This window comes from Arachis hypogaea, chromosome 8 (assembly GCF_003086295.3).
Source record: "Arachis hypogaea cultivar Tifrunner chromosome 8, arahy.Tifrunner.gnm2.J5K5, whole genome shotgun sequence".
Lineage (NCBI taxonomy): Eukaryota > Viridiplantae > Streptophyta > Magnoliopsida > Fabales > Fabaceae > Arachis > Arachis hypogaea.
The window spans coordinates 17,291,877-17,362,578 of NC_092043.1; the positions used below are offsets into that span (position 1 = coordinate 17,291,877).

The 70,702-nt window shown below is 31.2% G+C and overlaps 3 protein-coding genes and 1 long non-coding RNA gene across 4 annotated transcripts; 2 read left to right on the forward strand and 2 right to left on the reverse strand.

Moving 5' to 3' along the window:
• Positions 1 to 14,421: 14,421 nt before the first annotated feature.
• LOC112705083 (protein MAIN-LIKE 1-like) lies at positions 14,422 to 15,291 on the reverse strand. Its single transcript, XM_029288711.1, has 3 exons — positions 14,735 to 15,291; positions 14,527 to 14,618; positions 14,422 to 14,441 (listed from the first exon to the last, which is right to left on the reverse strand). The coding sequence occupies exons 1-3, from the start codon at positions 15,289 to 15,291 to the stop codon at positions 14,422 to 14,424; spliced, it is 669 nt and encodes a 222-aa protein (XP_029144544.1).
• A 5,856-nt stretch (positions 15,292 to 21,147) lies between these two features.
• On the forward strand, positions 21,148 to 24,902 carry LOC112706391 (homeobox protein knotted-1-like 2). Its single transcript, XM_025757686.3, has 5 exons — positions 21,148 to 21,938; positions 22,029 to 22,157; positions 22,428 to 22,560; positions 23,894 to 24,159; positions 24,552 to 24,902. The coding sequence occupies exons 1-5, from the start codon at positions 21,534 to 21,536 to the stop codon at positions 24,771 to 24,773; spliced, it is 1,155 nt and encodes a 384-aa protein (XP_025613471.1). The 5' UTR covers positions 21,148 to 21,533; the 3' UTR covers positions 24,774 to 24,902.
• A 12,700-nt stretch (positions 24,903 to 37,602) lies between these two features.
• On the reverse strand, positions 37,603 to 38,952 carry LOC112706392 (uncharacterized). Its single transcript, XM_025757687.3, has 3 exons — positions 38,427 to 38,952; positions 38,069 to 38,148; positions 37,603 to 37,968 (listed from the first exon to the last, which is right to left on the reverse strand). The coding sequence occupies exons 1-3, from the start codon at positions 38,805 to 38,807 to the stop codon at positions 37,839 to 37,841; spliced, it is 591 nt and encodes a 196-aa protein (XP_025613472.2). The 5' UTR covers positions 38,808 to 38,952; the 3' UTR covers positions 37,603 to 37,838.
• Positions 37,884 to 39,095, forward strand: LOC140174811 (uncharacterized). Its single transcript, XR_011864616.1, has 2 exons — positions 37,884 to 38,166; positions 38,374 to 39,095. It is a non-coding gene; the product is annotated as an uncharacterized lncRNA (long non-coding RNA).
• The last annotated feature ends 31,607 nt before the right edge of the window (positions 39,096 to 70,702 follow it).

The following is a 70,702-nucleotide window of genomic DNA, read 5'->3' on the forward strand; positions in this document are numbered from 1 at the left end:
TAAATCTGGAATTCTGATAGGCAGCCGCTCACGTAACGCCCGTCCACTGGCAAACCCAACTGGTATGCCACGTCCTGAAGTGTGGTCGTGCACTCTCCGAACGGCATGTGAAACGTGTGCGTCTCCGGACGTCATTGCTCGACGAATGCACTGACAAGGGCCTCGTCTAATCGGAACCATCTATCGTTCAACCTTGCAAGATGGTATAGTCCGGCCATCTGCAAGTACGGAACGTATCTGTCATCGAGTCGCATGCCCTGCTGCCACCGCATGCTTCTGATGCATCACTGGGGCTGCACATGACATGCACTGCATTGTTAGAACCAGCTTCATAACCAATGACAAACATAACCAAAACGATAAATCATCAACAAAACATCATACTAAATAAAATCGCATAAAAATCCATGAACGAGAACCACATGCAAAACAACTACCATAGACCACACAGCTAAACCACTAACATAAAACAGCTTAACTAGAACCACTAACATAAAATAACTAACACAAACCACTAATATAAAACAACTAACATAAACCACCAACATAAAAAAACAACATAAACCACTAATATAAAACAGCTATCATAAAACAACTAAACCATACCACTAACATAAAATAACTAACACAAAACACTAACATAAAACAACTAACATAAACCACCAACATAAAAAAAACCAACATAAACCACTAACATAAAACAGCTAACATAAAACAACTAAACCATACCACTTACATAAAACAACTAACATAAACCACCAACTAAACCACCAACATAAAATAACCAACACAAAACAACCAACACCTACCACTAACGTAAAACAGGTAGCATTAAACCACTAACATAAACCACTAACATAAACCACCAACAGAAACCACCTAGATAAACCACCAACTAAATCACCATCTAAACCGCATGCAAAACCTCTCAACTAAACCACCAGCAATACCACTACGATTTACCGCTAACATAAACCGCCACTAAAACCAAATGCAAAACCACTAAGTCACATATACCGCTAGCACAAAGTTATTTCTGTATTAACCTCGTCGTTGATGACCCCAGCTATATGAGCAACTCCGTCCAAGCGATATAACCGTGCCGGATCATCCCCCATCAGCAGAGTATTCCGCTCAGGTCTTCGTCGAAGAGAATCTGGATCGTTTTTTCTGGGATTTTGTGGGGTAGGGGAAAGGAAGAATGGTTCGAATGAGGCTGATTCGAACTCCTTATATAGCCAAATCACTAGTAATTCGAACCAGGTAGGTTCGAATTATTAAGGAGCCATGAGAAGGGTAATTCGAACCAGGTTGGTTCGAATTACATGGTTTGGTAGCGTAAGCATAATTCGACCTAGCCTAGTTCGAATTATGTGGAAATTGAATTCGAACACCGTTGGTTCGAATTAAGTGCAACGTTTTCCAACCCTAATTCGAACTAAACCGGTTTGATTTATTAAGGAACCTAGTTTGAACCAGTGTGGTTCGAATTACATAAAGATAGGCCTTGGCTCATTGCTGAAATGATTTTCATCTTGGCTTATTTACGTAATTTGTAACTTTCCTTGGCTTATTAGGATTTTTTGCCCCCGTTTTGATGTAGAATTCATTTAGTCAATTTGTTACCGGCAGATTCCAGTTTCCGATGATAAAATTGTAGGTAATACTTAGAGAGAAAACGAGAGAAATAGATGTGAAATTTAGCGTGGAATTTACCATCGGAGCAATCCGCTAATAAGCTCATTTTAGTGAAATGATGCACTTTGGTGACCCGCAACGAGTTACTATCGAATTTATCCGCTGGTAAATCCGACGATAACGAACCCTAAAATTCAAAATGTGAACCATCTCCCCTTTCATTTTGAAATTTCATCTATCTCTCTTACCTTTCTTCTCCCTTTCTCTCTCTAACCACTGTTTCTCCCTGCCGCCACCTACCCCTCCGTCAGCTCCATCAGCCCGTTCCTCCTCTCCTCTCCGTCAGCCGCAACTCCCTCTTTCTCTCCGTTCGTCTACCGCCGTCACCGTCCAGCACCAACGCGACTCTCACTTTCTCTCTATTCTTCTTCCTCTGTTCTCCCCTCAGATTCTATGATCCCTCTATTTCTTTGTTTAAGTTAATTTAGGATTTAATTATATGTTAATTTAGTATTTAGTTATATGTGAATTTAGAATTTAGGATTTGATTATTATATGTTAATTTAGAGTTTAGCGTTAAGTTAATTTTGAATTTAGAATTTGGTTATTATATGCTAATTTAGGATTTAGGATGAAGTTATATATGTTAATTTAGGATTTAGGATTTAATTATTATATGTTAATTTAGTATTTAGGATTTGATTATTATATGCTAATTTAGAGTTTAGCGTTAAGTTAATTTAGAATTTAGGATTTGGTTATCATATGCTAATTTAGGATTCAGGAAGAAGTTAATTTAGAAATTAGTTATATATTAATTTAGAATTTAAGATTTGATTATTATATGCTAATTTAGGGTTTAGGGTTAAAGTAATTAATTTAGGATTTATGATTTGGTTATCATATACTAATTTAGGATTTAGGATGAAGTTAATATAGAAATTAGGAAGAGGTGCAAGATGCTTGAATTTTGAAGTAGCTAGGAAATGTACCAAGAAAATGTTACAACTCTTTAGTTCATATAATATACTTACCTATATTATTATGCAGTATTTAATAGTAGCAATAGTTAATTCTAAAGCTTGTAAATTTACAATTTTATGAAAACAAGTTATTATAATCTGCTAGAAATGTTATGAATTTAATTGTGTTCTGACTGATGATGTTGTGAATTGAGATTAGTTGAATTTGTAGGAATTGTAAAGGTGGATTGGATATATATCAAATTTTAGGGGAGATTATGTCAAATTTTTTTTGAAATAATCTAAATTTTGAATGATTTAAACTCTTTAATTGAATTAAATAAATTATTGTGTTAGACATTATAATATTATATGTACAACATTACATATATAGTATGAATTCAAGTATGGAAACAAGTTAATATATTCTCTACTAGAAATGTTGTGAATTTAATTGTGTTTTGATTGATGCTATGGATTGATGTTTATTGAATTTGTGAAAACCATAAAAATGGATATATGTCAAACTTTAGGGGAGGTTATGTCAATTTTTTTCTGAAATAATCTAAATGTTGAATGATTTGTGTAGTATATATGTTGATTAGTGTTAATAACATATTCTCTTTGTAGATATGACAACATGTAGCAGAGGTAGATCAAGTGGGTCTCGTGGTCGCGGTAGAAGGAGGGCTTCCACCGAATTCCCAAGTATTGGTTATTGCCCTCTATCCCGACTATCCCGTCGACCCCTATGACGACACAGGTGGATCCAGCAGACCAGCAGTTTATCATGGTCCCAAACTCGAACTACGTCCTTCTTTCTGCTATGCCCCCTTTTAGCGACTGATACCTTAGTGGGTGATTCTTCCAGTGCCTCCCAGCAGGGTGTCCCTCCACCACCCTTGTCATCTAGCTGAGGATTTGGCCCGATGGCATGTAGGCCTGAGCACATACAATTTTTTAATCTTATGTTTGTTAATCTTAAATTTATGTGTTTATATATGTTTGTTAATGTTAATTTTTTTTTCTTTGATAAGTTTGCACCAAACAATAATGCTTGCACATAGGAGATCTCCGAGGTCATTAAGTCAATGTACGACCACCCAATAATATTGAATTAATTAACTGTATTTGAACTGTATTTATCCCGACTAAATAATACTGTTGAATCATTTTGTGCAGTTGAAATTCATATGGGATGTGAAATATAATCTCATGATCAGGAAGATTTACAACCACCGAACAGCTAAACAGATTTAGCAAATAATGAACAATGTTCGTTAGGGGTGCGATCACCTAACGAAATTGATCCATCCTTCCAACAAGAAGGAACTGGAAGATAATTTTAGAAATGATGAGGGGTTCAAGCGTCGCCGTCTGATGAACGTCCCTAACAGGGTTTAGCCCAGGTCGTCGAAGTATACGAGTGGATCGACCGCCTTCATAAAGACGAAGAGTAGTCTGGTAAGTAGTTTGGTTATGTTTAATTTTTTAGTGGTTACTTGAATTAGTTGTTTAATTTGTTGATTTATTTTATTGGTTGATATAATTTATAGTGTAAGTCATTGGATCGTGAGGTGATACTGGTAGAGACTTTCAAGTATACCCATATTTTGAAGGCCAACAATGAGAGTTTTGCTGATGAGCGGTCTGCGGCCCATTATGTGAGTTTAAATTAATCATAAGTTTCAAATTTATTTGGTTTAAAGTCAATTAACTGTTATCCTAATCACAACGTGTGTGACACAGGAGGATTACACGCGGAGGTTGGAAGCCAAGACCCAGTAGTCTCAGCCGCCTAGTGGGAACGACAAAGTCTCAGCCGAGACCCAGTTATCCTACCACTAGTGTTCTCATATATTTAAATTTTAAATTAGATATGTTAATTTTTCAAATATATTATTTTCTAATTTTTTATTTTGAATTTAAATCTTAAATTCTTACCATTTTAATTAATTAATTAGTTATTGAATAATGACTTGATTTAAAAAGTTGGGATGTTACACCTAGTGGGAACGACATAGTTGGCTCCGAGATCTCAGTGGTAGATTCTGATAGGGTTTGGCATGATACCGCCTCTGAACCCCACAAGCATCGCCGCTTCGGGCGGGGGTCATTCTTTGCCAATAGCCTCTGGTCCTCCACGTTGGCAGCTTCCTCTACCTCTGCCACCAGTCTTGCCGATCTCCAAGAAGTTATCAACTTGAGGGAGGAGGTGCAGAAGCTGACACAGGAGCTTCACCAACAAGCAGAACAGTCTGAGCAGAGGTTCAACGACCTTCTTGCACGCATGGGAGGAGTCGTTGTCATCAGCTCAGACCAAACAGAGAAGCTGGAGCAGCTAGATCATTTGCGAGAGCAGATGGAGGTGTACAACCAGTAGATGCGTGCTAGAGGCAGCAACGCTGATGGTTCCAGCGGAAACATCGCTCGTGGGACAACGACGTTAGCACCTACTCCACCCCGCCTCAATAGGGGGACCCTGACGACGACGACGACTACAGAGATCTATAGGGTTTAGGGATTTATTTTTTTGTTCGTCAACGTCATTGTATTCTACTTTTGTGACATTTTATTATATTTAGACAATTTATTTTTAATATAATAATTTTGTTTATTTCTAGTAATTTTAGATTTCTACTAACAATTTTGTTAACAAGAACTTTAATTTACTCTTAATTGTGGCTTAAATATGCGAAAATAATTAAAAAATAAAAATAACTTCTGGTGGATAAATCCGATGGTAACTTGGTGCCTAAATACGTGAAATGGCGCCAAAGTTACCGTCGGGTTAATTCGACGGTAATTATCAACTCAGTCTCGAGAAATCCATTGAAAAAACTAACGTAAAATCTGCCAAAAAATAGTTTTCAGCACCATTTATACCGTCAACTCCAAGACGATGGTAAATTCGATAGTAAACTGACTACCGGTAGATTTATTTGATGAATCCGACGGTACTTAGTGTTTTTCTTGTAATGAAAGAATAATCAAATATTTACTACTACTGTTCAATTTTATGGTTCGAAGAGAAGAAATGGACGTCAAAAAAAGGGAATTAGGATTTGCATTTGCAAAAAAGGGGAAAGAGAAAGAACTGAGAAGGACGGGAACGACAAACTCAAACCGCAACAGTGATGAACAGCGAACTCGAATGGTAAACGGCGAACTTAAACTACGATAGGAGAATAGTGAATGAAAAATTCGAACCACAACGGTGATGAACGGCAAACTTGAATTGTGATGGGGATCAGTAAATGGCAAATAGTTGTTACTTTCTCATCTCATCTTCATGACTGTAGTGTGAATGGGTTTTTGAAAAAACAGGATAAAAGAAAAAGAGTGAAACTATGAAATGACCTTTAAAATAAGAATCACAAATCAAGTGTTATTATATGTTGAATTTGATATAGTGATTAGATAAAAGGAATGTTAGAGAATCATAAAATTTATTATTATTTTTTATTATTAGTTAATCATTAATATTTAAAAATGTAAATTAAAAATATTATTAAATTAATAAATTAAAAAAATTAGATTAATAATTAAAAATAATAATAATAATAAATAATAAATTTTGTTGACCCGTCAACAAAACACTGAATAATTTTCCAATAATTTATTAGATTTTCACTAAACTATTTGATTGTGGCAGGCTCATATTAAAGATGAGTACTCATCATTGGGACCTATCATATAATTAAGTACAATTCTTAGAGTAATAATCAAAAGAATGATTACCCGTAACAACCTGTCTTCATAATTATCCTTTTGTACATTTCACATACTATGCTTTTGAAAAGTGTTTGGTCCTTTAATTACTTGTGAATTGTTGAAAAGAATATAATGTTAAAAAACAATAACATTCCATAACCTTCTTGTTATGGCCTATGAGATCTCTAATTAATATGTTTAACTTGCATGAGAAAAAAAAATCCCCAACTTTCTATTTTGGAACATGCCTTCATCTGACATAATTTATTGACTTAGCTTGTTCTATTCAAGAAGCCACGAGCAAATTCATTCATTAAAAAGGGAAAAGAAAAGCGAAGATAGTAGCAGTGTCTACCTGGGTATGACCACTTTTTTTTGTGCAATTGTGTATCTCTCTCTCCCTTTCTATGAACGGAGAATATTGACTCAACCTCTTATTCCATGGGATATATATGTTTACGGAAACAATAATATAACATACTTCAATAAATTTTTTTGGCGTTGTCAAATTTTATTCATCAAATTAAGATTAATAATTGGGATATTAGAGTCTAAATTTTGATACCAAAATAATCGGTCTAATGGTCTATATAAATTTGTTATGCATATACGTACTATATTAATTATGATAAATATGTTGACCTTACAATTTTTTTTTTATTTTTCATGATATCTTTCAATTCGGCAGGTTAAGGACTAATCCGTCGCGATACTGAACTCCATTTAAGGGTTTGTGGCTGACCAATTAATTATTGACCTCACAATTGAAAGCGAAGAGGTTTGCTATGTGATCATTAAAAAGTTAACCTAGTAATAATAAAAAAACTAAACTATAAATGTGTTGGGCGTAAGATGTAATTATTATGTAAGTATTACAATTAATATTAATTATAACAAATATATTGTCAAACTGTCGTTTGAAATTTTGAATGAGGTAAAATATATATAATAATTAAGCATACTTTTTTACTATGAAATGATAATATGAGTAGGAAAGGGTAATATTTTTAAATTTTAAGGAAAAAATGGTAAGAATGTGAAAATGCATGTATATTGATTTTAATATGTTTATCTTTACGGTTATTACGATAATTATATAAGTATGATTAAAATTAAAATCATATTTCTTAAAAACGTTGTTAAATATAATAATATTACTTTAATTTTGGTAATATTTTTTTGAAATATTATAATTACAATAATATATATATATATATATGAGAAGTATTATGGAATTAGCAGATTTTATAATTTATAACCATCAATTATTCATCATTAATATTTTTAATAGTGTAAGATTATATTTAATGGTGTAGAATTATTTATTTTTTTGTTGGTTAAATGTTGACCAAATTTTAATAAAAGTGTAAATTTCTTAAACTTTATATATATATATATATATATATATATATATATATATATATGTATATGTATGTATGTATAACTTCCTAACCATTTTAGAAAGAAAACATAAATGTTTTTTTGAAAAATCAAACAAATAATATAATATCCTTTAGAAGTATCTAAAATGGTTTTAATAGAAACGATTCGTAATTCCACAAACAAATTAAACGACGGCAATAAGATGACACTTCTATGAGTAGAAAACTAGATAAAAGAGTAAACAAATTATTCCGTCTCTCAAAACATAAATAGAAACTCAACTCATTAATTTCATTATTATGCTCAAATTAATAACACTATATAGCTGTAAAATTAATTATCACTAACGACTAACATTTACACATCACTTTCTTTTCTTTGGTACTTGCATTCATGCATGGACACATTCTGGTCTCTTGCTTATCTTCTCTCAAATTTCTTTGCCTTTTCTTTTTGTCTTTTCAAAGGTAACTTTCCAAGTGACATGACAGTAACAGCTCATTATTCATTAATATATGATAATAAAATAAAATAAAATATATGGTGATGTGATTGCCAAAAGTTAAAGTCCCAATAATACCTTCTTGCATTGCCTGTAGCTAACTCAACAACCAAAGTGAATCTGAGGGTAAAGTATTCATATAACACGAAATTAAAATTTAATTTATTATTCCAAATTATTCAACTCATTCCCGTGATTCTAGCCAATCCAAGAAATCATAACACGAGGTGAAAAGTCAGATACAGTTAGGGGTGTTAATATGTATCCTATCCACGGATATCCAATTCGATTCTACTTGATCGGGTAGGGTTATTAACCTGATTTGCAGTGAGTAAAATAGGGTTCTCGTGTAAATCGAGTAGAGTGCGAGTTGAGACTCAATCCTATCCGACCAACCCGCATCCTATATATGTGTATGTTATATATTTATATAAAAATATGTTTTAAGTTGATGTTGAACTAAAAATCTCTCACTAAATATAAAAGATCCTTAACCACTAAAAGAAGATCATTAATTGATAATTTAATATTTTTTACATAAAAGTCAGTTATATTTTAAATTATCATGAAGTTATATAATAATTTTGCATCTTTTTTGTAACCCGCGAGTAGGGTCGGATACCCGTAGGTTGAGAACGGATAGGGTTAGGGTTGAAATATTCTCAACCCGCGAATAGAGCAGGGTTGAGTTTATATAAAAATCTCAATCTGCGGGTAGGGTTAGGATTGGCTTCAAACCCTACTCTATCCTACCAATTGCCACCCCTAGATGCAGTCGATTTCACGTGAGTGAGAGCCGTTAGATGAAAATTTAGTCAAATCAGTCAAATTATCTAATGACTATCAGTTATTAACTTCACGTGAAGTCAACTGCACGTGAGTTTCTACCATAACACACAAAACCAATATAGAGAGAGAGAGAGTAGGTGAATATGAGAAGATAGAAGAATAGTGAAGTTGAATGACAAATGAATGAATTGAAGTTCATTCAGTAGTTATGGAGGACATGAGAAAAAGGACACAACTCACTCACTCACACTGCCATGGACAGTGTGGACTCTTTTATTTTGTGTTGGAAAGTTGGAAACGTCCAATCTGTCTCAGAAAAATTCAACAGAGGAATAACTCATCGGTGAGAGAGGGAGATTAATTATGAAAAAAAGATTATGGCCCCCACAGTGAAGAAAGAGCGCGGGTCTCTCGGGGGGTTCTTGCTTTAGAGAATGAATTAAGAGTGCGTGAGGCCTTTTTAAATCTCATTTTGGGTTTTCATCACTGTCACTCTCTATCTCCACATAGTGGAAACATGCTATCATTACTAAATTTAATTATTCTTTTCTTAAAATACATATTTATTTTCAGAAATAAAAACAGTAGACATTAATTTTTATTAAGGGTTTTCTTAATGTATGTACTTATGATACATGAAAAGCTTATTATATTTTGCCTCGTTCGTTACAAAGTGCTGTATGTTAAAGAGTTTTAAGAATTTAGGATTTAAAATTGTTTCTATCTAAAATTTTGTGTGTTTGTTTTGTTTGCTGTGAATTCTTTATTTATTTTTTTTTATTGTTGTTGATAACTCAGTTGGCATTGAGATGTGGATATAAAAAATTTTAAAAATGCATTTCGTTTGTGTTTTTATTTTTTATTTTTAATATTTTATAAAAAAGATAAAACAAAAAATAGAATTTATTATTATTATTATTATTATGTTTACAAAATTGAGTATATTCTCAAATAAGTTTTTAAAAATTTTTGCGTCAAATATTATTATTCTCAAAAAAAATTTATATTATTAAAATTTTTAAATTTTACTAAAATAAGATATATAAGTCTTTCTATCATATTTTTTAAGATCTATTTATCTAAGTGAAAATTACAATAAAAACTTATATGCCTTATATTTGTAAAACTCAAAAATTTTTATGTAATAAAACTTTTTTAAGAATAAAAATATTTGATACAAAATTTTTTATAACCTATTTAAATATATACTCTACAAAATTTTAAAAATAAAAAATACAAAAAATAAAAAATACAAATACAAATACAAATCAAGTCCTTCCTAAATATTTTATTTTTCAGATGGAGTGATAAATGGTTAAATATAAAAGAAATAATAAATGGGATAAAATAAATATTTATAAAAAAATATTAATTACACTTTTAAATACATACTAAGATGTCACAAAAAAAATACATACTAAGATATTTTGTGTTCTAACAACTGTGCAGATTGGAACACCTAAAGTTACTAGGTGGACCAAATTGGAAGCGTTGATTGTTTGCGATAATGGAATGGTAGCAAATAAACCTCTCTTATTTAGTATTTAGTGTTATTGAGTATTGTACACACGTGCTTTTGCAGCGCCTGAATGGTGATAACTGATCAGGGATCACATCCTAATCATACTATTATACACTCGACAAAATTTATGGACCCGGCCCTTACCATATCTTTCAAGTTTCAACTATATACAGCACACATGCACAGTCAAAATTCTAAGTGTGTAATCTAAGTATTTGTTTGTACAAAGATAATGATAATTCTAAGTAATTTCCGTTCATCATTTAAAATTTTTAAAAAGTTTTAAATTTTACATTTTTTCTTCCACAAATCAATATATTTTGCATTAGTATATATACAAGTTTAGTGATACAATATATATAAGAGAAAATACCTATTTCTTTTTTTTGTGAGATACTAAAATGACACTTTTCTCTTTTTTATTTATAAAATGTATATTCTCATCTCTTATAATTTTTTAAAATATCATCTTTAATCTATTTTAATTTTTTTTTGTTAACTAATGTTAACTTTATCTATTTTCAAGAAAAAATAAATTATTTTTTACAAAAATACCCTTTAGCAAAAATTTTATTATTTGTCATTAAATTTTGCTTAGCAAAATACTCTTTAATAAATTATTTTTTTATTAATTAAATTATATTTTTACCAAAACTTTTTTTCAAAGATATTCTTTAATAATTTTTTAATTATTAAATTATAATTTTACTAAAATTTTTGTAAACAATTATTTTTATATTTTACTATTAATTTTTTGATATCAATATATATTATTTTAATATTAAATAAAAAACTTTTACTATTATTAATATGTATAACACTTAATATATATTTATATTGAAAAATAATTTTAATAAGATTTTTTATTTAATGTTAAAATAAGGGTAAAAATCCAAATAAACCAGGCTGAGAAGTTTTCTACCCAAATCAGCAAAAACCAAAATTTTTTCAACAATCAATCAATGACCATTTTAATGTAATTCAAATCAACATGATTCGAACTCAAAATGCAAGTAATTCGAAACAACTTGCTTCGAAAAATATTTAAAAGGAATTGCATGTAATTCGAATCAACATGGTTCAAATTATGCATTGTTAAATCGAATCTAGTCGATTCGAACTACTAGGAAAAACGACCTAAACAGAATTCGAATTAGGTCGATTCGAATTACTAAGAAACAAGAAGCAAACCTTAATTCGAGTTGACTTGATTCGAATTATGTATATATAGTGCGAATTAGGTTGTTTCAAATTAGTGTGTTCCATACCTGTATATATATGTGATGAATGTGAGTTGCTCTCATTATTGAGGGGTCATATGGCTGGTGAGGACAGTTTTATAGTGTTGGTACACCATAGAGGATCGATTAAGAGGAAAACTCGTTCCGGTGTCAAGTTCACCGATAAGGATCCTCTCTGTATTATCGTGAGTTCTACGACGAGCTATGATGACCTTGCTAGGTCTGTACTGCTGAAACTTGGTCTGGATGGTGTGAAAAGGGTTAAGAAGTTTTTCTATCGCATTCCAATCTCGGTGCTCCAAGATAGCGTGAAGTATGATTGTTTCACGATCGGGAGTGATGAGGACTTGCAGGTCATGTTTCTTTGTTGTCGGTAGTTTTCCAAAGTGAGGACACCGAAGCTGTTGGCAAAGCTGGTTGATGTGGTGTCCAGCTCGGGGAGTTCAAACCGGAATACCAACACTTTAACGACGGTTGCCGATTCTAGCTCAAGACCTGCCGTTGCATCTTCCTCAGTCCCTGCGTACGAGCCACCCGCCCCGCCTGTCGCCTCCCCTTCGTTCGCTGTTGATCTCAACGGCAGTGTTGGCGACGAGGTTGGAACAGCGGAACTTCTACCTACCTCTGTACAGTGTGCTGCACCGGCTGGGGCTGGAGATGGATTGTTTGATGATCTAGAGGACGATGATGTGGAGCCGGATATGATTGCTGATGACAGTTGCGATGATATTGCAGCGAGTGAGCCTGCCGGTGCGGGTGGTGGTTCTAGCTCTGGCACACAGCAGTACCCTTCTCATTTTTCATCTTTGGACCTGGATGCCATGAGGCAGGCGGGGGTACTTAGGGAGCCTGCTGGATTTGGCGCTAGAGATGCAGAAGGGTCAGCTGGTATGACAGAGTTCCAGGTTGGTCAGCAATTTCAGGATAAGAAGGATGCCCTGTTAAGTGTGAAGACTTACAGCATCCGCCGAGGTGTACAGTACAAGGTAGTGGAGTCTGATTATCGCCGTTATGTTGGCAAGTGTTCTGAGTTAGGGAATGGGTGCACATGGTTGATTAGGCTGAGTCTCCGGTAGCGTAAGGGCATTTGGGAGGTCAAACGGTACAATGGATCGCATACTTGTCTGGCCAGCTCTATCTCCAGCGATCACAGGAGTTTGGATTATCATGTGATATCGACATTCATTATGCCAATGGTTAGAGCCGATGCATCCGTCAGCATCAAGGTGCTCCTAAATGCGACTGCCTCACACTATGGGTTTAGGCCTACCTACAGGAGGGTCTGGATGGCGAAGCAGAAGGCTGTGGCTGTCATTTATGGTGACTGGGATGAGTCTTACAACGAGCTCCTAAGGTGGGTGTTAGGAGTGCAGGTGACCATACCTGGTTCTATTGCAGTTCTTCGGGCTAGCCCTGTTCGAGTTGGGGGATAGCTGGACGAATCTCAGGCTTATTTTTACAGACTGTTCTGGACTTTCCCACCGTGTATCGAGGCATTTCGTCATTGCAAGCCGTTGGTGAGTATTGATGGGACCCATCTATATGGCAAGTATGGGGGTACTTTACTTGTTGCGATTGCACAGGACGGGAACTCCAACATATACTCCATGTTGCATTCGCACTAGTCGAGGGTGAGAATGCTGAGTCCTGGTCATTCTTTCTCTCCCACCTCCGTCAGCACGTTAGACCACAGCCGGGTCTGCTCATTATTTCTGACAGGCATAACGGCATCAAGGCCGCACTAGAGGCTCCCGACGGGGGCTGGCTACCTCCGGCTGCGTACCGGACTTTCTGCATTCGACACGTAGCAGCAAATTTTGCCCTAACTTTCAAGGGTAAAGACGCAAGGAGGCTTCTCGTGAATGCCGCATATGCTAAGACCGAGGTCGAGTTCGATTACTGGTTTGATATTCTTCGCTCAGAAGATCCGGCAATGTGTGATTGGGCAAACCAGATTGGGTATTCATTGTGGATACAGTATTGCGATGAGGGCCGGAGATTCGGTCACATGACGACGAATATCTCTGAGTGTGTGAATTCAATCCTCAAGGGTGTGAGGAACCTTCCTGTATGCTCGTTGGTGAAAGCAACGTATGGTCGGTTAGCCGAACTTTTTATACGCAAGGGGAGAGAGGCCGAGGCCCAGCTGGGTACCAGACAACAATTCAGTCAACACCTAGTTAAATGTATCGAGGCCAATTTGAAGACGGCAAGGTGCTTCACAGTTACTTTGTACGACAGGGATAACTCTGAGTACACGGTCGCAGAGACCACTCCTACTGGTTTTTTCTCCTTTGGTAGCTACAGGGTCTCACTCGAATCTCAGACATGTGATTGCGGATACTTTCAGGTACTTCATTTCCCTTGTCCGCACGCACTAGCATGCGGCGCCTACTCACGTGGTCCGCACGTGACTCCCAGTGAAGATGCCAGTGCTGCAGATGGTGTGGGAACCAACGATCACCCCCTCTACCGTCCTTCGACATCAAGAACTCGATGTTCAGGGCGGGACAAGGACAAGCCTGTACGCCTCCAAATTGAGGTAACATTCTATCAACCTGGTGCCACTCAACCACCGCAAAATATATCAGAGATGTGACAGAACGCCATAAGGCCGTATGATGAGGCTCCAACACCTCCAGATGGACAACCTGGACGATGTCGGGTGTGCTATATAGCATCCATATAAACTGAAAAAGGCATCTCGAATACATTAAAAGAGAAATTTAGTTATAACTAAACTTACATTGACTCGGCAAAAGGTTTTTTGCATACTCACATCCTTAGGCTGTAACATGTCGATCCTCAGCCGAGTCATCTGCACCCGAGGTCCCTTCTCGCTAACGTCAGGATTGTAACCTGACCACCTACAAAGGCCGTTAAGATACGAAGTCAGTCATTAATGTCACGAACTAGTATAACATTACAGGCGAGAACTTAAATTCATAGAATAAGTAAACATAATATAATGACATAGTCGTACCTGGATGCCAGGGGCCAGCTAAACGAATCAAACCCATCAGACCAAAATCTAGGAAACCGCCAAAAGATCCAAGACTGAAGTAACTGTAATGGCCAAGCTAACTTCACGACATGTTTGTTGGCCACTCGGCACATACACCGGTACAACCATGCAAGCGCCGCTGACCCCCAACTGTATCCACCCATCTCCTCAAGTCTAGCCATGTACGGTAGCCATCTGATGTGAATACGATTGCCAGACTTGTCGGCAAACAGCTGGGTGCCCAACAACATCATGATATAGGCACGGGCAAAGCGCCTAACTGTCGCCTCATCGGTCCCCTCGGGGCACTCTCCAAAAGTCTCCTGGAACCAGCTGCAGCTCACAGCGAACTTTTGAATTTGGCTCGGGGGAGGTAACACACCGAGCAACTCCTGGAACCCCTGCCAAGCTTGCCGGTCACCCTGTATGTATACGTAGAAATCTGTAACGCAACCGCTGACATAATGTCCATCTACTGGTAACCCCAACTGGTATGCCACGTCCTGAAGTGTGATGGTGCACTCCCCGAATGGCATGTGAAAAGTGTGCGTCTACGGACGCCACCTCTCGACGAATGCACTCACAAGCGGCTCGTCTAATCGGAACCATCTGTCGTTCAGTCTCGCAAGATGGTATAATTCGCCATCTGCAAGTACGAAACGTACCGCTCATCGAGTCGCATTCCCTGCTGGCGCTGCATACTCGATATGCAACGCCGGGGCTGCGCAATACATGGACCACATGATTAGAACATATTCAAAAACCGATTACAAATACAAATCAGGACATAAACAGCTAATAAATACCACTTGGAAAATGACATGTATCAAACCACTAGCAAAAACCCATTGTCAAACCGCATCTAAATAACCACTAGAAACATAGAAGCCTAAAACTGCATACAAAAAACAACTAGCATAAACTAGAGGCAACTCCACTTACAAAAACCACTGGCCAAAACCGCTCAAATTAACAACTACCAATACCACCTACGTAAATCGCTAACATAAACCATCAACAAAATTGCATAGAAAACCACTATACAAAACCGCATGCAAAACCTCTTATATAAACCACTAGCAATACCACTTTAATAAACCATTAACATATAGTAACAACAAAAACTACTAAACATATACCACTATCAAAAACCACTAACCTCGTCGTTAATCACCCCGGCGATATGAGCGACTCCATCCAAGTGATACAGCCTTCCCGAATCGTCCCCCATCGCGTCAATATGCCTCTCGAGTGTTTGCCGAACAGATTCTGGATCGTTTTCTCTGGGATTTAGTGGGGTATGAGGAAGGGAAACTGATTCGAATGAGCTTGGTTCGAACTCCTTATATAGGCAACTCACTAGTAATTCGAATCAACTTAATTCGAATTACCTAATGTCACCAACAATGAATAATTCGAATCAACATGATTCGAACTTCTTAAAGTCACGTAACCCTACTAATTCGAATCGAGTCAATTCGATTTATCCTTCTCTAATTTGATACTATTTGATTCGAATTACATGCAACTCCATTTAAATGTAGTTCGAAGGAAGTTGTTTCGAATTACTTGCATTTCATGTTCGAATCATATTGATTCGAATTACATTAAAATGGTCATCGGTGGAATGCTGAAAAAAATTTCATTTTGGCTGATTTGGGTAAAAAATATCTCCGCCTGATTTATTTGGGTTTTTTGCCCTTAAAATAATATATATTAATATCAAAAAATTAATAGTAAAATATAAAAAAATTATTAACAAAAATTTTAATAAAATTATAATTTAATAATTAAAAAATTATTGAAAGACATCTTAGAAAAAAATTTAATTATGAAATTTTTAAAAATATTTTAGTAAAATTATAATTTAATAAATAAAAAAAATTTATTAAAAATATTTTGGTAAACAAAATTTAATAATAAAAAATAAAATTTTTACTAAAAGATATATTTATAAAAAATAATTTATTTTTTCTTAAAAAATAAATAAAGTTAACATTATTAATTAATAAAAAAATTAAAATGAATTAAAGAAAAAAATTTTAAAATTTATAAAAGAAGAAAATATATATTTTATAAATAGAGATGAGAGAAATGTCATTTTAATATCTTGCCGGAGGAAAAAAATATAGTATTTTTCTCTATATATAAATAAAGAATTATTTTTCAAGTTTTGTGAACTAAAATTTGGATCGATTTTTCAATTTTTCTGGACAGTGTAAGACACACCTCTTATCTCTTGTCAGATTGAAAATGCTTGTCGCGCTGCTTACCGTTGAAAAGAATTCCAACTATGCAGACTGAGCCATTCAAATCCAATAATTTGTATGTTCAGCATTTTTTTCTTCATATAATATTCATATTTCAATATACAGTTAAAATGAAATAACGTATAATAAAAAAAAAAAGTGAAATAACCACTATTAATTTTGATAACATTGGTGAGCTTTGAGAGGCTTTTGAAAGATCTTGGAGAAATTCTTGAAAAACTGTATTCACTTGGTGGGTTTGGGAAGGTTCTTAGAAATACTATTCATTTGTTCTAAAGCTTTTAAGTCCTAGGTTTTATTATTTTGGTATTGAAATTTGTATTTGACTTTGATATATATATATATAGTTGAAAATTTTCACTATGATTATGGTGGATATTTGATATGTTTTATTGTAGTTAGAGATCAGAGTTAATCATGATATATAAGATTGAGTGTCGTTATTTTGATCTCTCAACTTATACAACGTACATATATACTTGTTATGTCATATTCATTTAAATCTGCACAAATTTGTCTTATCATGTTTCATGAAATTATTTGAGTTCTTTTCATCTTAACTCTTCTCTTAAACACTATATAATTGCTTCTGTCTCATGCACTTAAGTAAAATTATTTTCAATATACTATATGTTGAATTGTATGACATTTTTAATAGTTATCTAAATGGTAATGCTAAAATTTATTTTATTTAGTATTTATTAATTATTATAATTAATAAATATTAAATAAAATAAGTTTTAGCTGCTTATGAATATTTTTTTTTCAAATATTTCTATTATTTAAATATGTTAAAAATTAATCTGATAGTGTTGATTCAACTCTTGTTATCAAGGGTCAATTATAAATATCATGTTATAAATGATGGTGATATTTTTGAGGAGAGATGTTATATGATCAATAAATATTATTATTTTTATTAGTATTTGGTCAATAATAATTTGTACTCATATTTATAGAAGATTTGTATACAAAAAGTATATAATTTATACCTATATTTACTAGAATTTTGTACACATAAATTAATATAATTTGTATTCATATTTTTTAAAATTTACACATATAAATTAGTAAAATTTATTTACTAAAAATAATTTAATATTTATATTTATCAAATAATAATAAAAAAATACTAAAAATTAATCGCTCTTAAATTATCTTTTTTAAATAATGGTGATATTTTTAGATATCTATTAATTATTAATGTTTGTAAATTATATTTTGATGATTATTTAATAAAGTTGTTGAAATTGCATAGTCTCAATTAAATTTGAATCGAGTAAACAATATATATTTTGAAAAAATATAGAGAATCAATTTTAATTCAACCGACAATTAAAAAGAAATGAACATAAAATAATCCAAAATTATAAGCAATAAAAACATGTAAAATAAAAATAAAAATTTAAATTTTAAATTTTAAATTTTAATCTTAAATTTTAATTCATAAATTTTAAAATTTAAAATTTAAAAATTAAAATTTAAAATTCAGAGATAGCAATGATATGACGGCCAACAGCAGGTGATTGATAATAATAGTGGATGAAATTATAGCATTAGAAGAAAGAAAAAATTAAAAAAAAGTAAAATAATAATGTAAGAAAAAATTGTGAATGGTAGTCTTATTTTCTTGTTGATTGAAATTATCTGCATAGTTATTGACATAATTGATATATTTTAGGTAGGGCTCGCAATTGGTAGAGTAGGGTAGGGTTTGGATCCTACCCTAACTCTACCCGCAGGTTGAAAATTTTATTAAAATGCTACTCTATTCTATCTGCGGGTTGAGAATCTCTCAACCCTAACCCTATCCGCACCTTAAAATTCTAAACCCTACCCTACCCTACCCTACTATACCCGCAGAAATATTAAATTTTTTCAAAGTAAATATAAAATTCAATTATTTCGAATTTTATACGTATTAATAACATAAAAAATAAAAAACTAATGCTCTAAATCACTAAATTAATTAACTAGTTTAGTGGTTGTTCACTTATTATAAATCATTACATAAGAAAGGTTATGGGTTCAACTCTCACTTTTTTCATTATATAGAGAGATTTTTATAAAATATGTGTTATATATGAGGTGCGGGTAGGGTAGGGTAAGGTACACGCATATCCGGACCGTACCTTATCCTACCCGCTCCCTATCCTACCCGAACGGGTTAGAGAATACCCGCGGATAGAGTATGAATTACCAGTCCTAATTTTAGGATATATAAGATTATAAGATGTAATAATAGTTTTGTTAAAGTATCTTAATTTTTAACCGTAATTAAAAAATCAATCATGTTATATATAAGGAAAAAATTAATTATTAAATTAACTATTAATATAAAATATATTAAAATATAAAATATATATTAAAAATAATTTAATTAATATATATTTATATAAATACATAATAATTAATTTTTATGTACATATAACATATTTTTTAAAAAAAAATAGATTATAAAATGGTAAACTTTCATGCATATCAAGTTAATTTCATACACTTCATCAAATCGACATCATTCTCTTTAAAGGTCATTTTTTTTTTCAAAAAGAAAAGTTGAATTGATCACTTTTCACTTATATATAATAAAGTAGAGAGAAGATTTAAAACAATAATTAAAAAGCTACACATAATTTCTCTTTACGTAATAGTGTGATGAAATAAATACAATAAAATTAAAAGTAAAAAAATTATAATTATAGCAGTTTCATAAATTTATAATTTAATAATAAAGTTATTAGATGTATAATATTAGGTAGCCAAAATATTATAAATAATAAATAAAAATATATGATTATAAGAAAGTGTAAATCATTCTCCTAACTTAATTGACACAATTAATCTTTTTATAATTATCTTTTTTTATTTAATTATGCTAAAAGTCAATTCTAAATTGAATGTGAATTAAGTCCCAAAAAATTCTTTTATTATTACATTCATAATTCTATAATTTTTCTCCCAAATAAAAATTTTAAATTTTTATATTTTTAACTTAAAAAAATCTCAAATCATCTCAACATATTTTATAAAAGATAAAAATATTTTAAATTTGTTTAGTCTCTATTTCTTGAAAATCAGAAACGTTAAATTTATTAATTTTTGACCAGCAAAATAAAATTTTAAATAATAAATTAGCACCAATTCATTGATTATAAATATTATGTGTTTACAATTATAGATGTTATAGTATAAAATTATGGATGTTAAATTAAAAATTTTTAACAATTTTTACTATGTAACTCATATTTTTATATAGACTATTATAAAATAAAAAAATGAAATATAAACAAAAATAGAAAAATATATTTTTAAAAGTAATTATTAACTTATCATATTATATAAGAAATTTGATAATAGTAATTATAAAAATTTATTAATTATATATATTATATATATGAAATTATGAATGTTATGAGTATAAAGTTATGGATATTATTAATATGAAATTATGAATATTATATCTATAAGTAAACTTATGGATGTTATGAATAAATTTATCAATTAAATAAATTAATTTAAATATTTTATATTTTTTAAATTTAATTATAATAAAATTTAAAAATATGTGTTAAAAAATCAGAATAAATCATTTAAAAATATAATTTTATTATTACAATGTAAATGATATGCCATAAATATAAGAATATAAATTGATAAACGTATATGATTATAGAAATATTTGATAACTAAAAATATTTAGCCAAAATTAATTAAAACTTATTTTATTTAATATTTATAATCATTTATAAATACTAAATAAAATAAATTTTGACTTTTTTTTGTCTTCTTAATATTATTGTTGATAATTATAATATGCTATTTAATATATATAATTAATGCTTTTATATGCAGTAATTAGTAATTATTACGGTAAAAAAAATAAAGCACCTGAAAAGATACTAAATAAACATACTCATCTCATTACATAAAGTTAAAAATAAAAAGTTTTGACTACTTTTAGTCCCAAATTTTTTCCAAAGAATAATGTGTTAAGACACAAGGGAGAGAAACTAAACGAAAGAAGGGAAAGGAAAACAGTGAAGGCAGGGGTGGGGATACTACGCTACACTAACAAATTTTTCTACCACACCCCACAGCCACAGGGGAAAACATCGACTCTTGTTGTCATCTTCTTCTTCTTCTTCTACAATTCGCATCCGTACAACACCACACAAACATATGAGAGATTAATAATATATGTTTTCCATACCTTAATACCTATATGCCCCAACTTTGGTTGCAATTCACAAAAGGAGCAAACAAGGCTCTTAGCTTATTATATATATATCAACATCATCATATCTGACTTAGCTTAATTAATATATGTAAGCGTGTGGTCCATACCATAATCATAATCATTAGATTAGCAATCACTTCACTTTCCTTGCTTAGGGTTTTTATAAACTGTGTATCGTAGACCTTCCTTTCATTTAATTTCCCGTGAATCTAGCTACCACAACGTAGGGATCCTGCGTATTAATTAGAGAGAGAAAGAGTGAGTGTTCTAAATGGAGGAATACACTAATAATAGCAACAATAATCAAAGCCCAAGTTCAAGTTCAAGGGCAAGTTTCTTGTACTCTTCCTTTGGTGTTGGTGCTGCTACTTCTTCAAGCATACCCCATCACCTTCCAATTAACACCTTTCATCTTCTTCATCATCATCAATCTGAAGCTGCTGCTGGATCCGATCACTGCTTTCAATCCCATCAAGTACCATCCGTCAAAACCGAACCCAGAAACTCCTCGCAGCAGATTTTCAACTATCCTCTCATGAGACCCAATGATCTTCATCATTCGAGCGACCAAGGAGGAACCCAAAACTCCAACGATGATGTTGAAGCCATCAAAGCCAAAATCATCGCCCATCCTCACTACTCTAATCTCTTACAAGCCTACATGGATTGCCAAAAGGTTCCGATAGATCCCAATATTCATTTATTATATGCTACCTCCGTACATATATTACAACTTAATTAATTTCTCTACAATAATCTTGGTTAGGTAGGAGCTCCGCCGGAAGTGGTGGCGCGTTTAAGCGCGGCTCGGCAGGAATTCGAGGCACGGCAGCGCTCTATGGTTGGTTCCACCAGGGAAGCTTGCGGCAAGGACCCTGAACTTGACCAATTCATGGTGGGGGCTTTTGTTTTGTTAATTTATTAATTATATCATATGAACAAATTTGGGAATTTGAAATAGTTTCTAACTTTTTTTGAGTGAAAACTTATTTACAGTCGATTTCACGTGAAGTGTTGAGAGTCGCTAAATGAAAATTTAGTAAAATCGGCCAAATTATCTAACAATTCTTGATTATCAACTTCACGTGAAGTTGACTGCACCTGAATTTTCACCTTCTACGTGAGCTGAAATTACAATTAATTAATTAATTAATTATTATAACAGGAGGCATACTATGATATGCTTGTGAAGTACCGAGAGGAACTTTCAAGGCCTATACAAGAGGCTATGGACTTCATGCGCAGGATTGAAACTCAGCTTAATATGCTTTCCAATGGACCCCTTCGCATCTTCTCTGGTTCGTACTCTCCCTCCATATATTCCTCTCCCTCTCTTTCTCATTACACTATTCACAAGCTAAACTAATTATAATTATCTAAACAATTACTAATAATGGGTGTAATAATTATTATTATATGAGTTATGACACTGCACTAAAATGTTGGTCCCTATTGTCAGGGATAATTTGACCATAAGTTTCACTTTACCGTCAGATCTCAGAGGGAACCAATATTCATTGACCACAGAACCCTAACAAACCTAGCACCATACCTAATCTTGGAGCCTAAGCCTACTGATCGATAAGCTATCCCTTTTGTGTTTTTACTAATCTTGGAGTAATGACAAAATGATTCTTCTAATTAAGGTTGTCCTCCTGCTAATACATCTTAATTATAAGTTTACAAGTATGCTTTTATTAGCATCATTAGTGATTATTATTATATTATTTCTCTAAGTATACATTGCACATGCACACACCCTTCATCATTATTATTTAGTGCAGAAAATTGGACTCTGTTGTCTTGCAATAAATAAAGCAAATTGAAATAGTATTCTAATCACATTAATTTTCTTCTTTTGGGAGAGAAACAAGTAACTAGCAGTAATACTAATACATTGGATGCTGTTCCAATCACCCATTTCCCCAAGAATACTGTAGGTTTGTTAAGTTTTTCAGATGTTCAGTGAACGTAATGTAATACTCCCATAAAGCCAGAAGTGACCCCTCTGACCGTCTCATTTTCTGTGTTTATTTCGCTCCACGAGGCCCACTAATTACGCCTGTTACAGTACTTTTCAGGAGAAGATTGTATATTCTTAATGGTATACGAGGTTTATTTTTACTATATTTTGAACAGTAAAAAATATTTTTAAATATTAATTGTTGGTGAAAATTTAGCTTTTTTTTAATCTATTATATAAATATTTGTATAAGTTATAGATTTCTTAGCTAACAAGTGATATTATATAAAGAGAAATGCTACTACTACAGCCTAGAAGACTTAAATTTGATGGAGGTTTTTTCTATCTAACAAACAGCATTAATTATGTAACTACCCGGCGTCTGAAGCCTAATCAATTTTATAGGTAGAAACTCAAGACCAGTCGATTTCAGGTTAAATTAATATTTGAGAGTCATTGGATAATTTGACTGATTTGACTAAATTTTCATTTAACAACTCTCAGCTATCAACTTCACGTGAAGTAGACTGTATCTAAGTTTTTATCTTTCACTTAATAGTGGTGATACTATCAAAATGACCATAATCTCCTCATGCTGATATGTAAGACTTTATTTTCAAATATTCCAATAAATTAAATATGCAGTTGGAATGTTGATGATTGAACAGATGATAAATGTGAAGGAGTGGGTTCATCGGAAGAGGATCAACAAGAAAACAGTGGCGGGGAGGAAGAATCAGAAGTAGTGCCGGAGATTGATCCTCGGGCAGAAGACCGTGAACTGAAGAACCACTTGCTTAGAAAGTACAGCGGCTACTTAAGCAGCCTGAAGCAAGAACTGTCAAAGAAGAAGAAGAAAGGAAAACTCCCTAAAGATGCCAGGCAAAAGCTACTTACTTGGTGGGAGCTACATTATAAATGGCCTTATCCTTCGGTATGCATTTAAATTTATGTTATGCATGTTATAAATTACAGTAGTAACGCATTAACTCAAAAGCAGTTAATTTCATGTAAAGTTGATAATTGAAAGTCGTTAATAAATTGTTATTTAAAGGTTCTCATTTATCAACTTTACATGAAGCTACCTGTAACACCTGAATTTCTATCATAAATTAAATGAAAAATTTAGGAGTCAGCAACTTTATTAAATTCTGGCCAGTAACCAGCAAAAGAAAAGTGAATAATCTCACATTATTGGATGAAATCTCATACCATTAAAAATATCATTAATGACTACTTAATAACTACAAATCACAAAAGTTGTTGACCCTAACACTCTTCTCAATTAAATATATTACATGTCTTTATTAATTTATGTATGTATAGGAATCAGAGAAGGTAGCATTGGCAGAATCAACAGGACTGGATCAGAAGCAAATAAACAACTGGTTCATAAATCAAAGGAAGAGACACTGGAAACCATCTGAAGACATGCAATTCATGGTCATGGATGGACTCCATCCGCATAATAATCATCAGAACGCATCTCCTCTCTACATGGATTCCCATTATGTTATGCCTGATGGACATTACCGCTTACCACCATAATTAACTCAATTCTCGTATATATAATACAATGTAGCCAGCTATCTGGCACAAAGAGTGAGATATGGTTGCTGCTTTAACGAATGCGTTTTGAGAGTACTTGAATTCCAATGTTTGCCTCATAGTCTTCTACTCTTTTCTCTTCTTCTTTCTTTTCTCTCCCTTATTATTTGTTTATTTATTTATCTATCAAGTATCAAGGAGTGCTATAGTAATTAATTTTCCTTTAGTGTACGTTCGTGGCGTTGTGATTTTCTTTATTTGATCCTTTCATTTCATCAAATATGGTTTTTCTTCCGGTCTGTAATTTTGATGTGTGATGCTGTATGTATGTATGAATGCAGGAGGACTCATTTGCCTTGTGGAACTTCTGTAACATACTGATGAAGTGTATATAATAATGAACAAATTGTTTATTTCATTATGATATTGAACCTATTGTTAGTAATCTTGATCAGTGACTTGAACAGCAAGAATGCAAAGATTGTAGAGGACAAGAAACTAATGAGAGCATAGAAATTGTACGGTGGAAACTCAGGTGTAGTCGACTTCACGTGAAGTTAATATCAGATAGTCATTAGATGATTTGACTGATTTGACTAAATTTTCATCTAACAGTTCTCAGCTATCAACTTTACGTGAAGTCCACTTTACCTTAATTTTCACCATTATATATATACACCTATAGTGATGGTGCCATCAAAACAGAAAAGCAAAACTACTCTAAGGAGCATATGTTTTTATCTTTATATTGTTAATTAAAGTAGTCTAAATTAATATAAATTAATTTCATTCATAGTTGTGTACTTTTTTTTTATAGATTTTTTTAAAAAATAAAAAATGCATTTTTGGTTTAGCTAATCAATGTGAATTTTTTACTATTTTTACCATTATAGAATTATTAATCTCGTTAAGATTGATGACTCAAATAACGTCTTGGTATCGCTAACTGACACTACCTATATTAAGAGCTTAACCAACTAGTCAGTTACAAAATACTTTCCGCTATTATTACACTGTGTTGACTTTTTTTTTCTTTTATAATTATTACACTTTAGTTCTAAACCTTTCTTAGGGATCAAGAAATTATTTAAATAGTATTGTTAGATATATTTTTTTTTCAAAAATTTAAGTTCCAATTAAAAATCTCTTCAATTTTTTTTAAAAATAACTCAACCAAGTCTTCTTCTCCATTATCTCTCATATTCTTTTTAATTTTATTATTTTCTCTTTTTTTTTCTCTACGTTTCTTTTTATCTTTTCTTTGTGTTTTCCCTTTTCTTTTCCATATTTATTATTCATATTTTTTCAGTTATATCATTCACTCATTGTATGTATTGCATACAGAACTTGTTAGGCCTCCAACAATAACTTGAATTTTATAATGTCACCTTAACATCTGAACTCTCACATAAACCCTAGGCTTATTATTATTTGCCAACGAGTGATTCCGGACTAAATTACGTATAGTAACTATATGCTTCAAAATCTATGAATCTATAATTACTTATCTAAAACGAAATCTATGAATCACATCCACAAATTAACTTGAATTGATTAAGTAATTAATTTATTAATCTATTTAAATAAGTATTAGATTCTCGACTTCTGCTATAATTACAATAGATTAATTTTTTATCTTAAGACTTAGAAATATCATAAAAAATATGAATAAATAAATAAATCACATGCACGCAATAATTTTCATCCTACAAGCCAAACAAACAAACCCCTCAATCCCCCAAAAGGTACTGTAAAGTGTTTTATTGTACTTCTTTAGGATACGTTGAGAATATTTTTACAACAAAAAATATTATTAGTATATTAAAATCAGCTATTAAAATCAATCTCTAATGTATTTATGTATAAATATGTAAATTTCGAGAAATTAGTAAATAATTAGTTAATAAATTAATTATTAATAAAATAAATTAGAAAATAAAATTTTATGATTTAATGACGTAGAACTAAAGAATTTTGACACTTATTTTAAAGATTTTGGTTCAAAACTGAGCCAACAGACCAAATCGGTTGGACTGAACCAAACCGGGCACATGGCCCAACATATAAGAAACCAAATTCAGCCTCCTTTTCCTTCATTTCACTTGAATCACGTTGAGGAGTAGCAGCAAACCTCAAACCCTAACTCCTCTTTCAACTCAAATTTCAATTCTACATAACTTTTAATCCGAAGTTCCGATTAACGAGCCATCAGCGGCCACACGTTTGTCTCGAAATTCTCTACAAAATTCACTCAATTATTTGGTAAGAAACTTGATTTTTCTTGGCCAAATATTCTCATCTCAGTTTCGAAATTTGTTGAGATTAGGTGTTGAGAATTTGTTGAATTTTAGTGTTTAGGAACAAATTAGCTTTGTGAATTTTCTGGATTCTGTTTCAATTTCACGTTGGTAAGGTGAGAAACATTTAATCCTTTTCAAGTTATCTAATTAGTGAACCGTATGATAATTTTAGTGTTATTTTGTGAAATTAGTTTGGATTGTGTACTTTGGAAACAAATTGGTAGTGCTGGAGACTTGGTATTGGACTCTGGGGAGCCGGAGACCCATTTGGTGAGACTTTGAAAACTTGGGTGTCGTGCAACGGTGACAAATTGTGACATTTTGGGTTTTACGAGAAATCAGCCAAGGTATGATTTTGGTTTCTCGTATTTAATATGTAATGTTCTGTGCAAAACTTAAGCTAGACGACCTAGGATAAGCTGGATTGATAATGTTGGATTTGATTGCAGGTAGTTTAGTTGACAATGTGCGTTTGATTTATTGAGGCATGATAATTCATTGGTTTTGTGAATGAATATAGTCGATGATGATGGAAAGATGATATTTGAAGTGTATGATGATGTAGGTATTGATGAGTATGTATATTGTTATATTGAACTTGAATTTTTGATATGATCATGATGATGTATATTAAAGATATTGTGTTAAACAGGGCTGTTGGATTGAAAACTTGATGGATATGGTAAATTAGTGTATTGAGGAATGGTGTGGTGTAGTTGAGTCTGGTTTTGAGCTACTATGGTAAGATTTGGTAAGTTTTAAAGGGGTTGGGATTGAAATATTTTGAAATTTGAGGTTTGGCAAAATTCTGCATAATCTATTTTCTGGCAGCAGATTTGGATACTTTTTGGGAATGATCTAACCATCACAATTGGATGAAATTAACTTTCCTTTAATCTCTGTGATGTGTAGATCAATCCTACAAAATTTGGTTAAACTTTAACGGTTGGATTAGGAGATATAAAGTTTTGAAGTTTGTTACTTTAAAGCTGATTTTCTGCTGCTGCATAATCAAACCAGCAACTTTCCAAGCTTATATCTTTCAATCTTGATCATAATTTTGAGTGGGACTAAAATGAAATTTGTTACTGGGACTATTTTCTTATTGGTGTATAAGTTTCATACTTTTATAAATTGTTTTGAACAAGTTGTGCTTATTTTAAAAATAGAGTTCTTAGCTGTTTTCACAGCGAAACCATTTTTTAAAAGGAAACTTTTAATCGGTATAACTATCTCCAGAAAAATGATTTTTCGATAGAACTTTGACTAATTTAAAGCTTTATAAGTCTATTTTATTTCTGAAAAATTTTAGATATATCAAGTAAAAATATGATTTTTGGTAAATTTTCTAAAAACAGGGTAGTTTGCTGTCTCAGTGCATGTCTTTCAAACTTGAAACCAATTTTTGCAAGAGAAAATGGCTTTCTTTTTTATTTATTCAACTTAACTATTTCATATGGATTCGGATTTTTAGAATACTTCTATTTTGAATCTAGAGACAGAGAATTAGGCTTATAATCTTCTATAAACGGATTTTTGGATAAAATAAAGTATGCAAAAATAATGATGATGTTATGAATGGTGCCAAAATTGATAATCAATGCCTGATAATTAATGAATGAATGAATATGATAAAAGAAGTTGAAATTAAATTGTTGTTGATGAGTTATAATTGATAATATGAATTGAGATTGAATGAATATATGTTTGAGATTCCTGGATAGTAGCAAGGATTGTGATTCGTCCCACATGCTCCGGGTCAATGTTTGAGATACCTGGGTAGTAGCAAGGATTGTGGTTCGTTTTGCTTGCTCCAGGTCAGTGATTGTGACGCCTGGATAGTAGCAGCGGTAGTGGATTATTCTGCTTGCTCTAAGTTGAGCTTTTAAACACCTGACTGGGTAGTAGTCGCGGTAGTGGTTATTCCACTGGCTCTGGGTTAAGCGAGTAGTAGTAAGGGGGTTGTAGCTCAAACCCACTTGCTCTGCATGGGTATTTCAGTCCATGGTTAGCTATCAAAACGTGTCGGGTTGGCTATATATCTGACATATGATATCATTAGTCATAAGAAAGGCATGCATCATATGTATTTGTATGTTTTGTTTGTTTATGCATTAATTGGGTTTGCCTACGTGATTATTTTACTTACTTGATAAATTGTTACCTGTTGTATTTGAATTCTACTTGTGTTTGTCTTTGCTTGTATTGTTTGTCTGTGCACTGGTGAATGTAAGGTTAGAAGAGGTAGGAGGCGAATTGTAGAGTAAATTTTGTGAGACAGCAAGTGGATTGTAAATTGAGGAATTAGGGTAGGATTGAATTAGAACTTTAAGAACCTTAGATATCTACCCCTGATTATGGTTTACAATTTATTACCTTTAAGATTTATGATTTCAGTGTCGGAGTCCTAGGATTGCCTCTGGCTTTTCTGGGACCTTATTTATTATATACGTGGGCTCCTTAACCATACTGAGAACCCCCAATTCTCTTCCCATACGATATTGTTATTTTTCAGATGCAGGTCGAGATGTTCCTCGGTGAGCGTCTGGAGTTCCTTCTACAAGCGAAGTTGGTTATTCTGGGATTACTATATTTTTGTTTTATGCTTTGTATATATGTATATAGATTCTCTACCATTATATTTTGTATTTTATCCCTCTTAAAGATTTTATAACGTACTTTGACAATGAAAGAAACTAGACAATTAAAGGTACTCCTAAAATTGTTTAAGGTTTTAATACATATTCCTAGATGATTCATATATTATTAGTATAGTTTAATTTGTATATGGATCTATTTATCACATTTTACTTGTGTCATTGTTGAGAAATGACAAATGTCTTATTATTTGGTTTGATAAATTTGGTTGTGTATTGACGGAGAAATAAGTAGTGAAATGGTTGTTTTTGTTGGAACCGTCGACGGTGAAAATATCCAAGTTTTAGGGGAGGTTCTTCCAAAAATTTTTTAAACATTTTGGATAAAGTTAATGAAAAAAATTATAATTAGTGTTAATCTTGTTTCTAATTTTTTTCGGTCTTTCTTATTTACAGGAATGCTAAAATGGTGACAACATGCTACCTTGAAGCCTCAAGAATATTTTGATTCATAGAGACATTAATCTATGTTAGACTTTTAACTTTTGGTTGAAGTTGTGCAAGAAATATAACTTGTAGAACTAATCAATGTACTCACTAATGTTATTTTATTTTAAAACAATTTTAGTTAAATGAAACATGTTTGAATTATGTATGTTTTTACATATTATATAAATATTGACTTGCTCAGTAAAATAGTTAATATATCAGTTAATTAAAAAATAATTTGATAAATTATGCATGAAATTTATATTAAAAAATTATTACCAAAATAATTATTTTTCTTTTGTAACTAAAGAAATTTTTTTTTGCAAAATCAAGTTACATTTTGCAACAAAATTTTATGATAGAAAAAGATATATTGTCACCAAAAATATTTTGATGAACATCAAAATTTGTTATTACTTTTGTAACGACTTTTGGTTTTTTGTAACAGAAAAATTTGTTATAAAATATTATTTTGAATTGCAACAGTTCCATTTTTTGTTACAAAAATTTTTTATAGCGGGACATACTACAACGGCCACCTTTTTTGTTTCAAAATCTTTTTGTTTCAAAATTTTGATCTTTTGTAACAATTTTTTTGTTACAAATATTGCTTTTTCTTGTAGTGGACATGACCAACCTTTCCGGGTTGGGTATCTCGCGTACGCGAGCATGGAAAACTGCACGCCCACGCATACGCGTGGTCCCTGTTTCAGCAAACATAAATTTTGTGTTTTAAAGCTTAATTTTGAACCTCTAAACCTCTATTTTCATTCTTTTAGCCTTAGATCTTAATAGTATGCCTAGTAATGAAATGAAGCTAGAAAAAGGTAGTAACTTGGGGTGAAGTTAAGGTTGAAAAATGATAAATTATGTATAAAAAATACATGGAACTGAAGTATATGTGATGCTATGGCTGTAAAGAATGATTGTGCAATTATTATGAATAATTATTGGTTTATGCACTCAATTATCTAAGATACGAGTTTTCTGGGTAAAGTACCATGGCTTGCCACCACGTGTTTTAAGTTGAGACTCGATACTCTATTGACCCTATGACGTAAGGGTGACTAGGCACTTATAAATTCTCGGGAATGGTACCCTCATTGAGCAATTATTATATATAAGAAAAAGTTATGCATAGACTCTTTGGGATGCGCGTCGGAGGACAGTCCAGGATTTAGCAGCCGGACTTGTCGAGTTGGCTTGATAACCGACAAATGAGACTCATCAGCCATAGGACAGGCATACATCATATGCATATTATTTAAATTGCTTGCTTGTGCATTAATTGGGATGCTTAAGTGATTTTAATATGTTATTTCTTATACTTGCTATCTGTATTACTTGTATTCTACATGTATTTGTCATTGTCTGCTTGTTTGTCTATGCGAATTCACCGGAGTTGGAGGAACGGAGGAAAGGCGAAAATATTAAGAGTTTTAGTTCGGTTTTGGTTAAGTTAGTACCTTAGTGGACTACCCGTTTATGGTTTCTGTTTTCATTCCTTAAGCTTTATAATCTGAGTGTTGGAGTCTTAGGATTGTCTCTAGCTTTCTCAGGACCTTATATCTTATGTACGTGACACCTTTACCATGCTGAGAACCCCCAATTCTCATTCCATACAATTATTTTGTATTTTCAGATGTAGGTAGAGAGGCACCTCGCTAGGCGTTTGAAGCTCTGCAGCGAAGTGAACCTTTTGGGACTTTATTTTGGTGTATAGCTTATATACGATCATATATATAGAACTCTCCTGATAACTTGTTTTACTTTTGTATAGGAGAACTAGGGTTTTATATATGTATTTTGGGTTATAGGTTATATATATATGTATGTAAATATTCTTCGGCCAGCCTTAGTTTCGCAGGCTGAGTTAGGAGCTTGTTATTTTGTACTCTTGACCTTCTACGCTTGTTTTTTTTTCGTACACAAGTTACGTTATTTCTGAGCGTTGCGCTTTTAATTTCGTGCTTTTGTTTTACCTATTCTTCAAGGCTCTTAGTATACTACGTTCTTTCAATTATTATACATATTATATTTTTTTCTCTTAGAGGTCGTAATACCGCACCACCTCTATTTTATGACTTAAACGTAAAGCTTTGTATGGTAGGGTGTTATATGGGTTATGATAAAATTAGAGTTAGAATTAAAAGGGATAAGGATATGATAGGTATTTTGATATAATTAGAAAATAGAGTAGTAATAAAATAAATATAATTATCTTTAAGAATACTATTTATTTTCCAACTTATAAATTATTTTCAAATAAGTACTATAATCTAAAACTTAGAGATAATCAAATTAATTTTTCTTTGTTCAAAAAATAAATTCAAAATCTCAATATTCAAAACCAATCATATAAAATTCTCATTTTTTAATTACTAAAACTTTAAATTTAAATAGAAAAATACCAATTATTATGAAAATTATATGAGTTATAATTAATTTTAAACTCAAAATCTCATAACTTTGATTTAATTTCTTTTGGTAAAATAATTTTTTAAAAATAAAATCATAATTAAGTATAATATCAGTTTCTCTCTCTTTCTCTCTTTCTTTTTTTTTTCTGTTTTGTTGCTATGTTCAATTTTATTGCTAAAAATATCAATAAATTAGTCTTTTTGTTGTTGAAAATCATCACCGACATAAATTTATTACTAATTATCGCTGAACTTTGAATAATTTATTGCTGAAAATATCTTTGAACTATTTTTTGTTGTTGAAAATCATTACTAAAGTAGATTTGTTACTAATTATATCATCATTAAACCTTGAATAATTTGTTATTAAGCTTAAATTTTCTATTTACATTGTGCTTGAATTGAACATAATTAATTGTGATAATATGTATACTTCAGCCTAGAAATTGTATTAATAGTTTATTTAGATAGATATGTCTTAGGGATGCTGAACAGTGCTTATAAAAGTTGTTGCTGTAACTATAAAATTTAATATAAGTTTGTTACTCTGTTTATATTCTTATATAAATAATAAAGATAATGCATGGTAGAATCCATATTGTTTGAGCATAATAGAAGTTGCAATGTATTGTGAGATATTTTGATGATTAGCTAATATACTATTTGGAGTTTATCTAAAGGTAGATGAGGTAGGATAATTGATTTTTGGAACTTTATCTATGTTATGTTTCTAAAAATAAGTAGAGATAACATATTTAAATAGCTATTAGGTGAGAAAAGAAAAAGAAAAGAGTAAACATTTAATCCAGTTTTTGTTCATTTTCACGAAGGATAAACCGATTCTTGTCCAAAAAAAGAGATAGAAATCGCTTTGTCTTTCGTAAAAATAGATGAATACCGAATTGGGTGTTTACTCAAAAAAAAAAAAAGAAAAAAGAAGAAGAGGGGAGAGGTGAGCCGAAAGTGTGGAGCAAAGAGAGTCAAAAGAGAGTGCTTCCACCAAATCCTACATCATTTCACTTCACTTTCATCATACAATTTCATAAGTTTGAGCACAACAAAGAAGATAATGAGAGTGAAGGAGGACAACCGAGAGATTGAGATTGAGAGATTATCAATTTTTAACTTTCATCAAGCTTTCTTCACCAAGAACGCCACTTCAATGACACCACCTTCATAAAATCTCAAGAAGCCTAAGCCTTCTCCTCATCATCTTCTCTTCTCACCATTCAAAAAAAAAAAAAAATCACCAACTTAATCAACCATTCACATCGCTTCTAAGGTCATCAAGCCATCCAAAAATCCAAGCTCAAAAGGGCTTTCTTTGGCCAAAAGAGAGAGCTATAATCAACTTTTAAAGAGAGTGGTTAATAAAGAATAAGGACTAGGCTAGATATATGGTAACCTCTTGCTCATGATTATGTTGCTAAATGTTTGATGATGATTATGATTCTGGTGTGCATGATCGTGTAAAAGTTTATATGTTGCTGCCGTTGTTGTTTGATTATAATGTAAATGTTTGATGTGAAGTTCTATGATAATCATGATGAAATATGTGCTTGTTTGATGATATGAAGTTGTTGAATTTCTGTTCTTATTATGCAAATTTTATATATGAATGTGTATGTGTATGTGTATGTGTATAAGTATGAGTATGTGGCATGTGAGTAATGAAAAAAGTGAGCTGAACTTTTGGGGCTGTAACAACAAGTGTATCAAGTTTAAATAACTAAAAGAAGGTTAGAATCATGAATTAGAGGAACTTAGTAGTTTAGGAAACTAAACTTAATATGTAGGGTCCGAATCTTATGTTGCAGAATCTGTTGCAAACAATTCCAAATAAAATTTCTACTAATTAATATATATGAAGCTAAGAAAATTGTTTTCAGCTTAAGTTTAAGGAGGTTAAGATAGGGAAATTGAACTGATGTTTTAGATATTAGAGAGTAGATCACAATATTCAATAGCAAAAATTGAACAACATGTTAAATACAGAGAATTTGAAGGCTACTACTAAAAAGAGAAAAGAGAGTAGCAACAGATTATTGAATTCTTGCGTAAGGATCTCAACACTAGTAACTCAAAGATGGATTAGTTTAGTCATCAATTCAACAACTTGATTAAATATGTAAGGACAATAGGTTCTAGTAGTTCTGGATCAAGTGTCCTCTAACTCCTCATTTTTACTTTTTCAAACTCCCAAAAAATACATCTGATCTCCAGGAAAAAAACTCCCACCTATCATACAGCCACTAAGATAGCCACAAAATTTTCAAATGGAGGATGATTCACGATCTCGATGACTCAAATGAGGACTATTTAGACGAGTACGAGTAAAGTTATTTACTTTGCTTTGAATATTTTGTAGTATTAGTGGATTGGAATTTAGAAGAATATAAGTATGAATTTAGTTATTTATCTTGTCTTAAATATTTATATTAGAGGATTATTTATTATTTTGATAAATTTGTAAACTCATTATCGAATATTTAGTATAAATTTTATTTTTATATTTAAAAATTTATTTGTCTCGTTATCTAATATTTAGTATAAATTTTATTTCTATGTTTAAAAGTTTATTTGCACTAATTATCTACTATTTTTCAAATGATAAAGTAATTAAAAAATATGGCTATTAAAATCGACGACATCCTTGTCGTTTTTTAAATTTAAAATAGAAAAAAAATCGACAATATATACTTGTAGGTATTTTAATATAATTAAATCGATAGCTACTTTGTTATCAATTTTAATGTATTAAATATCGACAGACGCGTTGTCAATTTTATTTAATATTATTAACGATAAGTTTGTTGATCTTACTAAATAGGTAAAAATCTTTAAAATTGTCAATTTTATTAAAAACTTATCAAAGGTCCAGTAAACCGTCGATTTTGTTAGAATTTTAAAAAATAAACACATTTAAAAATGACAACTTACATTATTAATTTTGTCATCAATTTTTAATATTATTAATAATTTTACCATTAATTTGGCCATTAATTTTAACAGTATTTTTTCCAGTGCAATTAGCAAAGGCTAATTACATTGGCCTAATTTTATAACTTTTCAACCGCAGCTGAAATTCCATTACTTTTATGTACTTTGGATGTTTTCTTGTGGTAACTACTGAAACTTTATCAATAGTAAATATGAAATCAAAGACAAAATTCTAATACGTGTTTAAGTTAGTAAAATTCTAGTTCACTAGGATCATAACATAATTAGGACTACGAGTTTTGAATACATTCAACAATATTATGGCTTAGGATTGACAATGAATAAGATGTAATAGGATTTAGATTTCATCTTAATCTTATTTGTGAGTTTAAAATTTTTTAAAATTAAATTTTATTTTATTTGTAAATTGAAAATTTTTAACCCAATATTTACTTGTACTTAAAATTCTTCACTCAATTCTACCAATAAAAAATAATTATTTTTAATCAAATACAATATTTAATCATTTCATGTTTGATAAATATATTAGTAAATAAAAAAATAAAAAATTAAATTTATATTAAAATTAAAAGCAACAAAATTATAATCAATTCATGTTAAAATTACAAACAATATAAATATCAATTCATCATCAAATCCTTGTTAATAATAGTTCTAATAATATACACTAATAAACTAAAAATGCGAATAAGTTGAATAGAGTTATTCTAAATCCAAACTTTATTCTATCTACTTGCAGCTAGTAAAGTTATCAACCCTATTCAAATGAGTTAGTTCCACTTGAATATCCATAAATGAAATTAGGTTTGCCAAACCTAAATAATGGCCTAAACAAAACTCAGGAGTTAACTAATTAGTTTATACTAGAATTAAAATTAAATGAGTCTAACTCTATTTTAATAGTTTGTTGAAAATATCTCATACTTATAATTATCTAAAAATCATATATTTAAGAAATAGAAAATTTATAATAGTCTGTTATTAAAAGAAACTTTTGAGTCTATACGTAGTTAATTAAAATTGTATGTGTGAAACCTTGGCTTAAGATGGCTAAATTTTTTTTATATTGATTAAATATATGTGTAATATATTGATATTGGAAGATTAGGTGTTTTTTTTATATGATGTTTTATTTAAATTGGACGGTCCGATTTGTTTAAAGAAAAAATAAACTATAAATCAGAGGATTCGATTTATTTAGAGAAAAAAATAAACTATAAGTCGAAAGGTTCGATTTGTATTTTTTATTTTTTATTTTTTAAAATAAAAATCGAACGGTCCGATTTTAACATTAAAATTTTTTTTATTTTCAAAAGCACAAGTCAGACCGTTCAATTTGTAATCGTTGATTTAAAAAATGAAACAAATTAGAGACTCCGATTTATTCAAACCATAATAGAATAAAACTCATCTCTTCTCACGTCATTGTGAAATACACTCTTCTCTCTCACACACAAAAAATAATAAGCGGGTTAAGATGAATGCTTTTTAGAGGTGCGTGGTGTGGTCAATCAAACATCGAAAGGCTACCTAATCGTTGTTGTCATATAAATTGTCAAGTTGTTTAATTTAATTTGGATCATCCAATAGAAAGAACGCGTAGCTAGTTAACTAGTTGATTAATCATGATTATCATTCTAATGTTTTTTGTTCGATCGCCGCTGATTCTGATTGGGTGGACGCCGCCGACACATACAAACAATTGGTGCGCACCACATACAGTTTCGATAATGACAAGAATACATGATTAGAGCTTGATCAAACACTATTAATACTATATGTTTATAATCATCATGAATAATAATAAACATTTTGATGAAATCAATCATAATATAAATCTTCCAAGATAAGCCCAGCACGCGTGCGGAAAAAAACGTACAGTACTCACTAGTCTTGATGATAATAATAATTATTATTATTTAAAAAAAAATTGTCTTTTTGCACTCGTTAGTCGCTTTTGCTGAATCAGTTAATGATCAGGCAACACATTATTATTTCTTGTTTTCCATTTTGATTTAAAAAGACAATTTATTATAAAAAGAGTATAGGTAGACAATAAAAATACTGAATAGTGTGAACAATAAATATATTGGATGTTCATTTTACTAGGTGTACAATTATTCTAATATTAAGATTTAGGTGGATAAATTGGAGGTGTAGTGTGTTTTGATTTGATCGGTGATTATTTATGTTGTTCAAAAAAATTATTAATTATCTAGCATAATTCGCAAGCAAAATAGCCCCAAAAGAAGGAAGAAGATAGCAATTAACTAAACTAGCACTATCATGGTTATTATATTATTTGTTGTTTGTTTTCATGGATTTTAGATGTTGCAGCTCCTTTTGCAACCTCTTGTTCTCTTCTTTTAGCCTCTCACACCACTTCTTCAATATCTCACACTCCGCTTCGGTTTGCTTCAATTTTGTCCTGCTTATATATATATATATATATATATATATATATATATATATGTTCATCACTTAATACTCAATTCAAATTTAAAACAGAAAAATCGAATTATTACTACCTTGCTCTCCTGTTCTGAAACCACACCTCCACTTGCCTCGCTCTCAGATTGAGCTTCTTTGCCAACTCTTGCTTTTGCTTCTAAAGAGAATATATATGGTTAGAATATAATTTGGATCGATTAGCATTATTTAACATATCTGAATATTTATTATATGATATTACGTTTTTATTATTATGATTCTCTTAGCACCTATAAATATTATTTTATATTGTATCATTCTAGACAACTTAAATATACTCAATAATATACAAATATTTTTTTCAGTTTAGTCTCTTGTTTCTAACATATATAATATCAAATAGAAATTAAGGAAAAAGGGTGGTGAGAAATCTATATATCAACAATTGAAGCATACCGGATTGAGAGTAGAGTGGTGTATGAAGCTATCCTCTAAGAGTGCAGACTGTTGTTTGGTGAGCCTAAGTTTCTTTCTGGGGTTACCATTCTTATTATTATTCTTCTTGTTTTCTTCTTCGTATAAGTCCAGAAAGAATTCTTGATCTCTCTCCCTCTTGATGCTAGACGATGAGTTGGAAAATGAAGAAACAACTGCGCTTTGAGAAGATCTAGAATCCTGTTCTGGTCCTAAAGTAAGAGATGGGTATGCCTTAATATTGCTGCATGGATCCTCTTCCTCTTTCTCCTTCTTCTGCCTGCAGTTTTCACCATGAACAAGACCAAGACCAAGACCAAGTCCAAGTTCTTGGTCATTGTTATTAGAGAAGGCCATCATCATATTCTGAGAATTAGGAAATGAATTCAATGTGATGCAAGAATGGATGCAAATTAGAGCGGTTGTGGCAGAATTTATTATGATAGAGTGGTGGAGGGTTTGTGGGGTCACATTATTTATCTCTTTATTCACCAAGAAACGAAATAATTTATTCATGTTGGAATGGATTAAAGGGTCACTTTTGAACAATCATGTTGCACCGGATAAGTTCTCTAACATTTCCACCTGGTATAACTAGATAATAAAAATACTAAACAATGTGAATAATATATATATTGGATGTTTATTTTACTAAGTGTATGTGCGGATGGTTATTTTAATATTAAAATTTAGGTGGATAATTTGAAAATGTAGTGTGTTTTTATTTGATTAATAGTTGTTTATGTTGTTCAAAAAAATTATTGATTACTTAACATAATCTTTTTCAAATACAAGTTTTAATACTTTAATATATAATGAAAAAAAATATTATAATAACTCGTAAAAAAATATATATAAAAATAAGATATAGTGTGAATTTTATAAAAAGCTTTTTATATATATTATCAAAGAATAATCATTCTCAATTTTTCATTTTGTTCCATCAAATTTTAGCTTGCTTGAGTAAAGCTAAATATGATCTAATTAATCTCAATTTCTATCTATCTATCTATATAGCCACCCTTAAACCAAAAAGTGTAGCAACTAGAACCTGAATTACATCAAGACTAATAAACAAGACTTCAGTCAGATATTAAATAATACTGGTCTAGCAAGAACTACTCAATAATTTTATATAAATCTAATATTATTTTTTAAAATTAAAAGCTTATTATATTGTTGAGCTGGTATTTTTATTTATAAAAAATATTATCGAAAAAATAGCATAGCTAACTATCACGGTTTTAGACACATTCCAATATTACTATGTTAACATTTGAACTCACTCAACTTCTTAAGTCAAGATCAAATTAGCCTAATTTTCAATATTTAAAAAAAAAACTAAAAATATAAGAGAATATATATATATAAGACAAAAAAATTTTGGTGAAAATCACACACTTCATAACTTACGCACACAATACTAAAATTCTCACTCTTATTTATAGTCATCCACTTTAATGAACGACCATGATTAAATTTAATCGAAAGTCTAGATCAAATATCTAAAACTTTTATTGTAAATATCTAATCTATTATATTTTTTCAAATTATTTTATACTATTTTTTATATTTTTATATATATTCGTACTTTTCTATCTAAAATACTCCATGACTTTTTAAAATTTTTTAAAAAATTTTGAACATTTTAAAATGTTTTAAAATTATCCAAAATATTCTTAAACATTCTAAAATAACTATGCAAACGCTATAAATATAACATCTTAAAATTTATGGTGACATAGCACATCAAAAGGAAAGAAAAACAAATTGGTGGTCTGAGTTGAAATTAAAGGCATCCCCGCACCCATAAAGGAAACAAGAGTGAAAAACGAAAGCAATATGTATCCAATAGTGGGAATGAGACATGTTTTTCAAGCTTTTAGTTACCATCTTATTCATTCATTTCAGTGTTTTGCACTCATAATTTCATTCCATCAGATAGTATTAGTCAGAAATGTCATCATGAATTCCACATTTTTTAATTCTTTTATAGGTTTAAATTATGAATTTACTTTTGATGTGCTAATAATAAAGCTTTTTACCTATAAATATAGCCGATCTTATATATATATGCTATTTTAACTTTTTTTTTTATGTTATTGTTGAAAGAATTATATAAATGTGATGATATATAATTAATAAGAATCTATTAATTTTTTTACGTTAATAATAATAGATTAAAATACTGTTTTAACCATAACATTTAAACTAAGTTCTAATTTTATCTCTAACATTTAAAACGTCATATTTTATTCTAAATATCTTATTTCGTCCTATTTTTATTTTTTTATTAAAATTAGTTTTTATCCAAAAAAATCTTTTTTTTTGTTTTTTTAAATCATTTTTTTATTATTCTATTACTTTCGCCGTCAAATCACTACAATAATCACTATGACCACTACAATTATAATTTTTTCCGATGTTTAGAAAAAAATCATAATGGAAGAAAGAATATTTTCGGAACAAAAAAAATTAATTTTGACTAAAAAATTAAAGTAGGACGAAATAAAAAGTTTGAAATAAAATTGGGATAAAAATAAGACGATTCAAATGTTAGAAATATTATTAGAATTTAGTTTAAACGTTAAGAATTAAAACAATATTTTTTTTTAATAAATATTTATTGATTTATTTTTCATTAGAAGGAAAAGTAGTTTTATTTACTTTAATTAGTTTAATATCTTTTTCAATAAATTATTTATTTTTTATGTATTTTATTGTACGCTTTATATATAATTTTAAATAAGTTAAATAACTTTTAGTATGATAAATTAGTAATTAACTAAGAATATTTGAAAAAAATTGTATAACTAACGTAATCGCACATATATATAATTAAAATGACAGAATATAATATCTAAACCGAAAATAAAGAAGAGGAGTACATAATATAATGCTTGGTGTTTTGAACTGTTTTGCTTTATCTTCGGAAACAAATGACAAAGTCTTATCATTTTTATGTACCACCAAATTCATTGCTTATCGATATCCATTATTTCAATCCAAGAGCAAGTTGCTTGTGAGCAATTTAAAGTCAACCTTGATTATCAGTAGTTTGTTTTCTTTTCTACTATATACATTATATAGTAATTAGTACAAAAGAGAGAGTCATATACAGCAATTTGAGGGTCAAGAATTATTTCACTTCTAATAATCAAAGCTTTAGCTAGAATCTCTCAATGTCACAAGTAGCAGGAAAGACAACCATACATATATATGGATAAATAAATAAGTGTTTATACTGTTTATGTTAATTAGACAAATATCTCTGAAATTAGTAAATCGTTGTTAATCTATTATGACAGTTTAACAGTTAGTTAGTTTGTTTTTCTCTTTTTTTAATCAACTACAATCACATCTCTCACACCTCTCTTCTCTAAATAAATTATAACTCTGCAAAATTTTAGAGTACTCTTTTTCATTTTTTAATCAATAACAAAAATCCATTCACTCTTAATTTTCTCCCAATTCTCTCTTTTAACTCTACTTTCGGTTCCAGTTCTCTCACATAGTATCAGAGTTTCGGTTCTGATCCATAAAAGATTTCACATCTTTTGTCAACCAACAACACTCCACTGTTCAAGCTTCACAGCTTCAATCCACAACAACAACAATGGCTTCAATTGTTAATTTTTCAGCAATAATAAAACTGGATGAAGACACCTTCAAGGCATGAAAACGCTAAGCACTAGCGTGCATCAAGACAAATAGGTTACAGAATCACATCGCCACGAGATCGTCAATTCTAAAAAAGTTCAACTCTGATCAGATCAAACAGAAAACAGAATCTCTCCAAAATTCGAAGAATGAAAACAACCAAACACAAATGTACTACCAGTGCACTCAACAATCAAACAGCCTGACCAAGCTCCTCAAGCTTTGCTGACAGTTCTAGCAAGCAACAGTGACACAGGATGGTATCCTGACTCTGGAGCATTTCACCACATCACTTTCGATCAAATGAACCTGATTAACAGTTCAAAATATGAGGGACCTGAACAAGTGTTTGGAGGTAATGGAAAAGGTATAAATATTGCTAACATTGGAAGGACTATCATGCATGCATCTATGTCAAACAAGTTTTTAAACTCTAGAATTTGCTTCATGTCCCATCAATTTCAAAGAATTTAGTGAGTGTCTCTAAATTTACACTTGACAATGGAGTATTATTTGAATTTGGCCTTACTTGTGTACTGTAAAATACCAGAAATTTAAGAAGATTCTGCTGCATGCAAGGCAGGCTAAGAAATAGATTATTTCATTTTAATAACATTCAAATACAAAGGCCAATATGAAAAATTGATAAAATTCAAGATTTTTTTGCTGAAAAAGAAAAGAAAATTTGTGCTAATAGATAGTGTGGTGCTTGCTGATAGTCTGAGAAAAAAAAGAAGAGAAAAAGAAAAAGAAGAAGTGATTAGCAGCTGCATCAGTAGTAGCAGCAGTACTAATAGTTGTAATAATAATGGTCAAGTTAGTAGTACAGTTCAAAAAGCAAAAAATAGTCACAAATCAATAAAAGAAAAAGAAGAAGAATTTAGCAGTTGTAATAGCGATAGACAACACACTAGCAGTTGTAATAGTAGTAGTTAAGATAGTAATGCAAAAATAATGTTCAAATTCATCATGATGTCATTCCCAATATAAATAAAGTTGTTGCCAATATTGTTTCTTCTGTCTCTACTATCACTGCTAATACTGTCGATTCTAATGATGCTATTATCACTAACATACCTAAAATCAGCAGCAAACCCTTAGGCAATCAAAAACCAAATTCCAAATTCAATAACACAAACACATTTGACCTTTGGCATCATAGACTAGGCCACCCCTCATACAACATTACCAAAACTGTTCTCACCAAGAATCAAATCCCATTTTGCCAAGAACACAGCAGCTCCAACACATATTGTGAACCATGCCTCATCAATAAAATTCATCCACTCCCTTTCTCAAAGTCACAAACTAAATACAACACACTCTTAGAACTAGTGTATTCTGATCTCTGGGGGCCTGCACCAACCATCAGCAGGTCAGGCTTCAAGTATTATATTTGCTTCATTGATGCCTTCAGCAGATACACCTTCACCTACCTCCTCCAAACCAAATTACAAACCTTCACAGCTTTCTGTCAGTTTAAAACTATGATAGAGCCCAAATCAAACCATAAAATTAAAGCACTTCAAAAAGATAACGATGGAGAATACCTGTCCAAAGTGTTCACTTAATACCTTGGAGAACAAGGAATCTAGCATAGGCTTACTTGTCCTTAGACAGGCTAACAGAACGGCTGTGTAGAAAGAAAATACATACACCTAACGGAGACCTCACTAACACTACCGTCCCAAGCTAACCTTCCCATTTACTCTTTCTGGGATGAAGCTATGTTGACCTCCACCTACCTCATAAACAGACTGTCCACCCTAGTTTTTAACCTCAAAACACCACTAGAAACTCTCTTCTACACCTCACCTGATTACAATGCTTTGAAGCCCTTTGGCTGCACCTGCTATCCCTGGCTAAGACCATATAACAAACACAAGTTCGATCACAAGTCCATCAAGTGCATATTTATTGGTTATAGCTCTAACCATAGAGGCTACAAGTGCCTATCTCCATTAGGCAGAGTGTATATTACCCGCTATGTCCTATTTTGTGAACACGAATTTCCCTTTCCTCTCCTCTTTAGTGACCATCACACCACCTTCAATCTTGAAAAACCAAAAACCATACCACCCTCCACCTGTACAATTCAACCAACATGCATAGGCATTCATGATCCTCCTTCCAATTTTACCAATTCCATATCTAATTCATTGCCAACAACATTTGTTCATGTAACTAATGTTGCATCTGTTGATAATTATGCTAATGTAATTGTTGAAAATATAGAATCTTCCACAACTGTGCCTTTACAGGTTGTCATTGGACCCAATATTCAGGTTGATCAACCCAATGGTGCCTCTTTTATTGCTCAAAACACTCATGCTCAAAACATTAATGCTATGCAAACTCGAAGCAAGAGTGAAATTTTTAAACCCAGAGTGTTTGCTGCCACTTTAGTTGCCAAAAAAGACACCAACAATAACCTTCCACACTCAATTGTTCAGGTAATTGCAACCCCACACTTGAAGGAGGCAATGAATGAGGAATACTCAGCCCTCATGAAGAACCAAACCTGGAGGCTCATTGATCCACTTACTCATTCGGAGCCAACAGGCTATCGATGCGTTTTTAGAGTAAAGAGGAATCCTGATGGAACTATTCAGAAGTACAAAGCGAAGCTTGTGGCTAAAGGCTTTTATCAGAGGTAAGGATTTGACTATGACCAATTTTTCAGCAATGTAGTTAGGCCTGCAACAATTCGAATCATGCTCAATGTGGTCCTTGCAAGAGGATAGAAAATTAACCAATTCGACTTCAACAACGCTTTCTTGAATGAAAATCTCATTGAGAGTGTCTACATGCAATAGGCAAAGGGATTTATGTCATCCAACACTCACCAAGTGCGCAAGCTTCAAAAATTTCTTTATGGACTCAAGCAAGCCCCTCGTGCTTAGTTCACAAAATTAAGCTCTACTCTCCAACATTTTGGTTTTCCCAGCACCACATCCGATGTATCTCTCTTCACCAGGTTTACTCCCACTTTATCTATCTATATCCTTGTATATGTAGATTACATATTGGTTATTGGCAGTTCAGAAGCAGAAATCAAGAGCCTCATTGCCCAACTAAATGACACCTTTTTCACTAAAAGAACTTGGTGAGATGAATTATTTTCTTGGCATTAAAGTTACAATGAGCTTCTTGAATGGCATAGTCACTCTCAAACAAATCAAATACATCAAGGATCTACTGCAAAAATCTAAGATGAGCAATGCAAAGTCAGTCCCCATTCCCATGACCTCCTCTCTCAAACTTTCTGCATCGGGTGATGAAGTCTTCTCCAATCCTATACTGTACAGATCTATGGTGATGGCTTGCAATATGCCATTATTACTCGACCAGAAATCTCCTTTTCAGTCAATAAGGTAGCACAGATTCTTCACAATCCCCTTAACTCTCATTGGAAAGCTATAAAACAGATGCCCAAGTACTTGGCAGGGACAACGCATCATGGCTTAAGGTTCCGCAAGTGCACAAACTTCAGAATTTGTGGCTAGTGACATTGATTACAGAAAGTTAACCAATTGAAATCTATCTTGGCCAAAATATAGTGCCTTGGAAAAGACACAAGCAAGCTGCAATATCCAGGAACAGCACTGAAACAAAGTTTTGGGGTATCTCTGATGCAGTAACTGAAATTGTTTGGCTTAAATATCTACTAACAGAGATCAGAGTGACTTGTGCAACAAAACCAATTATTTACTGTGGCAACCAAAGTGCAATTCTTCTCTCAACTAATCTGATCTTACACAACAAATCAAAACACTTTGCCCAGGACTAGTCCTTCATAAGAGACTATGTAACAAGAAAGGAAATCTATATCCAACACATTCCGGCCCAGGATCAACTGGCAGGCACACTGACCAAACCTCTCTCAGCTTTGTCCTTCCTCAAATTCAGAAATCTGCTCAGAGTCTTTAAAGCAGAACCTTAGATGGCCCTTGGTTTGAGGGGGCATGTTAGTGTTAATTAGGCAAATATCCCTAAAATTAGCAAGTTGTTAATATGTTATGACAGCTCAGCAAGTTAGTTAGTTTGTTGCTCTCTCTTTCTAATCAACCACAACCACACCTCTCACACTCCTCTTTTCTATATAAATTATAACTCTGTATGTGAAACCCTAAATTACTCTTCTTCCTTTTTGAATCAATAACAAAAACCCATTCACAAGTTTATTTTGTTTGAATTTCTGCTTTTGTTTGAATAATTTATGTTCTATGTTCAGTGTAGTTTTGTTTGAATTTCTGGTAATTGTTACTAATTTTATTTGTTTGAATAATTTATATTCCATGTTCAATGTATTTTTGAAATTGTTGATTGTTGTATGGAGTTTATGCAGTTTATTATTGACTGTTGTATTTTTTAAAATTGCTGATACTTTTTGAAATTTCTATCTGAATAATTTTTTTATACAATTTGTTGTTCAAATTATTTTGTTTGCTAGTAATTTTATTTTGTTATGTTTTTACTTCTGATTTTTTAATTTTATTGTTCAATGTATTTGTTAGGCAGTTTGATATTAGTTCAAGTGAGAATATGGATGACACTGGATTGCCTGTTGTGCCAGTTCCTCTTCCAAATGAATCTACAAGTATCAGATTTCTGACTGCATTGCCTGCTGCACCAGCTCCTCGTAGAAACATAAGAAAGCTTACTAATAGAGGCAAGGGAAGAGGCGGGCTGTTGAAGAAGATGCTGTTGATGATATCACTGAAACTGAGATCGACAAAGGTAAGAGAAAGCCTTGTAGACCTAGGTCTTGGACTTGGGGTCACTTTACTAAAAATGAAGCTAGTAATCCACAGCACCCTAGAGCTAAATGCAATTGGTGTGCGGCTAGTTATGCTTGTGATACACATAAAAATAGCATCATTAACATGAAAAATCACTTGTTTTGCAATGCAAAAAATTTTTGAAGGAGGAATTAGATCCTACTCAAAAGATTCTTTGTTTTCAAGATGTGATAAAAGATGATAGGAAAGGGATAGGTAGTTCACTTTTTTCCGTGTCATTTGATGTTGATCTTTGTAGACAAGCCCTTGCTAGAATGATTATTGTAGATGAATTGCCTTTTTCGCATGTTGAGAGGGAGGGTTTTTATTATAATACGAGTTGTTTGCAACCTAAGTTTTTAATTCTTGAAAGGCTCACAGTTGCTAGGGATTGTTTGAAGCTTTATTTGAATGAAAAAATTAAGTTGAAGTCTGTTTTTAATCAACCAAATTAAAATGTTTGTTTGACAACTGATTGCTGGTCATCTGTGCAAAACTTGAACTATCTTTGTCTTACTGCTCATTACATTGATGCTAATTGAAAACTGCAAAAAAAATCTTGTGCTATCAAGAATCACAAGAGGAAAACAATTGGTAGGAAGATTGAGAGATGTTTGTTGGGATTGGGGATATCGTGGATTTTTTCTATAACTGTTGATAATGCTAGTTTAAATGATGTTGCACTTTCTTACTTAAAAAGTAGAATGGAGGATTAGAACTCACATCCATTAAAGAGAGAGTTTTTATAGGTTAGATATTGTGTTCATATTTTAAATCCTGTTGTGAATGATGGGTTGAGAGAATTGCATGATTCAATTTTGAAGATTAGGAATGCAGTTAGGCATGTGCGTGCATTACCAGGTCGTACTGAGAGGTTTAAGGCTGTGATTAAAGAAGTTAGAATTCTGGAGAAAGGCATTATGTATTTAGATATTCCTACCAGGTGAAATTCTACCTTTTTAATGCTTGAAAGTGCTTTGAAGTTTCAAAAGGTATTTAAACAATTGGGAAAGAGAGATTCAGAATCTGCTATGATGACTGGTGGGATTCTTAAGTCTAAGGACTGGGAGAATGCAAGATATTTTGTCGTGTTCTTAAAAATATTTTATGATGCAACCAACAAAGTTTCTGGTTAAACATTTATTACATCTTCTCAACATTTTAATGACTTTTGTAAAATATTGTCTACGTTTAAGCATTGGATGTGAAGCTTAGATCCGGTGCTTTCAGACATGGTTGAGAAAATAAAGTCCAAGTATGATAAATATTAGGAAAATATAAAAAACACAAACATGATGATTTTTATTGCAGTGGTTCTTGATCCTAAGTATAAGCTTCAGTTGATTAAGTGGATTTTTAAGAAGTTGTATAAAAAAGAAAATGCTAAATTCTTGACTACAAAGGTGAATGAGGTGCTTTTCAAGATGCTCAATAGCTATAGGCTGTTTGGTGGGATTGGTAACTATAAAAAATCTACTCGTCAAGATCCTCCGGATTTAGCACACAAGAGTTTGATGCACATGAAACTTCTTTTGCTATGAAATTTGAGAAGAAAATACAATTCAACTAGAGTGTTAATAAGAATGAGGTGGATTTATATCTTATGGAGGCTTTAGAGAAAAGTGGCGTGCAATTTGACATTCTAAACTGGTGGAAAGTGAATTCTACTAAATATCCAATTCTTGGGCAGATTGCAAGAGACGTCTTAACCATGCTAGTTTTCACAGTAGCTTCAGAATCGGCATTTAGTACTGGAGGAAGGGTGTTGAATAATTATAAGAGTTCTCTAACTCTGATGACAGCTGAAGCATTAATTTGTACACAAAATTGACTTCAAAACTCTCTAAAACTTGTTCTTGAGGAGCTCATTGTGAAATTGGAGAAGTTGAAATAGGTAGGGTTAGGTTTTGATTTATAATTTTCTTTATTTTTAATCTAGTTTTTATTTATATATATTATTTGTTATGATTGTTCTTTGTTTTATATATTTTGTAGAAGTTGCACCCACTCCTGATCCTAATGAAGAAGATTCTGGTGTTGAGTTTGATTGAGTATATTTTGTTATGGTATGAATTGTTCTCTTAGTGCGAGCTATATTATCCTGATCCTAATGAAGAAGATTCTGGTGTTGAGTTTGATTGAGTATATTTTGTTATGGTATGAATTGTTCTCTTAGTGCGAGCTATATTATTATTATTATTATTATTATTATTATTATTATTATTATTATTATTATTATTATTATTATTATTTTGTAACTGTTTTTTTATTTTAGGTTGATTTGCTTAAAGAAGTTTAGCTATTTTGTTAGAAAAGACACTATAATATGGTTATCTTTTGCTAAAAATTTATATTTATTTTTTTTTATTGACTATTGAACTTTTAAACTTCTTTAATTATCATATGTTAATTTCTTTTGTTATTGAATTTTATTGGATCAAGACTTTGTTAGTTATTATATATTTATGTTTGTTGATTTCAATGTTATGACTTTATAAAATAGTATGTCAGTATTTTTTTAATTGATTAAAAAATCGAAAAAACCGAACCAAACCAAACTAAATTTAATTGGTTTAATTTAGTTCGGATGGTTTCGATAAAAAATCGAACCAAATCGAATCGTCGTTTAATTAAACAATAAATCAGATAACCTTTCTCTAAAAAACCAAACCAAACCAAACCCTACGGTGAGCACCCCTAGTACCATTAGTATAAGCCTTCAACCACGGGTTTTGGTTTGTCCTTTTTTTTTGGGTCAGGGGTTTTGGATTGTTCAATAACCACTATTTCAGACTTTGTGAACAGGTTTTTTTCCCCCTTTTGGTCAGGAATTGGGGATCAAGTGTTTTGATTTTTTGTCTTGTTTGATGATCAAGTCCAGCGGTATTCCTTTTTTTGTTTTTTAGTTCATCGTTGTTCAAAGTTGTTCCTATAGAAAACTTCCTATGAAGGGCCCAATCCGGGATCAACTTTGTTAATTACTGGGCCCAGCTACTTGTCGATCATCCACGCCGTCATTTCAAGTTAATTTTGGCAGAGGATCTTAGAAGAGTGTTATTGCCAAGAGCAGTTCCTGGTTTTGTTTTTGGGGCTTTAAGCCCCTTTAAATGCCAAAAAAAAAAGACATTTTTGCTTTTCAACAGATAATTTTGTTTCTTACTTTCTTAGATAAATTACTTTCACTGAAATTCTTTTGTTAGAGACTAAAAGGTTTAGTTAAATCAGCTCCCATCAATATTTGAACAAAACCTAAGTCTTTACTATTTTTAATATTTTCAAATGAATCTCTTTTGTATAGATAAAAATTAAGCTGTCTAACAAAATAAAAAAGTTTAAAACTAATTTGATAATTAAAAATTTTTAGAAACCAAAATGTATGATTAAATTTTTTAATAAACTATTTTGAGATATTACTCTATTTTAATTTGAAATTAGGTTATGTCCAGCCCAGTTTTAATTTGAATGAAAAGTTGTTAAGAGAATAAAGTCCAAAATACAGAAGGAAAAAGAAAGTTGTAAGAGATTGATGTGTAAATCTGTGGACCATGATGAAAACTAAAGATTATGAATCTCTCATTGAATTGTTTTGTAGTACAAGAATTTTATTTTTTTTTCGCGTAACATTTTTAGGTGCTCGAGAAATATTTGTGTTTCAGTAATTTTTTTTTCTCTTCATTAATAAAAGAGAATTACAAGTATCCATATTCCATACACCAGGACAGAGAGGAGCTTGGGAGCTTTCATTAATTTTAGTCATTGATATCTCTTCATACCTGAGCTGAGGTTACGAGTTTATGAGTTTCGGAGATTTTAATAGGCACAGCGTACGTTATTTTCAGGTTGGAAAGATTATCTATAAAGATATTCCGGTACTTTAGTTAGTAGTGTTCTTAAGTACTAAAGTAGACAGATATCTATTTGCTAAATTTTTCTTTCCTTCATACCATTTTTTCGGTTTAATTCGATGTTATTAGATATTTATTGTCTTGAATATTCATTTTTTAATGCTATAATGTGATAACTTAAAGAAGTTTTGACGTTTCTTTATCGAAAACAATATTATTTATGTATATATTTTATAATAAATATTATTGACTAAAAATACTGAAATATTAGTATTTTTAATACATATAATTATCGTTCTATAATATATAGGAGTGTGTAAAAAGATATTTAATTCACCAAATTTATTTATGAATTTGATTTGATTGGATTAAATCAAATTTAAAAATAATATATATATATATATATATATATAATAATTCAATCATTTCCTATGATGCATGGATACTAACACGGACATGAGACACGTCGACACGCGAATTTTAAAATCATATATGACATGGAGACACGCATACATATAAAATATAAAGTATTTTTTAGATAAATCGTAATAATATTTTAATATTTTATTGATATTAAAATATAAATTAAAATTTATAATTATTTTTAATGTCTTATTTTAGTTATATCAAGTATTTAAAATATTTTTTGTTTTAATAAATAATAATATATATTATATCTAAATTTATTTTAAAAATATATATTAAGAATAAGATTGGACACGCTGACATGTGATGGTATTTAGATATGTCTAAACGTGTCTAGAGAATAATTTTTTATTTTTCATTAAGACATAGATGGATACCGCAAACACGCGTGTCAAATGAGTATCGGTGAGTGTCGTGTCTGAAAAATGTCTAACACACGAACACGATAATTTAACAAAATATCCGTGCTTCATAGATCGTTTCACTACAAATAAAAAATTTTGCCTAAATTCAATCTCGTGTACATTTATATATCACATTCCTAAATAGTGTTTCTTTATGGTTAGAGATGTAGACATGGTTTATTGGTTCTAGTTTATATTTGTATAGTTCAATAGTTGGATGGTTTCCGTAATAAACTAAAATGGAGTGGGAACAGTAGAGTAGCGATGTGGCATATACCATTCACAACCCAACAACTACGATGCCGTTGAATAGCACATTTAAATTTGGTCTCAGCCGTTCACGTGTGTCTGTGTCAGTTTCGTTTGGAAGTTGATGGTAGGTATGTGGATCGTCAAGTGAATAGGAGCGAAAAGTGATGCTAAATTATACCGGTTTTATTTCAAAAATTATTTTTAATATAAAAAGAGAAGTGGTGTTTTAATTGAATATTGATATTTAAAGTATATTATAGTGTTGTGAAAATTATTCAACATGCCCCTATGTGTTGCACCACGTTTTTCACGTGTTGGCTAAGATACTGCCACGTGTTCAACACGTCCCCACGTGTTGGCTAGAATGCTGCCACGTATTCACCACGCGTCTCACGTGTCACGCCCCCACGTGTTGATTTTCCACAAAAAAAATTCACCCATCTGTAATTACATCAAATATTTTCATTTTTAACAAAAATTCTAATATTTTTTTCATACAAAAAAAATTAGCCGTTTTATTTTATGAGTTTAACGGAGGATTTGTTAAGAGGAGTGTTAGAGAGACATCAATTTTTGTGATTTGTAGCCATCAAGTAGTCATTAATGACGATTTTAATGGTGTGAGATTCGTTTGAGATTTCATCCAACGGCTCACTCTTCTTTGCTGGTTACATGCTAGCCAGAATTTAATAAAATTGCTGATCCTATACTTTTCTATTCGTTAATAGTAATTTGGTGGCACCAAACAATTTTAGACAAGTGGGTGCATTTAGAAGAAGCTGGAAGTGCATTAATTTGTTAGTTTTTGTAGTTGTTGTGAAAGAAAGGAAAAAGCTAACAACGGGAAATGTCACTATCAAGAGTGAAGAGAGGACGGGTGTTCCATGTGTCTTTCTTCATTCATTGATGTGCGTGTAAGTAAGTGCATTTCCACCGTCACTTGCGTGCGTTTGGTTGGTCTTTATGTCCACAAAATACATGGACACCATGGTATATGTTTATGGACTGTTTATTTAGACATAAATTTTCTATGTATATAGTGATACACAAATATACATAAAATATATTTTTAGTATCTTTTTTAATTAAAATTGAAATATAATTTGTAAAATATAAAATTTTATATTTTTTATTATTTTTTTCTTTTTTTGCATCGTCACATTTATTATTGTTATTAGCAATCATCTTTTGTTATATATATTCATTTTTATTATAATGTTGTTTGGATTTATTCGTGTCTTTCGTCAGTATTTCTATGAGAAAAGTATAAAATACACTAATTTAATATTTTTATATATAATATATATATCCATGTCTTATCTGTCAAACATATTTTTGTGTCTGTGTTTATGTATTTTAAATACACTAACCAAACAGAACCTATCATTCCTAGAATTCAATCGGAATCAGATTAGACTATCTCATTTGTCATTGTACTATAATAAAGTTAATTCTTTTATAGTTAAATAAAAAATATAAAAATTGATCATTAAAAAATTGAAATTGAATATTTTAATTTTTTAAAAATATATTATTTTAAAAATTTTGAGATGGAATAATCTTATATGTAAATTTATTAAAAATTTACTTATTTAACATACATACTAACCAATGTGTTATAACTCAAGTAATATAATCTTTTTATACTCATCTAGAGATCGTGGATTCGAGTCTCACTCCTAACTTTGAGAAAAAAAAACATACATACTAAAAATTTTATTAAAAGCGATGATAGAATAATTAATTTGTATGACTACTAATGCTAATAAATTTTAGAATATTTTTAAATAAAAAAATTTTGGGAATCAAAATATTTAATTTAATCTTTTTAAATACTATAATTTAAATATTCACTAAAAAAATTCTTATTAGTCATAGTCTATTTTTGGAATTAAATGTGTTATCGACAAGGTTACGTGAAATAAAAAAAGTAAATTAAGTATATAAAACGTAAAATTTTAACAAGATTTAACTCGTAAAATCGTTAGACCTAGTAAAAATTTCGTAAAATTGATTGACTCATTTAAAATCGTAATATCGAAATATTTTAAGAATTAAATCGAAATTCTAGCTACTATAGTTATTAATAAAATTATTTATTTATAATGAATAAAAAAACAGGGTCATATACTTCTTTTAGATAAGACGTGTTTGGATCAGAATACTTTTCATACTTTTTGTTGGAAATGTTTCTGAGTTGAATTATTTTAGATGGAAAAATTATTTATTTTTCTCCATTTTCTTATAAATTTCACAAGAAATGGCAACACAATAAAGGCCGCCACTGCAAAGAGGTGAGAAACGAGGATGAAAAGATATTAAGCACCCTACTGATTCATTTCATATTCAAATTTAATTTATTTCCATCATTGATATATTTTTCATAATATCACATACACTTCTCATGTTATAACTAATAATAAACATATCCTACTCCAACTTCTTTTTTCAATCTTCTTCTCTCTTATCATGACATTTCCTCATGTGAGATGTTATAGAAAGGGAACGTAATTATGATTATAATCATTTATAGAAAGAAAATGCATATATTCAAAATAATAGTCTCAATATTGATCACGTGGTTCCTTTTTGTAAGTATAAATCCAATACTTAATTGGCCCTAATATTATCCACTCAGAAAAATAACTGTACCATATTTTTTATATTCTTAAACTCACTAAAAACACATTTATAAAGAAAACAAAAATTTTTAATAATTTAATACATTTTTATTCATAAAAAATTAAAATACATTAATTTTAAGTCTTTATATAAATAAAATATGAAGATATACTTAATTGTTATAAGAAAAATTATTGTTGACTATATATGAATAATTACACATGAGTTGTAATTAAAATGGTGAAATTTGTAAAAAGTTTAACTTGTTACACTAGTTATTTTTTATAAACTTGAATGATTCATGGGTATAATATACGAGGAGTGTTTGGAGGCCAGTAACTTTTGTGATTTGTAGTTATCAATTAGTTATTATTAATATTTTTTATGGTACAAAATTTCATCTAATGATGTGGGATTACTCACTTTTCTTTTGCTGATGATTAAGTGCGGGCCAGATTTTAATAAAAGTGCTGGCCTCCTAGACTTTCTTATAATGTATATCTAACCATTATTGTTGACTATCTTTGACTTACTTTTGTAGTCAAACTTTGTAACTCATTTAACTATTACATTCTAAACACTTCTAGTATGTTGTAAACAACTTGTAATATTTTTAAATTCTCTAAAATTTTGTAAAAAATATCATATGAGTTTTCATTTGGTTATCATTATCCAAGTTGTATTTTGACTTTTAAATTTGGCAACTAGAATGTTTCTTGGTTCTTCTAGTATGATGGTGATTATGAAAGTTGATTTATATGTTATTGCCGACATTGTCTTCCTTAAATCAAACTTGCAAAATCAATAATTTAAAATATCATCTTCAACTTGTAAAATAACTTGATCTTCAATAACTTTGTAAAGATATCTATTACTTTCTCTTCTGCAAGATAAAACTCGATCAATACCTCTTTCTTATTCACTAATTCTCTAATTTTGTCAAATCGATTATCAATATGCTTCAACCTTCTATGAAATACTAGTTTATGTTTGTATCCTACTTATCAACTAATTTTGTCTTGTAGTGATCAACTTTGCCATTGGGCTTACCCTTCGTTTGTAAACCCTCTTTACTCCGATCGGCTTTTTATTTGCCGACAAATTTGTAAACTCTCATGTATCATTATTCTCAATGGCATGAATCTCTTCATTTATTGTTTTTATCAATTGTTGTCTCTCAAGGTTTCTTCATAATTCGTTGGCTCACAATCATAAATAGAACAAAATTGATATTTTTTCATTGAATGCATCATTATCATTGCTAACTTCATAATTTGCCAATCTATCTAGAAGGTAATTTCTACTCTCTTGAGGCCTTTTAGATGATTTTGGTTGTTCGGTTGTATCTAGTTGTTTTTCTTCTTATCATCATACATATATAAAATTATAATCGACTGCTTTTTTGTCTTTCTATTCCAGTTTCACATGCCTTTTTCGTCAAATATTATGTCTCTGTTGATGATCATTTTCTTTCATTATAGATTATACTTCTATACTTTTGAATATGCGCTATAACTGATAAAGATATATTTTTTGCCATTGTCGTCTAACTTCTTTAATTAACTGGTATGGTACATTGGCTTAAGCAATATATATAAAAAAAACTCTAAAATGATGCATGGAAGGTCGTCTTCCACTCCAAGCTTCCGTTGAAGTTTTATCAAGAACACTTTTTGTTGGACACCTATTTAAAATATGAACTGTTGTCATAACCAATTCTGTCTAAAATTTTTTAGGCATTTGTTTTTACTTGAGCATGCATCAAACCATATCCGTAATGGTTCTATTCTTTCTTTCATCAACTCTATTTTAATTTGTTGAGGAGTATATCTAGCTGTTAGTTGGTGTTAAATTCTATATTACTTCAAATAATTTGAACATGCAAGATATTCTGTTTCTCTATTCATTTTGAGAATTTTGATTTTACAACTATTTTATTTTTCAACAAATATCTTAAATGTCTTGAAAGCATTACATGCTTTTAATTTTTGCTTTAGAAAATATACCTATAAATCCTAGAATCATCAATAAAAATGATAAAATATCTGCTACCACCATTTTTTGGTACTTCTACAGAATAATGATCTGAATGCACAATTTTAAGTAATTTTTTTACCTTTCATGACTTTCTTGAAGAGAATGAATCTCTATGTTTCTTTTTCATTTTACAAAAATCTCACTAACACAATTAGAAATATGAACTTGTGGTAGATAAAAAATAAGTTCTTTTCTTGACAAGTAATTCAGGCTAGAAAAATGAAAATGCCAAATCACATATGCCACAACCAGCTATCATTGAATATCATAGAACTCATGCAAAAGAAATTAGCATGTTGAATTTTCTATCGAAATATTCTGTTTGAAATCATTTTTGCTTTGTTAATGAACCTTCCTTTATTATCAATTACAGTACAAAATTTATGATAGGTTATCATCTTATATCCTTTCTCGAATAATTGCCCCATATTCAATAAATTATAATCAAGTTTAGGAGCATAGAAACTATTAGAGATATAAGTCAAAGAACCGTTCTTCAATCTAATTGGTATTCACCATTTTTCTTCAATAGACTTTTTTGTACTATCTCCAAACTTCACTAATGATTTAATCCAATCATCTAGTAAAAAAAATAATTCTTTTCTATTAGACATGATCTAATTACCATATATTTTCATCTTTATCACATGAACTACTCATAAAAAATAAAGATTAAGTATCAAGATTGTCATTAGTATTTTTATGTTAATTTTTTAATTTGTAGTGTGCTTTATTATTATTCATCATTTTAAATCTACAATTTATTGTTTTGTGTCCATACTTTTCACTTATAAAAGCAGCTAAAATTGATTCTTTTTTTATAAAAGTTACCTTGACCTCTTCTTCGATTGACATACATGCGTGAAATTTGTTCCAACTCTTTTTTAATTATGCGGTGTAAAACTATTACAACTTTCTTGGTTGTAATTACCACGACATCTACTTCTAAAATTTTTTCAACCTCTACTTTGAAAATTGAAACGATGAACTCTTCTTTCTTGTGTAACAATATGATTTTGCAACATTATTTAAATTTAACCGACTATTTAAGGCTTCTTGACGCCGAGACGTCGTTTGGGTCACCAATCTTGGCGATGTTAGCAACTCCATTATGGTGAAAATAGCCATGAAACCCACCTTAGTTGGCCAAACCAAGGATACAAATTAGACCTCTTACTTTAAAGAGAGCCTAGAGTAAAATAAGCACCAAGCTTATATCATATTCAACTTAACTCCATTTCATAAACAAAAGGTACATGAGTTATTTATATTAGTAGGAGAAGGAAAAACCTTCATGACTTGGACAATGTGGGACTAATACATAACTCAAAGTTTACTATTCTAAACAATATGGAACTTGTATTTTCTTATTACAATTAACTAATATAATTAACCTACTAACTCTACATGCTCCCGCATCATTCTCGCTGGGTTGAAAAGAACTCTTGCGTGAAAAGACCTATGACAACAGATGATTATATTGATGAATTCACACTATAAGATCCTATTGGTGATTCCACACCAAAAATCTGCACTCACAAATCAGATAAAATTTTACAAGATCCATGACTCACAGACGATCTCATTGACAAATTCACACCAAAAGATCCCATTGACGAATTCACACAAAAAATTTGCACCCATAAATCAAATAAAATTCTACTAAAGTAAGGTGAAGGCCGCGAGGACCGACCTTGCTCTGATACCAAACTGACGCCAGGACGTTGTTTGGGTCACAAATCTTGGCAAGGTTAACATCCCACTATAGGGGGTGTTCATGGATTGGATCGTATCCACAAATTCACGATAAATAATCATCCAATCTAAAAATTGCGGATACGATCCGATCCGCACCCTTTAAGGATCGGATCGTGGATATCTGCTTTACATCCGCGTATCCAATCTGCGAATCGGCACAATAATAATTAAAAAATAAATAAATATATTTCTTTGATATTATATTTACTTGTTTGTATGTTTTAGTTAGTAATTATTATTCATATATTGTATTTTTTTTTTGTTATTTAGAAAAAGTTTTGTTAAAAGTATTTCAGGAATAAATAAGTTTAAAAATGTGAAAGAAATATTTTATTGAATTTTTTACATAGAAATTTGATTAAAAAGAGAATGTTCAATTATGCGGATATATCCGATATCCGATCCGACACTAAAAGACGCGGATATCCTATTCGATGGGAATTGTACGATTGGATCAAATTTTTTACCATGTCCGATCCGAACCGCATACACCCTTAGGTGAAAATAGTCATGAATCCATCTTGGTTGGCCAAGTCAAGGATACAAACTAGACCTCTTACTCTAAAGAGAGGCTAGAGTAAAATAAGCACCAAGCTTATATCATATTTAACTCAACTCCATTTCATAAACAAAAGGTACATGAGTTATTTGGAGAAGGAAAAACCTTCATGATTTAGACAATATGGGACTAATACATAACACAAAATTCACTATTCTAAACAACATGGGACTTGTATTCTTTTATTACAATTAAATAATATAATTAACCTACTAACTCTACTTGCTCTCGCGTTACTTCTTCAGTTGATTTTTCAGACTTTTCTAATATTCTACTAATGTGGCTTTCTATGGTTCCTTATAACTCTGCAATTATCATGGTAATATGATATTCATATCGTGAAACTCTAGTATTGTAGTCACCACATGGTCATACTTCATTAGTATTGTGCGAAGAATTTTCTGTACCAACTTTCAATTGGACATATCTTCTCCATATAAATTTTCATCTTATTGATGACAAGATTGTATCGTGAGTAAAATATTTCTCAACAATTTTTGATTTAGACATTTCATACCTTTCATAATCTTTTTGTGAGGACTGTAACTTTGCTTTTTGAGCTTTATCTACGCCTTTGTATGATGACTTCATTGTGTTCCACATTTCTTTCGTATTTTTTGCATTTGCTATTGTGTCAAACACCCTATAGTCAATACCTTGATAAATTTGATATAGTGTCAATTGATCTCTCCTCTGTTGAACAATGTCTATTCCTTCTTATAAATTCGGTTCAATGAAATTTCGCAAGTTTTGAGCTTTTAAATAGATAAACATCAAAGTCTCCCATTAATTATAATCGAATTTTTTATTTAATTTGAGACCAAACCACGTAATATTAAAAATGTTTGCCATATTAATTCTATAAACAAACAATTATATAAAAATTCTCTCATATCTCAAAAATTGTCAAATACTTGGTGCTGGATTAACCAATTATGATACTAAATATATATAAATCCAATACTTAATTGGCTCAAGAATCATTGGCTCATAGAAATAACACCATCATAATTTTAACTCTTAAATTTATCAACACACTCACAAAAAAGTTAATAACTAAATACATTTTCGTTTATGAAGAGATAATTTAAAATACATGACTTTTAAGTCTTTATATAGACAAAATATAAAAATATATTTATTTATTAAAAAATTATTATTAACTATGATAGTGTAATATTTTTAAATTTTTTAAGATTTTATAAAAAATATCATATAAATTATTATTTGATTATTATTATTATCCAAATTGTATTTTAACTTTTAAATTTTGATAACTAAAATATTTTTTGATTTTTTTAATACCATGGTAATTATGCAAGTTGATTTATATATTATTGACAACTCTTTTTATATTATAATCGCTAACTAACATATATCTTACTCTCAATTTTTTATCTTTTCCCTGTTGATACGATATTTTTCCCATGTGAGATGTTATAAGGGGCATTTAATGTTGGATCACTTCTATCTTTTTTTTTTGGTGACTTATCACTTCTATCATGTGTATACTACTATAAATTGCTTTGTTGCCGAAAATTTTATCCACGGCTTATTCGGATTTTTTATTTTATTAAATAAAATAAATGTAATATTTATCAAAATAAATATTATTACAAATATTTATCGAAATAAATTTCTTTATCATATTTCGTTTATACTGAAAATGAGATTAATTTTCACGTATCTCATTTATAGTGTAAACGAGATGTGGTAAATCAAACGGATATGTGTATATCTCGTTTACAGTGTAAACGAGATACACATATCTTGTTTATCATGTAAATGAAACGAGATATATATGACAAATAATCAGTTTTTATAAAAGGATGTGTAACCCTTGGTATTCTTCACATACATTTCATATCCTTTTTCTGTCTCTTACTTCTCTCAAAAATATAGTTGAATGGCCAGTAACAATCCATTCATAGTTGTGCTTTTTTATCCCAATTGTCGTATGAGAAATGGCGACAACGGGGTGACATTTGAATGTTAGGATCCGATATTGTTTTGCACTCAGCGTGTGGAGACGTTGTCAGATTTGAAGAGTTTGATATTGAACAAGGTGGGTGGGACACAGGTGAGGGAAATTGGAAGGGTGGCGTATAGGTTGTTGGCACATATAGAAAATGGAGTTTTCCTGTTTCGACTATTCCGACTTCATAGAGACGAGCATGTGCGACTGACGTTCAACATCCATGGGAGGATCATGTGTGAACAGGTAATGGAGCTGTCCGCCGAGGTGGGACACGGTGGTAGTGGCTCGTCCGTACATGAAACCTAGGTGCAAGACGATCGACCTCTTGCACCACCTCTCATTCATGTCGCGATTCCGGAGCATGAGGCAGAGGAGGGTGAGGAGGAAGCTGACGAGGATTACGTGGCGGATAGCGCGAACAGTGAGTCTTCCAATGGTGGCGATGAGGATGAGTTTGTGCCGGAGACACCTGCGGAGGCTGTGCGGTGCCATGTGTTGCCTCCACCTCAACCGATTTCGGCGCTATATATTAGTTGTGTCAAGTTAATATCACAGTCTACATCTGGACACCATGCATGAGAGGAACCCGATTTCTAACAGCTGTGGAGTCGATTACAACCTGGACAGCGGGGTGGAGTTTAAGGTCGAACACAGGTTCAGAAGCCGAGAGGCGGTGCTTCAAGGTTTGAAGAACTACGGTATTCGCAGGAGCACTGAGTACCAAGTGATCGAGTCCGACCGCTTAAAGTACCATGTGCAGTGCCGTCAAGCCGACAGTGGGTGTCAATGGAGCCTCCGTGTCGCCCTTCATCAGAATATCATATACTAGTAAGTTCAAATTTAATTGTGAATTTGAGTAGTTCTGCGTTATATGTTATTTCGGCTAGAGATGTCGTATAAGAATAAATTTTTTTTGTGGTGATTAGGGAGGTTCAGAGATTTGGTAGACCACACACCTGTCTGGCACTTACATGTCTCAAGACCATCGTCAGTTAGATATCAGTCTCATCTGCAAAGTCATATTGCTCTTGATTCAGTCCAACCCGTCTATCCGTATCCCGGTCTTGCAAGGTACAGTTCAGGCAAGCTATCACTTCAAACCCTTGTACAGAAAGCTGTGGATGGCGAAGCAGAAGGCCATTGCATGGATCTACGGTGATTGGGAAGAGTCGTACAACAATGTGCCGAAACTACTTCAGGCATTGAAGAATTGTTTCCCGGGCACCATATGTGACCTACGGGTCAAACCGTACTACGAAGGCGTCAGTGAAGGTAAAGTATGGCTCACTCGTTGGGACAATAGGAGGCGAGGCCTCTGTATATTGACAAACAAAAATAATATTTAAATTATATAAAATCAATTATAACTTATCAATTATTTTTTAACATTTTAAAAAATTAATTTTACTTTTGGTAATATTTATCTCTCAAAAGTCTCAAGAATAATTATTTCTATTATTACTTTTATTACAAATTAAATAATATAATACAACAAAATAAAGTCTTCAATGTCTAATAAAATAAAAATATCAAAATTTATTAACGTATATAGTGCCCTACTATTAATATTTATGTCATACCAATCTAGCACAAGGGGATAGAGTTCTAAATAAAGCTTACAGACCTAACTCCTAACCCATATACCAACGGTCCAAATCTTCATGACTACCCTAACAATGGCAACATCATTAAATTTAACAACCATAACGAAACTATCCTCGAAGTCGGCTGCCCCGGCGTAATGTGTCGTCTCGTTCAGCCTGTTTATGTCCCCGTCATTCCCCACTTGGCACGCCATCACCACTTGGGTCAAAGGTATAGTCAGAAAGAGTTAAAAGAGGGGAGAAAGATGTTGACAAAGTAAAATTGGGGTCCGAAAGTCAACTGTAAATGACTTCTATATATAGGCACGTACGACCCATATCTCATTTACAGTGTAGACGAGATGACAATGCATATATCACATTGACGTGTCATATCTCGTTTACAGCGTAAACGAGATATATGTATTGTCATCTCGTTTACACTGTAAACGAAATATGACAGAAAAATTTAAATCGATAAATTTTTTAAAAATTATTTATTTTGATAAATATTACATTTATTTTATTTATTAAAATAAAAAATCTCGACTTATTCATATGTAAGATTTTTTACTAATAATATATCAATTTTTTTAAATTTATTATCAAAATATCATTCTTTTAAATTAATTATTTATATACCACTCTTTTTATATTATTATTATAAACTCATAATTAAAAAAATAAAAATCAGTTGTTATTATGATAAAAAGATGACATTTAAATAATTAATTATAAAAATAATAATTTAATAATAAATTTTAAAAAGGTGATGCATTGGTAAAAATTTCCTCATGTAAGTGTAGGAGTATTTGTCCATATTGGATCTTAATAATAATAATAATAATAATAATAATAATAATAATAATAATAATAATAATAATAATAATAATAATAATAATAATAATAAAAATTTCGTGACTCTAGCCAATTAGTTAATAACTAAAGTAAGTCGAATTTCTCAAATATAAATGAGAATATTACTAGCTTTAATTTTCTTATTATAAGTTGATTGAGATAAAAATATATCTACCATTTATTTATTTGCATTGTTTTATTTAATTTAATTTTGTTCTAAAAAATAATAACATTATTGTTTTCGTTAAGAAATTTCTACCATAAATGTTATAGAGTATTAACTTTGCAATCAAATAGCAAAACATTATTGAATGATTGCTTAATAGGAGAGAGACCTCTGATTATATATATATATATATATATATATATATATATATATATATATATATATATATATATAAGCCAGGTCTCTGGTGGCTATGTCTATGGTAATTAGTGATGGCTAAAGTTACACTTTTAAACTTAAGAGTGTAACTCTTCACAAAGAAAAGCGTCACCTAATGGAAAAAAGTAAATTAGAATATTTAAGAGAAGAAATAATTAAGTTATCAAAATTAATAGATCAAAAATTAATAATTTTAACTAATGTTAACTGTAATGACACCGAATTCTTAAAATCAATACAAAATGATTTTTCTCAAAATCTTTATTTTACTATAAGTTTTATTGAAAGACTTCAAAAACCTGAAAAAACTTATTTTTCACACAGAATTTCTAAAAAATTTTACCATGGAAATGATTCCCCACATCTTTATCATACTTTTAACCCACAATTAAATTCTATAGTAGATATGCTTGAAGAAATATTAGTATCCATAAAATTTCAAAGAAATAAGGAAAAAAAGAATCCCAAAGAAGAAAAATTTCAAAATATAATCAACATAACAGATTTAAAAGTAAAACCACCACTAAAATTATGAATATTGAAGAAAAATTAGAAGAAGTTACAATGCTTTTTAAACAATTAAAAATGGCTCAAGAAAATAATATTATGGAACAGGGATTTCAAATAGAAGAAGAATTAGTAAATTCTGAAAATATAAAATGAAGAACACATTCTAGATTATTCAAGCGACGAAGAACCAGCAATTCCAACACAAGTAAAAAATGAAGCTGGAACATCTAAGGATAATCAATCTCAATTTAAATGGGAAACAGGTTTTGATAATTATGCTTTTAAAAAAGGGTTTATAAATAAAGATTCAAAGTATACAAAAATACCATCAAAATACGTCCCTAAAATCCAGGAAATGGAAGGAGAAAGAATGCTCGATTTAGACTGTAAAAAGAATGAAAAAGAAATTTTTGAAAACTGGTTGAATTCCTTCTTATTAGAAGCCTTTACTAATCCAAAACTTAGTGAATTGTCTGGAAGAGACATTTGGAATTACATAGGGTTTCATACTAAAGGAACTATAAGAGATTATATGACATTAATAGAAAACCAAATAATAGAAGAATTAGCAACAAAAATAACAGCTTATGATAAGATATTATATATAATGATGATTCTATATAAAGAATTTTTTGAAAATAATATTATAGATCATAGACAAGAAGTCTATAATAAAGAATATCAAGAAGCAAAAAACCATTTAGCTAATATTCAGATATATGATTTATGTAATGTGGAGTCTTATATATGTGAATATAGAATACATTATTACAAATTAAAAGAAGAAGATAAAAATCATTATCTTAGTATGTACATAACAAAACTTCCATATCCTGCTAATGAATTTATAATGGGAAGATTTATAAGAGAAATAAATAGAGGAACAATTGAAAATAATTTTGGTGGAGCAACCTCTGCAATAAGAGAGGAAATAAAAGAACGTTGTATGTAAGAAGCAACTCAAAAAAGATTTGCAAATATAATCAGAATTTGCTGTCAGGATAATGAGGAGATACCTCAAAAATATGGTCTTAATAAAAATTTTCAAAGAAAAAGAAAATATCAATTTAGAAAAAGAAAATACTATCCAAACTGGAGAAAAAAGAGATATTTTAGAAAAGAAAATAACAATAAAAACAAAAGACAAAGAAATAACTATTGTCCAAATAAAAAAGAAAATTGTAAATGTTGGTATTGCCAAGAAGAAGGACACTACGCAAATGAATGCCCGAAAAAGAAGGATAAAAATGATCTTACTAAACAAGTAGAAATTGCTAAGTCTTGTTTCATGGAACCACTAGAAGAATCTGATGATAACTTAGACTATATTTTTGAATATGTCTCGGAAACAGACTCAGAGACTGAGTAATAATGCTACATTTATTACTATAAAAATAACAGAAAAGTTTATAAATGCTTTCATAGATTCTGGGGCAACACAATGCTTTGCTAGTTCAAATATAAAACTTGATTGGAAAAAATTAAAGAAACCATTAAGAGTTAGAATAGCTGACAAATCAATACATAAAATTGACCAAAAAGCAGAGATGGTTGAAATTTTTATTCAAAATTATAGGTTCATAGTTCCATCTATATATATGTTAGATTCTGGAATGGATTTTATCATAGGAAATAACTTTTTAAAGCTATATCATTCATTCATTCAAGAATTAACATATATAGTTTTAAAAGCTCCACACGATTCTTCAATAAATCAAAAATCAAAACGTATAAAAATACCAACTACTACTATAGATAAGATCTTAAAATTTAAAATATTTTCTATATTAGAAACATGTTATTTAAATCTATACTTTCAGATAAATATTCCAAAAAATAATCTTGAAATAAAGATAGAAGAACTCTTTGATGAAATTTGTGCTGAAAATCCTTTAGATATTAAAAATACAAATAACGAATTAGTAAGCATTAAATTAAAAGATCCCACAAAAGAGATAAATGTTCCAAATAAAATTCCTTATTCCGCAAGAGATAGAGAAGAGTTCTCATTAGAATGTAAAGATCTTTTGGAAAAAGGAATTATAAGATTAAGTAAAAGTCCTCATGCGGCTCCAGCTTTTTACGTTGAAAACAATAATGAAATTAAAAGGGGAAAACGAAGAATGGTAATAAACTATAAGAAAATGAATGAAGCAACTATTGGTGATGCTCATAAACTTCCAAGAAAAGATTCTATTTTAGAAAAAATCAAAGGAGCAACTTGGTTTTCATCTCTTGATGCAAAATCAGGATATTGGCAACTTCGTTTAGACGAAGAAACAAAGAAATTAACTGCTTTTACTTGCCCAACAAAAGAATCAACAAGTGTGTTGCTTTATGAATGGAATGTATTACCATTCGGATTAAAGCAAGCCCAGGTATTTATCAAAGATTTATGGAAGAAAATCTAAAAGAGTTAAATGAATTTGTTTTAGTATACATTGATGATATAATAATTTTTACAAAACAGGATAAAGAAGATCATCTTCAAAAATTATTAATAGTTTTAGAAAGATGCAAGGAAAAAGGATTAGTTCTTAGTAAAAAGAAAGCAAAAATAGCAAAACAAGAAATAGAGTTCCTTGGATTAATTCTATCCACTCAAGGAAAGCTAAAACTTCAACCAAATGTTCTAAAAAAGGTAAATTTATTTCCTAATAGAATAGAAGATAGAAAACAATTACAAAGATTTTTAGGGTGTATAAATTATATTTCTGATCAGGGATTTTTAAAGAATATAACAGAATACACTAAAAACTTATTTCCAAAAATAAGTACTAAAAAAGTATGGAAATGGGATGAAAAAGATAGTATACAAATTCAAAGAATTAAAGAATTATGTGAAAAACTTCCAGAACTTTATATTCCAGAAGAAAATGACTACTTAATAGTAGAAACAGATGCTTCAGACATAACCTGGTCAGGATGTCTAAAAGCTAAGAAAGCTATAAAAAGTTTGGAACAAGAAAAAGAATCACTAGATTCTAAATATCCCCCAAAGGAATTACTTTGCAGGTATATTTCAGGGACTTTTACTCCAACAGAACAGAGATATACTACTCATGAAAGGGAAACTCTAGCAGCAATTAAATCTCTTAAGAAATGGAAAATTGATTTACTACCCAAAGAATTTACCTTAAGGACAGATTCAAGTTATTTAACAGGTTTCATACGATATAATTTAAAAGTTGATTATAATCATGGACGATTGGTAAGATGACAATTATTTTTGTTACAATATCCAATAAAAATTAAATATATTAAGGGTGACAAAAATGTTATTGCAGATACATTAACAAGAGAATGGAGTTCGTCTACAACGCATTAAATCAAGAAATTCAAAAATACGAACAAGACCTCGAAAAATGCAAGCATTGTCAGCAAATAAGGACACAGATCCAATCCCTCAAGAAGGCCATCGAAGCAATGAAATCAACACAACAACCAAAACCATCAGAGTTCAGCCAGCTAAGCGTGGTGGACAAATCAGGTGAGGAAAAAATTCCAGAAAATAAAACAATTGCTGAAATTATCAAAAAATCCACCCAAGATAAAAAATATTATATAATTTATAATGGCCCCATGAAAGAAGTATATGATGCCTGGAAAAAAGCAGCACCATTTACACAGCAATCAAGGATAATTCATAAAGGAGGGTTTTTAACACTGGAAGAAGCAAAGGAATCCTTCAGAGAATATGAAGCTCTTCATCCAGAGCAAACCCTAAAAAGAGCAGATAAAGCTCTAATTCAAACCTAGAGAACAGGGATAATAAGAAACATTCCTACAAGGGCTGAAATCAAGAAAAAGAAAAGGGTTTGTAGATCAAATCTCAGAGAAACCCTTAACATAGTCTTGAATTGGACTGAAGAAAAGAGGGCAATCTTGGGATATTATCCTATTGCCAAAGAACAGCTAACAAAGCTGGTTATATTTCCAGAGGCTTCCCCATCTGACACCTATCAGTTTTTCCAGTATGGATTAATTGATACAATTTTAATTTTTAATGATTTGAAAATTATTAGTGAGTTTCCTGCAGGATTCGTTGATGCAGTAAAGAGATTTAAAAATATGATTGACAACGTAAATCCAAGGGATATATCCCTAAAATTTACAAACAGTCAACCTATTTTTAATGAAGAAGAAGAATGCTTGGTTCCAGCACATCAAGTAATATTCATGTCCGTCTTCCCAGGAAACTTTCAACCAATTGATCAAGTTCAAGATTTAACAATCTACAGTCATGAAGGTAGACTAGCCAGCACACTAGCAAGGGTCTTCGAAAGAACTCAAAAGATAACAAGGGAATCTCACACAAGAATCAATTATAAAAGCAGAAATACTCTGCTTGTGTCCAGTAAAAAAATGAAATTGAAGAAAGAGAGATGAGACTCTTAGTAGAATTTGAATCAGCATTCTACAACTTATCTGGACTCTTAGAAAAGCTCCCCGAAGGGATAAAGAGGAATCTCTGCTATTTGATAAAAGACAGAGAAGACCACAAGTGCCAGCTGTGTGTCTCAGAAATATCTGAAGAAAATAATAATGAAATGGGATCCACCCACATGATAAAAGAAGAAGACAGCGCATCCACCCACATAAAAGAAGAGGACAGCTGGTGCACGAAATTGCAATCACACTTTGCAATACCGCACAACTAACCAGCAAGTGCACTGGGTCGTCCAAGTAATACCTTACGTGAGTAAGGGTCGATCCCACGGAGATTGTCGGCTTGAAGCAAGCTATGGTTATCTTGTAAATCTTAGTCAGGATATCAATAATTATCAGGGTTGATTGTGAAAAGTAAAAGAACATGAAATAAGTACTTGTTTTGCAGTAATGGGGAACAGGTTGAGGTTTTGGAGATGCTCCATCTTCTGAATCTCTGCTTTCCTACTGTCTTCATCCAATCCTTCTTACTCCTTTCCATGGCAAGCTGTATGCAAGGGTTTCACCGTTGTCAGTGGCTACCTCCCATCCTCTCAGTGGAAATGTTCAACGCACCCTGTCACGGCACGGCTATCCATCTGTCGGTTCTCAATCAGGCCGGAATAGAATCCAGTGATTCTTTTGCGTCTGTCACTAACGCCCCGCCCTCAGGAGTTTGAAGCTCGTCACAGTCATTCAATCATTGAATCCTACTCAGAATACCACAGACAAGGTTTAGACCTTCCGGATTCTCTTGAATGCCGCCATCAGTTCTAGCTTATACCACGAAGATTCTGGTTAAGGAATCCAAGAGATATCTACTCAATCTAAGATAGAACGGAGGTGGTTGTCAGGCACGCGTTCATAGTTGAGAATATGATGAGTGTCACGGATCATCACATTCATCCGGGTTAAGAACAAGTGATATCTTAGAACGGAAGCAAGCATGATTGAATAAGAAACAGTAGTAATTGCATTAATCCATCAAGACACAGCAGAGCTCCTCACCCCCAACCATGGGGTTTAGAGACTCATGCCGTGGAAGCTACACAAAGAAACGTGTAAAGTGTCATGAGGTCCAGATACAATGTCAAAAGATCCTATTAATAGTGAACTAGTAACCTAGGGTATACAGAAATGAGTAAATGTCATAAAAATCCACTTCTGGGTCCACTTAGTGTGTGCTTGGGCTGAGCATTGAAGCTTTCATTTGTAGAGACTTTTTCTGGAGTTAAACGCCAGCTTTCATGCCAGTTTGGGCGTTTAACTCCAAGATTTATGCCAGTTCCAGCGTTAAACGCTGGAAATTCTGAGGCTGATTTGCCACGCCGGTTTGGGCCATCAAATCTCGGGCAAAGTATGGACTATTATACATTGCTGGAAAGCCCAGGATGTCTACTTTCCAAAGCCGTTAAGAGCGCGCCAATTGGGCTTCTGTAGCTCCAGAAAATCCACTTCGAGTGCAGGGAGGTCAGAATCCAATAGCATATGCAGTCCTTTTCAGTCTCTGAATCAGATTTTTGCTCAGGACCCTCAATTTCAGCCAGAAAATACCTGAAATCACAGAAAAACACACAAACTCATAGTAAAATCTAGAAAAGTAAATTTTAACTAAAAACTAATAAAAATATACTAAAAACTAACTAAAATATACTAAAAACATACTAAAAACAATGCCAAAAAGCGTATAAATTATCCTGTGGGGTCCACAGATCCTGAGGTGGCAAGGATAATTCATCCCGGCACCAAGTGGTGAGCAAAAATGCTCCTTCTGCCAATCCTGGCGTTAAACGCCGGGCTGGTGCCCATTTCTGGCGTTTAACGCCAGCTTGGTGCCCATTCCTGGCGTTTAACGACAGTCTGGTTCCCCTTTCTGGCGTTAAACGCCCAGAATGGTGCCAGACTGGGCGTTAAACGCCCATCTGCTAGCATTACTGGTGTTTAAACGCCAGCAAGATCTTCCTCCAGGGTGTGCTATTTTTCTTTCTGTTTTTCTTTCTGTTTTTGCTTTTTCAATTGATTTTGTGACTTCTCATGATCATCAACCTACAGAAGACATAAAATAACAAAGGAAAAATAATAAATATAACATTGGGTTGCCTCCCAACAAGCACTTCTTTAGTGTCAGTAGCTTGACAGTGGGCTCTCATGGGGCCTCACAGATACTCAGAG

Excerpts from the sequence above, each read along its gene's own strand:
- LOC112706392 (XM_025757687.3), bottom strand. The coding sequence starts at position 38,807 with ATGATGATGGCCTTCTCTAATAACAATGACCAAGAACTTGGACTTGGT. Across the intron at positions 38,149-38,426 it reads ACCACTCTACTCTCAATCCG|AAGCAAAAGCAAGAGTTGGC; the intron begins GTATGCTTCAAT and ends TATTCTCTTTAG. Across the intron at positions 37,969-38,068 it reads TTTCAGAACAGGAGAGCAAG|GACAAAATTGAAGCAAACCG; the intron begins GTAGTAATAATT and ends ATATATAAGCAG.
- LOC112705083 (XM_029288711.1), bottom strand. The coding sequence starts at position 15,291 with ATGCCATTCGGGGAGTGCACCATCACACTTCAGGACGTGGCATACCAG. Across the intron at positions 14,619-14,734 it reads AGCTGGCCCCTGGCATCCAG|GTGGTCAGGTTACAATCCTG; the intron begins GTACGACTATGT and ends CGGCCTTTGTAG. Across the intron at positions 14,442-14,526 it reads GTTACAGCCTAAGGATGTGA|TTTATATGGATGCTATATAG; the intron begins GTATGCAAAAAA and ends TGCCTTTTTCAG.
- LOC112706391 (XM_025757686.3), top strand. The coding sequence starts at position 21,534 with ATGGAGGAATACACTAATAATAGCAACAATAATCAAAGCCCAAGTTCA. Across the intron at positions 22,158-22,427 it reads CTGAACTTGACCAATTCATG|GAGGCATACTATGATATGCT; the intron begins GTGGGGGCTTTT and ends TTATTATAACAG. Across the intron at positions 24,160-24,551 it reads ATAAATGGCCTTATCCTTCG|GAATCAGAGAAGGTAGCATT; the intron begins GTATGCATTTAA and ends ATGTATGTATAG.